The sequence below is a fragment of the Emys orbicularis genome, chromosome 9 (genome assembly GCF_028017835.1).
Source record: "Emys orbicularis isolate rEmyOrb1 chromosome 9, rEmyOrb1.hap1, whole genome shotgun sequence".
In the NCBI taxonomy this organism is placed as follows: domain Eukaryota; kingdom Metazoa; phylum Chordata; order Testudines; family Emydidae; genus Emys; species Emys orbicularis.
In genome coordinates this window covers 5,066,394-5,138,482 of record NC_088691.1, presented here as the reverse complement: position 1 = coordinate 5,138,482, position 72,089 = coordinate 5,066,394, and the positions used below count along the sequence as shown (strand labels likewise).

The following is a 72,089-nucleotide window of genomic DNA, read 5'->3' as shown; positions in this document are numbered from 1 at the left end:
CCCACGGGCTCTGGAGGGAGCGTGGAGTCTGCCTCAGAACCAAGATAAAAATCTACCATGCTGTTGTACTCACCTCACTCCTCTAGGGCTGCAAGACATGGACGTTCTATCAATGCCACATCGAACAGCTGGAGAGCTTCCACTTTCACTGCCTAAGATCCATCTGCAACGTCAAGTGGCAGGACAGGATGCCCAACACGGAAGCTCTTGAGAAGTATCAAGTCCCTGGCATCGAGAATATGCTCATCAGGGCTCAGCTTTGCTGGGTCGGACATGCAGTCTGCACGGAGGTTTTCCATATATCGAAAGTGGTGTTCTAAAGCCAACTGAGCATGGGAACCTGCTCTGAAGGTTAACCCATCCTCAGGTACAAACACACCTTGAAGGCCAACCTCAAAGCATGCAAGATAGACATTAAAACCTGGGAACTCATTGCACTTGACAGACCCAGATGGTGAGGTCTGTGCCATGCAGCCATGTCCACTTTTAAGGAGTGGTGTGTGAGGTCTTTGCAGGAGAAGAGAGCACATCATAAGGCCAACGCCTCAAACCCTCCCCTCAATAACAATTACACTTGCAAGACATGCAGCCGCATTTGCAAATACAGGATTGGACTTGCTTCCTATGTGAGAAGCCATAAAAACAAATAAACCTAGAACTAAAGTCAATACTAGCTAAACACTCATCTGTCAAAGCAACAGACTTTATAAGTTCTTACTGCAACCATGTAAGCAAGATGCCTGGCTGCAAAGCATGTGATTGGTTATGTCTGATGGTGAGTTAATTGTTTCGGATAGAATGATCAATTTATTGTGCACACAAAAAGGTAGGTACTGGAATACTTTTAGCATCTGCATTATCTTTATTACTTTTATAGAAAGCTTTACGGACTGCACACAGTACTCACAAATACTTCCCACAGGCAAACTACTCATGGGTGCAGTATTTTGTACATGTTAAATGTTGATAATTGTATAATAATAATTGCAATTGGTTATTGTTTAGGGCTTTGTTTAAAAAAATAAATGTCACTGACAAATTCCCTTGTTTATAAATGAACTATGCATCTTCTCTGTGTGGTTGAAAGCCTAGCGCAGGATTTGTGATTCTGTGCCAGCTTACAGATGTATTTGGAGAATGTGTAGTGTTAGGGAAAAACATCCCTTTGATTACAAAGGGAACTGTGTGCATGCTCCCAAGTGAATATTACATTCTGCAGCCGTTCACTACAGCAAAGAGCTGCCTGCTATTACAGTTAGAAGCTGCAGTGTATTTCCTTTAATGTTTTGACCTTGAAGACTACCCAAAATCATAGGCGTAATTTGACTTATATATTTGGGGGGAGCTCCTGTCAGGCCAACGGGGCCACGTGTGGGGCGGCAAATTCCACACCTGCCCGAGGCTTGCAGTTTGGGAGGGCAACGCTTCCCGGCCACCCCTAAACTATGCCCCATGCCCCAAATTGAAATTTAAAAAAAGATGTGAAATCAAAGGAATCATGGGACTTATGTGTTTTGGAGAGAAACAGAGTGAGATGTTTAGTAATAATCAAGAAGAAACACCTAGCCTTTCTCTTCCTACTCTGCACTATCATCATTCAAGGTTTAAAGAAAAGTGAAATCCAGGTTGATACAGTACATGTATCACATAGCGGTATGAATAGACTCACGTATAGCAAATGGTAACAATTTGGTACGGCAATCCCTGCAATGCAGTGCACAGTTAAAAGAGAAAATATCACTCTGTGATTCTGTAGCACTGAATTCTGAAAATAAGCCCAACAGGCAGGAAAATCAGCCACAGATCTACGGAAGCTTGTTTTTTTAAGGCTCTGCCACAATTTCAAGTCTAGTTGCCTATAATATCTTTAATAATTTAAGGAGCTGGTTGGATGGATAACACAGCCTTGTTCTCTTACAATACTCTTTCCTGAGCTACATAGTGTTCTGAGGATCGGCTGAAGAGCCTGAATCTGAGTTTAAGTGCATCTGTTTAAATCAGGAGTAATTCCAGTGTAAAACTGGTGCATGTCAGATCAGAATCAGGCCCTATATTTATCGTTCCTATGTGAATGTATGTGGGAGCGGGGAGCTGGAAGAAATATTTGATTGAAGTTGTAAAAGCTTTTAGATAATGCCTCTAAAGTATTTTTAAGTTTTTGAACAAATAACAATATATTGGGATTTAAATTCAGACACAAGGGATCCATTTTCCACTGAAAGAAGGATAATTGTATGGAAAAGGCTAACAAAAGGAAGCTTCTTTAAGCAAAATGAACAAACACTGGAGTCATTTATCTATTTGCCATCTTTTTATACTGGAACACAGGACCTTCACAGTATTTCAGTATAAAATACTGGAGAGGGCCCCACTTTGTCCCTGCTGAGTTCATCTGCAGGATCCCCGTCCAATCTGCCTCAGCTGCTCAGGAGTAGAGGGCCCATTTCATGCAAGGACAAGGTAGGGTCTATGGGAGAGCAGCCTGTAAAATTAGAGTTTCTCAAAACTACATAAGAAGCCAGAAGGGAATTGCCAAAGCAGTGACCTCCAAGCCAAAACAGGAAGGAGGGTTGTATGTTAAAGTAACAACTGTAATGCTGAGGCCTTTGCTCTAAATATATTTCTTACAAATAGGACCTGCTTTATTTGCCAAGGTGGTGTTTATATTGGTATGAAATGAAATCAGTCATCTGAAAAACAGTAAAAAAAACAAAAACACAAAGCAGCTAGGACATGTCCCAGTACATCCTGGCCAAGATCTATATTTCATCCCCAAACTCCATTTCTACTGAATCTGATGGGGCTGGGCCAATTGAATGGAGTAGATCAAATTCACCATGAAAGTAAGCAGATTGCAACTCCACTGAAAGTAATGGAGATGTACCCTGCTGACATTACTCATGAATTTGGCCCATTCTAAGTATAATAGATACCCATGTATGCCAGTCCCATTCATTATGTACTTGTGCAGCTATAATAGTGTTAAACTCACACGAACAACATTTTACAGTTCTGTTCAGTACTGTACATTCTAACCAGAAACATCATCACTAAACAGGCTTATCAACTGCCTCCTACAAAGAATTCATCTGCCCAGGCACCAGCCCACTCCCTCCCAAATGTTTGCAAGAAAAGGTAACCACAGTTTGCCTGGGTTGTGGCAAACCAAGAGAGGGAACAAGCTGCAAAGTTGAGGGAACATCCCCCCAAATGTCCTGATATTTATAGCAATGGGCTCGTACCTGAGCAGCTCCACTGATCGCAACTGGAGTAAGACAGCATGGAGAGATGGTTGCTCAGGTAGGCAACTCCCAAAACATTTAGGAGAGTTGAAACAGGAATTAAAATAACTCCTGCCTTTGCAGAAATCGTTAGTATTCTTGTGAACAAGTTATGATGATGCTCATTGAAAAGAGAAATGCCTTTCTCTTTGGCTGGAGTCCACCTTCCTTTTGGCATGGGAATTCCCAGGCGCAAGGCTTCACACTGAATGCATTGAAACTGCACACAGAGAATGAAGATAATGCAACAAGGTTATTAAACGCAGCCCTGCCAAGAAGTCTGGGGAGAGCCAGGGGAAGCAGGTGGCTGTGTGAGGCAAAGAGCTTGCATGGATCTTGGCAATTAGGAGTTGTTCCTGACAAGTCCATTTTTGGAGTCTCTGTCAGAGGTTTCCAAGCCACAACAAACTCAGGAGGACACAGGTACCAGCCACAGCTTCATTCCCTGAACAAGGGCTCAAACTCTGTGCCTTCCCCAGGCCCACCTACATCTGGCCATTAAGGTCTGTCTTTTTGCCAGTTTTCTAACAGTAACAACAAGGCAGAGTTACTGGGAAATCTCCTTAACTGCACCCATGAGATTTGTAGATTCAAAAGCATGCATTTGTGCATGCAAACAGGTACTGATTTGCACAATTACCTGTTCTTGTTCAACTTAGGAGGCCCCTTTGGAACATGGCCCTTAAAATGAAGCCATATTTGAGTTATTCACAGGAGGAAAAAAGTCTGAACAATCTTTGATAGAAGAAACATTATTTTCATGCTCAGGTAACCAAAAAATTACTTTGCATTATTAAAATTCCCATAAAGTACTCGCTTCTGGGCTGAGAACAAGCATTTTCAACCCATTAGGCAGATCTGAGAAAACTTACAAGCTAATGAAAATTGAGTCTTCAAATGAAAATGCCCTCTCAATCCGAGCCATAGCATTGCTAGCGTAACCCTATAACTCTGCATAATGGTATTATCTCATCGTACCAGATGAAGTAGTATAACATGAACAAAATACCACTGCTGGAATATATTATCTCATCAGAACATGATGATGACATTAAAATGTCTGGAGTTAAGGTTGATAAGATTACCATATCACAGTTTACATTATCAAACTCTTATCACTCGATGCACTGACACGCTATCACATAGAAATTATGGATAATTTAGCAGTGATAAAAAAATAGTAAAACTGCATTGCAGAGCAAACAGAAATGCCAGAATGAGTTTGACGATGGAAAACAGGCATTCAAATGTAGTATTTGCAGAGTCATTCAGGCAGGGCCGGCTCTAGGATTTTTGCCGCCCAAGGCAAAAACAATTTTGGCCGCCCCCCCCCCCCCCGTTTTTTAATTACCCCCACCCCCGGCCCCGCCTCAACTCCGCCCCTTCCCCAAATCCCCAGCTCTGCCTCCTCCCCCCAGGCTCTCAAGCGGCGCGCGAAACAGCCGCTCGGGATCTCCCCATCCCTCCCAGGTTTGAGAGCCTGGGAGGGAGGGGGAGATCCCGAGCGGCCGCGGCGCGCGAAACGGCTGTTTCGCGCGCCGCTGCTCCCCCTCCCTCCCAGACTTGAGAGCCTGGGAGGGAGGGGGAGAAGCAGCGCCCGCGCCGCGGCCACTCGGAGTCTCCCCCTCCCTCCCAGGCTCTCAAACCTGGGAGGGAGGGGGAGATCCCGAGCGGCTGTTTCGCGCGCCGCGGCCGCTCGGGATCTCCCCCTCCCTCCCAGGCTTGAGAGCCTGGGAGGGAGGGTGAGTAGGGGCGCGCGAGCGGCAGCGGAGGTGAGCTAGGGCGGCCGGGTCACATTTTTAGGGGCGGCATTCTGGCGCCGGCCATGCCGCCCCTAAAAATGTGCCGCCCTAAGCACCAGCTTGATAAGCTGGTGCCTAGAGCCGGCCCTGCATTCAGGGTGATGAGATTTGCACCCTCAGACAATTAAGTCTCCTCACCTTAATTATTTACTGGAGGAATGTACTGCTCCAAATCACAGCAAAAGACATGGGGAGACATTTTTCAAAACTAGCCACCTAAACTACAAATCCCCCTATGACTCATGTCTTCAACGATTACTCATTGTAAACTCTTTGGGAAAGATTTCAGAGTGGTAGCCGTGTTAGTCTGTATCAGCAAAAACAACGAGGAGTCAGAGGTCTGTGAGAGTGAGGGATCATCCTTCAGGATAGGTTGTAGATCTTTGATGATGTGCTGGAGAGGTTTTAGTTGGGCAAATACTCACAGCAACCAGGGCCGGCTCCAGGCACCAGCTTGCCAAGCAGGTGCTTGGGGCGGCCACTCTGGAGAGGGGCGGCACGTCCAGCTATTCGGCAGCAATTCGGCGGACGGTCCCTCACTCCCACTTGGAGGACCTTCCACCGAATTGCCGCCGCAGATCGGGATCGTGGCTTTTTTTTTTTTTTTTTTTGCCGCTTGGGGCGGCAAAAACCCTGGAGCCAGCCCTGCCAGCAACTACACAACTTCTTGTCAACTGTTGGGAATGAACGAAGTACACCTTAACTGCATTGGCCTCGTTAACACTACAAAGGTAATTTTCTCTCTGATATTCACCCCTTCTTGTCAACTGTTGAGAATAGGCAACTTCCACCTTAATTGAATTGGCTTCATTAGCATTGACCCCCCACTTGGTAAGGCAACTCCCATCTTTTTATGTGCTGTAAAATATATATACTGCTTACTGTATTTTTCATTCCATGCATCTGATGAAGTGGGTTTTAGCCCATGAAAGCTTATGCCCAAATAAATTTGTTAGTCTCTAAGGTGCCACAAGGACTCCTCGTTGTTTTTTCTTTGAGAAAATAACATATTTTCGTTCGGTGTATGTACAGTGCCTAGTACAAGGGATCCTGGTCCATGACTGGAATGCCTGGGCACTATGGAAATGCAAATAATAATAAATTATATTAAAAATTTGCAATCCAATATGAATAGAAATTTGCATGTGCCAAGGAGCACTTATGCATGAAATTCCCAGTTTGCATGCACAGATGCTGGCTTTACATATGAAGTTTAGGCAGCCAGTTTTTCAAATTTGGCCATGTCACCTCAACTACTGTTGTTTATTTAGCACCAACAATTTGCTTGGTGTACAAGATGCACACTCAAAAACGCAATCATTGCCTCAAATTGCTTACAGTCTAAAAGAAAGATACACAAGAAGACCGCATGCACTGGGAAAAGCACACAGGAGGATACAGACTTTTGTCCCCCGTTTTCTCCCCTTATAATTAAAATATGGACATTGTGTAAGACTTAGGCTCTGAGGAGGAATATAAGGTGATGTCCTAGTTAACTGGAATTGGGAGGGCATTCATTCCATGCATAGCAGGAAGTATGGGATAGGAGTGAAGTTGTTCGCATGTGGAAATATATCCAACACTTGCAACTGTGGGTTTTATCTGATATTTTCCCTTTTGCATAAAAACTGGATTGTGGTACCTAAAAGTAAAACCAGGCTCTCAAACTTTGCCCACAATATTTCACATCTAAGTTTTTGTGTATGCAAAAATTCAGATCTGTATGTGCAAACTGGGTTTGATGTAATTCCCCAGTTTATAGCCATACATCCAATTTGAACCTTCAAATCTGACATTTCTGTGTGCAAAAAATTAGATGTGAAAAATTGCAGGCACTATTTTAAAGGCCGGGATTAGGCCCTGGATGTGTTAAGCCTATTGAATGGAGAATAGCATAAGATGCTATCTCATATGAAAACTTTCTGTTTGCCTCTCCCATGTTCTCTAATTTGCAAGAGTTTCTTACAGCAGAATTGTTCTTCCTGGGATATTTTCCTTGAAGACAAAAATGGATATAGTGATATTTTCTCCCTTTTATTACATAATGCCTTACAAGAATTGCCATCACGTGGAGGACAGTAGCATTTGGCCTCAAGATAATACTTAGTCCTGCCATGAGTGCACAGGACTGGACTAGATAACCTCTCAAGGTCCCTTCCAGTCCTATTATTCTATGATTTCAAATGTGCAGTGAATATACATTGTGAACATTCAGTAGACATATGAAAAGCACACCCTCACAGTAGCATGCTACTCAGAGGACTTGCAAAGACATGAAGACATTTAGATTAAATCACATATAGTCCCACCATTGTAGTTCCCCATTGTGATATTATATAAAACTCTCATAGAAACATTTTGGAAATCTTCTACAATACCTATGAGGAAAGGAAAGATGGAAAAAATAGAAGAACCCCAGACAGGAAGTCAGTGTACTTGCGTTTTGTTTGTCACTATGCTGTTTTGTGGGTGACTTTGTCAAGTAGAGACTTTAATCTCTCTGTGACTTAGTTTCCTCATTTGTAGAAGATGGTGGTAATGCACTTGCAATTGTTTATCTCACAGTGGTGTTGTGAGATTTAATTCCTTAATGTTTGTAAAGCACTCTCAGATCTTCAAATTGCATGCAATCTATAAATTCAAAGTATTATTGTTACGTATTCTAAACATCAAAATATCTTTGGGAATTCAGTAATTTTCTGTTCTCTCCCACCGTTAAATTGCCCATTTTATTTAAAAGAAAACAAATACTAGATGGCATTGTATAAAATCAAGAGGAAATAAGTGAGGCAAAGCAAACAAAGAGTGTAATTTTACATGCACAGACAATAAGAGAGGGGAAAGCAACATTAACAAAGAATAACACAAAGGCAAATCTGTACGCAGAATCCTCAAGCTAAGATGCAGCCTATCTGTAAAATATTTCTAAGTGTTCTATTTGCAGTCACCTCCGAAATGCTGCATTATTTAATTACTGCTTCCTCTCCACTCCTCCCATTTATGTCCTAACCAGTAGCTCTCAGGCAGACCAGCCTCCCCCTGGCTTCAAGTTTTGCTGATTTCTGAGGCAGATTTCCTACCAGAATTCAGGGTCTACCGTTTAATGTGGGCACTGCTACAATACAATCCTTACACTCTTCCCAAGTAGTAACAATCCAGATGTAAGTTGTGCAGAAATTATGCCAGCAGAGAAATAAATATGCAAAGAGACAGCAAAACAACAAACAGGTGACAAAGAACCCTGACCTATTGTAGAATGGCAATATTATTAGGGGACTAAGCCAATTCTACTAAGCCAAGCTATTGAGGCCAGGTCTACAATACAGACCTATATCGGTATAACTACGTCACTTTGGAGTGTGAAAAACACCCCTGAGCAACATAGATATACTGACTTAACCCCCCGTGTAGACAGTTCTATGTTGACAGGAGATATAGCTACCGCCTCTCAGGGAGGTGAATTAACTACACAAATGGGAGAAGCTCTTCTGTTGGCATAGGAGCCTATTCACTTAAGTGCAATGGTGCTGATACAGCATTTTAAGTGTAGACCTGCCCTGAGTAATATTCACCAGAATGGCTCCACTTCCTCACTCATACCTTGTTCTTCATTTGAAACCGTGTACAAACAGCAATGCTAAATATATGGGACAAGACTGTACAACTCTGACTTGTGTTGGTGAGCACTTTTTCACTTGAGTAGTCTCACTGAGGTCAATGGAGCTATGGTATTAACTGTGAGAGTAAGGTGCCCACCAAAGTGAGTATGGGTTTCACAATCAAATCCATGAGCAGACAACTCTTCTACTGAGTGCAGTGTCATTTTCAGATTATGAGATCTTCTGTTTAAAAACATTTGACCAGCTTGGTAGGATAGAGTTTAGTCTTAATCCCAAAGCAATCAGTCTCTTGTGGCTTCCCTATTTTGTTGGCCCATTATTCCATGGAAATAATGCAACTCATGAGCAGACACTGGCAGCAACACCATCCACCAGACCCATCCCCTCCTGTAAAATTACCTGACTGGGCAGCAACCCATGATTCGATATTCGCTTCCAGCAGCTTTAGGCCATGTTCTTGCTTAGGGAACCCACAAGAACCATAAAGCTGTCACTAGGTAGTATGGTGGTGGTAGTATTCTATGCTGCCACAGGATCATGATTCAGTTCTCAGTACCAGGCTCTCAGTCACTGGATGGGCAGAGATCTGATGCCCAGCCTGATCTAGACTGTTCTAAAAGACAGTAAAATGTTAGGAATGAGCAGGGTCTGCCTGCCAGCATCTTTGACAGAGAAAGTGATGCTTTGCTTTTTCCACCTCATTCTGCTAGTAGGATTTATACCCTCAAGCTGGACTGACAAATTTGGAGAACTCATAGGGTATGTCTACACTACCCACTGGATCGACAGGCAGCAATCGATCCAGCGGGGGTCGATTTATCACGTCTAGTCAAGACGTGATAAATCAACCCCCGAGTGCTCTCCCGTCAACTCCTGTACTCCACCGCCGCAAGAGGCACAGGCAGAGTCGATGGGGGAGCAGCAGCAGTCAACTCACCGCAGTGAAGACACCGCGGTGAGTAGATCTAAGTACGTCGACTTCAGCTAGGTTATTCACATAGCTGAAGTTGCGTAACTTAGATCAATTTTCTCCCCCTCCCCCAACCCCCCAGTCCCCCAGTGTAGACCAGGCCATACTAACCCATCTATGACATTTGTGCTCATTTCCCACTATATATTGTAAACTACTTCTGGGTCTTTTAATGTTTCTAAATACTGAACACATCTGTGGCTGTTGATTTTTCAGTTCACAGAGTTACCTTCCAATCAGCTTACATTTCAGTAATGCAGAATGCTTGATCAAATCAGAGATACGTACATTTGAGACCACTGGTCAATCAAGTCCAGTACCCTGTTTCTGGAAGTAAGAAATACCCAGTGCTTAACTAGGCCACAGGTACCCTAAGTGCCAACAGCTACAAATTCGTACTAGCTCTTCCAGTTGGCTAAGTATTTTATAATCTTGAGCTAATTCTGCTCTTCAATATACCAGTGTAACTCCATTGAGTTTCTACAGATTTACACCTATATAAACTGAGAGTGAATTTGGCCCATTGTCTAAAAATTATCCTGTTTCATGTTTGTTTTCATTTAGTCTCATTGATGAAAAGCTAGATTTGTGGGAAACAAGTTTAGTAGATGAATTGTCCAGAATATCTGGATGTCTAGTTGTATTATTGGCTTCTAAAACTGTGTGACATATTTATTACAATTATAATTAGTATAATCCAATTGCCATACATTATCATCTTTGATATAAATGCTTAAAAGAGTGGGTCACATGCAAGGACTTCATAATTTAAATAAGCTCTTCATTAATGAAAAATTAAGTTTTAGACCTAATAGGGGTACATCTACAGGTCTTTGAATTTGTTAATGAAGCTGTTCAAAACCTTGATGCTTGTCATGTACTGATGGCTGACATAGCTAATTTGCAAAAAGCTTTTGATGTGGGTTGTATAAACCTGTGTAACATTATCAAAAGTATCATTTCTTTTTAATAGGGTTTTTATTTTTTACTGTTTACTTCTTCATTTGACGTTAATTTCCCCCCTGTATTCTTAGTGAAGCAGAAACTAACCAACATGGCTGCCTATATTTAGACTTACAGTTCACTGCTGCTATTGAATCGTTCATGAATTCTGCCAATATGGGCCCTATTACCACAAGTGGTGATTTTACTGGGATGTGGGGGCACTAAGCACCTTTCAGGATCAGGCCCATAATAACACAACTGTTTTTCCAAAGTTAATAATCTTGTTTTATTCCTTATTGTTAAAGCCAATAAATAGCTGTGTGCTATGGACCTGCTTTCTCCCCAAGGCTCACCCCACCCTCCAGTGGAGCTCAGTGCTAGTGTATATATTGCCATGTGACCTGGTGCCAGCTCTCATGATTTTATCACAAGCCTCCTGATAGCTGGTGTCTCTCCTAAAGCCCCAACTGCAGGAATCAAGAGATTGCATGGGGATCTCAGCTTTCATTAAAAAACAGAAATTTCTGGTCTTCAGAATTGCAGGGGAAAAGCTGCAGAACATGCAGCCAGGCGCAGAAAGCAGCCGGCAAATAAAAAGAACCCCACCTTTATTATTGTTAACCCATCTTGTGCCTTGGGGCCCCCAGTGTCACGGTTTTTGCAGTTACTACACGGTACGCCGGGAGAATGGCACCTACTGTCCTCGCAGCTCAGGACGTACAGCAAATCGGGGCTAGACTTGAAAGGATCCCTAAGCGCGTGGCGGGAACCGTGTCCATCCTGCAGCTGGTGGGAAGAGGTCTCCTCTGGCTTTAGAGGCGGGGGCAGGGCGGAGGGGGGATGGGAGAAACAGTGAGGGGGAGAGGGCGAGCGAAGGGGGGGTGAGGAAAGGGAGAGGAACGGGGAGGGGGCAGGATTAGGGGGCTACAGGAGTGGCAGGAAGGATGGGAGATGGGCAGGGGTGGGAGCAAAGGAAAGAGGTGGGGAGGGAGTGCGGGAGCTGAGTGGGCGGGGCTGTGGTGCGGGGCGGGAGCTGGGTGGGCGGGGGAGGGGCTGAGGGGCCCTGAGGCGGGAAGGAGGAGGGGTGGGAGCTGGGTGGGCGGGGCTGTGGGGCGGGGCGGGAGCTGGGTGGGCGGGGCTGTGGTGCGGGGCGGGAGCTGGGTGGGCGGGGGAGGGGTTTGAGGGGCTCTGAGGCGGGGAGGAGGAGGAGCGGGAGCTGGGTGGGCGGGGCTGTGGGGCGGGGCGGGAGCTGGGTGGGCAGGGGAGGGGCTGAGGGGCTCTGAGGCGGGAAGGAGGAGGGGTGGGAGCTGGGTGGGCGGGGCTGTGGGGCGGGGCGGGAGCTGGGTGGGCGGGGGAGGGGCTGAGGGGCTCTGAGGCGGGGAGGAGGAGGGGCGGGAGCTGGGTGGGCGGGGCTGTGGTGCGGGGCGGGAGCTGGGTGGGCGGGGGAGGGGCTGAGGGGCTCTGAGGCGGGGAGGAGGAGGGGCGGGAGCTGGGTGGGCGGGGCTGTGGTGCGGGGCGGAAGCTGGGTGGGCGGGGGAGGGGCTGAGGGGCTCTGAGGCGGGGAGGAGGAGGGGCGGGAGCTGGGTGGGCGGGGCTGTGGTGCTGGGCAGGAGCTGAGTGAGCAGGGGAGGGGCTGAGGGGTTCTGGGGAGGAGGAGGGGCGGGAGCTGGGTGAACGGGGCTGTGGTGCGGGGCGGGTGCTGGGTGTGCGGGGGAGGGGCTGAGGGGCTCTGAGGCGGGGAGGAGGAGGGGCGGGAGCTGGGTGGGCGGGGCCGTGGCGGGAGCTCGGGGGGCGGGGCGGAGAGGCGCTGCGGCTGGAGAGGGCGGGGCGCTGAGGGGCGGAGCGGAGGAGCCGGCTCCGGGCGCTATTCCCCCCCTCGCGGCGGCGCTGCCGGGCGCGGGCCGGTCGGAGCCTGCGCACTGCGCCTCCCGCTCTTCTGCGGCTCTGCCGGCAGCGGTTCCTTCACTCGGCTGAAGATGGCGGAGGGTGGCGGCTCGTCGCTGAAGGGGCTGCGGGAGCAGATGGGTGAGAGCTGGCAGGGCACCTCGCGGCCCGGGGCTCTGGCTGTAGCCGGGGAAGGGTGAGAGGGGAGCGGGGCCCCCGGCTGGAGAGGCAGTCCCCTCTGATGCTGTGGGGCCGGCCTGAGAGCAGGCCAGGGACGCGGCCCTTAGGCGGGCTCCTCTCGGCCCAGCCCCCCGGGAGCAGAGAGCCGGGGCCGCGATCCCAGCCCCCCGCTGGGGCCTGGGGTGAATGGGGGGCAATGGGCCTCGGGGAGATCGTATCTGCCCCCCCTTCCGCTCATTGGCCTGAGCCCCACACCCTGCGCCCTGTCCCAGCCTAACTCCCCTTCTCCCACCCCGCACACCATGACCCTCTTGTGGGTTCCCCACTCCCCCCTATTTGTCTGTGCTGCCCCCCACCCTGCCTCTGATCTCCCCCTGCCCACCTCCTTTCTCTGTGCTGCTTGTCTGGCTCTCTTCCGCAGGGCTGGCTTTGCAATGGGAAAGGGATTCTGGAAAAGAAATCTGGGGCTTCTGCTGAGTCTCTCACAACTTTAAATGCCCAGGCCTTCCTACGTCTGGGTTTTAACTTCAAAATCTTTCTTGAGTGGAATATGAAACACAAATCTCTTCCCCTCCTCTCCTCCCTCCAATGCATAGATGTTGCATTAATATGCAGGGTCTGACTTACATTAAAAAAAAACCTTACTCTGCCTTACACTCACCCTGATTTGCCTATAAAACTGCAGCACGTAATTTTCCTACAAGACTTTAGCTGCTGATTTGAGATGTCTGCAATACATAGACAGGAATGAGTGCCACTTGAGGACTTCATCTTAAAATGAATTGTCTGCCTTTTGTGATCCTTTGAAAGTCCAAACCGTTATGTTTCTTTAATGAGTCTTGTCTCAATTTTCTAGATTTTTTGCAGACAGCTCCTCACGGCTGTCATGCCCAGTGTTTGCTGCAATATCTTGCAAAGGATGACGTGACAGTCTGAATTCTGAAATGTTGCTTCCTAATCAAACTCTTAATAATGCTTTAACACTTTTTTGGAATTAAGATACCAGAAAAGGCTAAAAATATTTAAATTTAGTTTGTTAAAAACTGCTTTGGTTTGTTCTTTCCTGTTTGAGACTTGGATTAACAAGGACCTCAATATACATAACCATTTTGTGTTCTGTGTAGAGTGAGTGTTATGCTTGTCAAGGTGCATATGTGCACACAATAGATTTGTGGGTGAGTCAGTACAAATGAAAGCAACAAAGAGTCCTGTGGCACCTTATAGACTAACAGATGTATTGGAGCATAAGCTTTCGTGGGTGAATACCCACTTCGTCAGACGAGTGGTATTCACCCACGAAAGCTTATGCTCCAATACATCTGTTAGTCTATAAGGTGCCACAGGACTCTTAGTCTGGATCTGTAAAAAGCAACAAACACGGCTACCCCTCTGATACAGTACAGATGAAAACATTTTGATTATTCCAGACTAAGCATAACGAAGAGACTAAAGGAAAGAAAGAGTTATGATCTCTGGTTTGATGTAAAAATTAACTAACCTAGACTGTGTGCAAACTGACCGGTACTTTGTCAGTGTTTAAAGTTATCAGTCTGTTTCTGTGACTATGATCTCTTCATGTACCAGTGCAATTACTGATGTAAGAGTTCTGGTGACTCTTACAAATGGTCTTAAGGTCTTGAGTCTTCAGCTCAGATCTGGAAGTCTTTCTTCCTCCTTTGATGCAGAAGTCAGATATGGTGTGTGTGTGTGTGTGTGTGTGTTGATTCCCCTTTCCAGTTTTTTAAGATGAATTAAGTGCTCGTGAAAGATAATTATTTGATAGAAGACATCAGACTCAAGACCTATCCACAGACTAGAGAGAGCACAGATAATAGCAACACAGCTTCACCAGCATAACTCAGTCCTGACCTGAAGGGACCTTAACTAAGAGTGAAAGGGTCACTTATTTTATAAGCCCACTTTGTTTTTGTTCTGTCTGCTGAAATTACTAATTTTTTATGGCGCTTTGTGAGATGGACACTCATCTGATGGAAACTAGACTGGAGACCATCAAATCCTTCCGGAGACCACCAAGCAGATGGCATCCACTCTTGTTAACAGCTGTCTTGGACTAGATGCAGGTAACCAGAAGGGAAGGGCCATCCAGCCCCATCTCCCTTTCTAAAGTGAAGATCTTCTTTAAAAAAACAAAATAAAAAGTGACACTAAAAATGACAGGGCTTGAAAAATCCTCTTCCTTACTTTCCCAATAGGAGGTGAAAATTGATGGAGCAGAATCTGAATTTTAACTAAAACATATTTTAGTACTTTGGCTACAAAGATAACTAACATGAATTAATATAGTGCTGTGTTTTTTGAGTCTGCAAACAGACAATTCCAATATGGCTTTTTCCAAGTGACCAGAGAGTGATATTGCGGAGGGTCAGTTCCAGAGCCTATATCCAGGACCCTGTGGGAAGCAGTGAAATTGACAAGAATCATAGCACTTTATTTCTGCTGTTTGGCAAAGTTGTGAGCTGCAACCAAGTCAGACAAAGAAGCTATTTGCAGATGAGGACTGAAAAAAAGGAGGCTAGGAGGCTGTAGGAGCAATAGAGTAATGAAGACCCATTCCAGCATTTGTACAACAACAAAAAGGACCTCAAGAGGCTCGTTGATTGTGTGTGTGTGGGAGTGCAGGAATGTAACTTTCTGCCTTCCAACAGACAGCGGGTTGAGGGAAGCTACAGATTTATCAAATACCTGGTAGCCAGATACTAATATGCAGTATGGACAGCATCCTGCCAAGAAACCAAAGAGCCTCCTCTTTCCTAGTTGCTGAGATGGAGTCTAGGTTTCTTTGCAGAACATTTACTCTGGACCTTACTGGCTTCCTCTTCCATGCCTCCAGTCTTTCATAGCAACCTCTGGATGTAGGTTTAGTCTTCTGGCTGGTAGAAGTCTGGTCACTGTTTCAAGCTCTGAAAATTGGCATCGTAGGGTTCTGCTCTTCTTATTTCTCAATAGCTTCCTTATCACATTTGCTAAGTTTAAAGTAAAGAGATGGGTTTTCTCATTCTCAACCATGCCTACTCAATCTGAGGGGAAGTGTGCTTTTTCTTCATGCATCGCCTGTAATAAAGAGGTCATGCAGGCCAAATCATGCCCTCAATGACAGGTCTGCAATTCCATTGTGTTCAGGTTCTTTCATCTGTCCAGCCTATTGCCTTCAGCCAGACAGCATAAGAGCAGAATTTTGTCCTGCAAATAGAATTTGGTTAACGCTTCTGTGAATGATGCCTGCCCAGGAAATGTATTAAACCTAGATCTAAAATATGATTTTATACTCATAAACAACTACATATAAATGGCACCACCTAACTCCATTGATCTGATCTCTGGATATTTTCAAAGTTATAGCCTCTTATTATGGGGACAAAAGGGTTTTACTGATATTTTAATTCTGTAAACACTATTGAGCACACACAGATTTGAGAGAGGGCCGTTAGTCTGTTAGAAGGCATTTACTTCTTGAGTAATATGGTAATCAGATTAATATTTGAAATTATTTTAAGTTATAATAGGCTGCTTTTACTTTTTTAGTCTATTAGAGTCATGAAATGCTTTATCTTGACTGTTGTAATCTTGTTAGCAACTAGCTGTTACATTGCAAGAACTTGGCGCCATTCACTTCTGCTTCATTGGGAGATGTCCCTCCGTGATGTATATGGATCATTGTGTGCATGGGTATTAAATTGGTTTTGTGTTTTTTTTTTTTTTTAAGTGCCAAATCCTACTTTTTTCAGAGATCTGTATGCTCAAGTGGGAAATCTTTGCAAATTTGAGTTAGGCCAGCAGCATGGTGCCTTCTTCCTGTGAATACATTTTGACAGATCTGCTGTGGGCATAGTTTCCATCTCTTGGCTAGTCAAGACCTATATGGTCAGAGCTTATATCCACTAAAAAAATTAGTAAATTCATTCAATATCTAACCCATAAATTTGCTCCATGTGGATCTCTAATAAAATGTGAGGCTCTAATCAGAAAAGTGACTGAATAAAAATAGCATATTATTTAAAATATGCTTCATTTGTGTATCGTTATCTCTTTGTTAGTGACACAAAAATAAAGTTTATTCCCCCCCCTCCAATTACCACTGCAGAATCAGCACAGTTGGAGAATGAACTGGCTTCTGTTGCTTCTCACCTATCAACAGAATTGCTAACCAGGGTCCTGATCCTGCAGGTTGTTCTATGTCAGGGATCGGCAACCTTTGGCACACAGCTCACCAGGGTAAGCTGACTGAGGGATGTGCTGGCCACCGCTTCCTGCCGCCCCCGTTGGCCTGGGAAGGCGAACTGCAGCCAGTGGGAGCCGCGATCGGCCAAACCTGCGGATGCGGCAGGTAAACAAACCGGCCCGGCCCGCCAGGGTGCTTACCCTGGAGAGCCGCGTGCCAGAGGTTGCTGACCCGTTATACGTGAATGGATCCTCCATAGAAGTCAGTGGAATTCTATGTGGGCGCAGGAAGGGATACACCAGCATGGAACAATTTACAGACTTGGGGCTGTGTTCAAATTGCAAGGTCAAATTATCTGTCCAGCCCCACTGAAGGAAATTAGTTATACCTTTGCAGCTCCACTTAACCAGCACATTTTTGGTACTATTGTAGGAGTGTGAGAAAGAAAGACACCCTATCTTAACTTTGATCTTAGGTTTAGTTTGCAGTGTGGCTAGTTTAAAAAAAATGCTTTGAACAAATTTCCTCAGGAATCACTGACAAATATTTAACTTCACAATATCACTTTTACATAATCACTTTTAATAGTAGAACTGTACTTCAGAAGCACAGAATAATGGTTTTGTTGTGTCTACCATGTGCCTGGTTTTGTCTGTCTACCTCAGAACAAACTTTCTAGTAACTTTTTCAGTAGTTATAGTGCAGATAATTGTCTGAAGGATGTATAACTAGTCTTAAAACCGCAGTGCTCAGATAGCCTTGTGTGTTCTGGACTACCTATCAAATTCACTGTTTGACCCCAATTCTCATATCTTACTTATGATTTCCAGTTGGGTTTAAAAAATTTACTGCCGTGGAAACAAGTCAGAGGTATATACAAAAGAGAAAGAGGTACTGGTGAATTCCAAGGGCAGTGCTCTGGTGAGCTGTCCAAGTACTGCAACTGAAAAATGGAAGGATGATGGGATTTGTACCTGGGTTCTGTCTTAGGCTCTGGGCTCTATTTTACAGATCAATCCCTGGCTATTTGGCGTTTGATAAATTAATCTCCACACAATCTGCTGCTGCTTGAAGAGGGAAGGAGCTATTTCTGTTTTGTATTGTCCAGAGCCTGCTGGTTTCTGCAGAGCAGTGAGGAGCAGTCTCCAAAACTTTCTCTGTGCTCCTCTCCCAGATCTAGCACACCCCTCTGCCAGCCTCCTGCTGGTGATATTCAAGCCTCCAATTTTTTTTGGGGGGGGGGGGAGGGCCTTCCTCTGACTAACTTCAGTGCCTGTCTCTTCATCTTGTCCTCTCAAAGTTACATAAAATGGAAAGTATGGGATTGAGATTTGATCCATCTCCTATTTAAAAAGGTAACATCAATAGACCACTGTGTTAGATTTATATACCGCTAGTCTTGCATGTCATGTGGTGAAAGCACAGCACAGCACTGGAAATTACTACCCGTGTGTCCTATTCTTACTTCTCCTACTCTGGGAATGTGACTTGAGGTAGGTCACTTATCCTCTTCCTTAGCAAACCCATTTTTGAAACACAAATTGTAATACCTACAACTGAGTGTTTGAGAGCAAATGTCCATGAATGAGATCTGAGAACTTGGATGATAAGTTCTAGGAGATATATTGTATATGTACAGTAATATCCCTTTGCAGTCAATATTACAGTGATATCCCTGAGTACTTAATTTTTTAAATGTGCATTTGATTCATCAGAAAGGCATTTAAAACACACGTGACACAATTCCTGTTGGGTAAAATACTGAGAATGCCGTTCAAATACAGATTGTTCCATCTAAGGTCAAAATTTATGAAGTATGCCCTCAGAATTGGGTCCCAAACACTTGGAAAACTTTGAGTAAATTTACTCAATTTCAGGTTTTTCTATAATTTAGCACATCTGTCACCATAGTATCTACTGTTGGTCAGCTTCTTCCATTGATTTCAGTAGGAGCTGCACACAGAATTAACCTGTCTAGCTAAATCTGCACCTTGCAGGCCATACTCCACCTGCTTTTGTAAGAGTATTAGTAGATTGCAGATTTGGAGATCTGTACTTCTGGGAGGTAGGGAAAACACCAACAGCTTGCAAACTGTGCACAGATTGCTTTAAGCCCATCAATTGCTTAATTGAGTACATGTTTCAGAAATGCACAGGGTAGAATTTAGCAATGTCTACCCAGAGGTTAGATCACTTAACTATCTTTTAAATAGGACTTATTTAATTAGCAAATAGAAAGTTTTTCCCTCAATTGCTCCAAATTATGAAAGGCTATTTATTTTGCCTGACCGAAAAATAGTTTCAAAGTGACAGAATTCATAACATTCCACCACAGCTGAGTATAAATAAAAATAAAGGCTTAAAATAGCTCTTCAGTGACAAGTGAAAATATTAACAATGTTTAAATCTTAATTTTGTTTTTCTTTAACTGATCTTCTCAAAACCACTCTGCCTTCACATTAAGGCTTCATCTATACTAGAATTTTCAGATCCATAATTTCCAGTGGGTCTCTTGATGTTAGTAATTGATGAAGCAGTAGTGTAGACGAGACTCTGGTCTCATCTTGTCTAAACTATACATTCTGCTGGTGCTGTCATTGGTGGATCTCTGCCTCTGTTGGTATTGGGAATTGTGGATCCAAAATAGCCTAGAATAAATAAGACGTAAATCAGTTGTGTGTTCCAGTGTTTCCATCTGCTTCTCATGCCTATCATTTACCATCTAAAAACCTCACAACATTTGGGAGGTATTTTATCCTCCCAACTTATTACATTTCTGTTTGAGGATTTAAAAGCTGTTGCAATTGTGAGGAAAAATACCATAGAAAGCTGTGCTGGATACCATTTAAAAATATATCTGGTTTTATTCCAATTTGCAAATCTGTTGGGGTGCTACCTTTTACTAAACAAAATCATGGAATTTAACTGCCTAGCTAAGTCTAATTTAAAGTTCAGAGGGAAGTGGCAGTGAAGTACTGTTCAAGTAGTCTTTTGAGTCAATAGTTTTACGCACTTCAAAACCTCATGTAAAGGTTAGTTGCCAGGTTGTTCTCAGTATGTCCTGGACTCTGATATGTTCACATCATTAATGTTTTTATTGTAAAAATTTACTTAGAACTTTATACTTTCTATAACCAATTATTGGTGATGTTTACATAATAGTCAGAAGATGCCATAGTTATCACACAGCTATTGTTTTTTTAACCTGTTTACCTGTAGCATCAATATTTATGCAGTAGCTAATGATACCCATGTAAGTAAATTAGTTGTTTGTATTGTACATTGCCAGGGGTTTGGGCTTGTGAAGTGCAATAGTGAGATCTTGTTTTCCTGAAGTCATTACCTAAAATGAGTAAATACTAATACTTGTCAGACTCTCAGAAACCATAGGTTAAATTGTAAAAAAAAAAAAAAAAAGTCCCTGTTATGTTTTCATAGTACAGTTGAACACCTGTCAGTCTAAAATGCGAAGTATGAAAAAAAAATGTTTTTATAGTATGATGGCACGTTTCATTTGGTTTTTTTTTACTACATTCATCAAGAAGTCTAAACATTTAAGGTTCGGTAATACTTCAAACCGGATACGAAAGATAATTTCTTAGTTCGTGGTTAGCTTTTGGTGGGTGTACACATGACCATCCAATAACAGACCTTTGTAGTAATATCTGGTCTGTAAGTGAGAGCGGTAGTGTTGAGTCTGAGCACAGGCAGCCAATTATATATAAAGAAAAGGGAAATCATAGTTATCACTTGGTGTATTTTTATTTGAAAGTTGTAATAATTTAGTTGGCATTGGAAATACCTGTAATAATGCCCTCGTTATCCATGATAAATGTCAGTGTGGTATATATGTGTGTAACTTATTATATACATACATTTGTTTTCTGTTTAAAGCAAGTTAGCCTTCTATTTGCATGGCATCTGTTTTCTGTTGAATTTTATTTTTCAAATATTCTTTGAGCTGTTAGTATCCAAGAGAGGGATCCACAGAGAGAGTTATCTTTGCAATTAGTTTACCAATAGTAGTTATTCCTAGAAGATGCCCCATCTCCAATTTTCAGTTCTTCCATCTTTTTTCCTTCAGAGTTTGGAGAGAACTTTGAAAATATTTTTCTCCTAGTACTTTTTACTGGGCTTTAATTTGAGCGTACCACCTTTTGCTATTGAAATGAGCTGCCCTAGGAATTCAGGGGGATGCATAGGTATTGCAGTAGCCATAGAACTACATTCTCTGGCTAAGGTGCCTCAGAGGCTCTGCAATTTAAAACAGTGTGAACCCCTGACTTATTTTGCACTGGAATCAGACCCAAGAGTTGGAATCTACAGAGATGTATATCTGTAGATACCAGGAATTAAACAGATTTCCTGTTATAGTTAAAAGTTTTCAGCTTTCACTTAGCTTTCTCAAGTTTGTTTGAAAGAAATGTAATGCTGTGACTTAAATTACAGATTATTGATCCGTATTACATTCTAGATATGATGGGCCTTGATCATCAATCCCCTGACCAAACTGGCGAACATCACCTTATTCTCCTTCATTTTCCTCCCTAAGACTCATCTCTTCCATTTGACAATGGCTAGGCAAGGTGAACTGAGACTTTGATTTATTATGCAAAACATACTCTTTTTAAGTGTTACCTTGTCCTCTTCTCCTGCCTTTATTCTGCTTGTTAGTTTTCATTTTCCTGTCGTCTTTTCACACATCCAGATTATAAATTCTCTGGGGTGGAGACCATCTCTTTATTACATGTTTGGGGTCTGTAAGTGTAACTGTATTAGAAATAAGATGTGTCTGCAACCTAAACTGTACCTTAACAAAGATTTTAGGGTGCAGTGATTTTCAGTTTTAATAAATGGAGTTTAATTCTTTAAATTTCATACCATTCTCTTCTGCAGAAGGCAATGAAAAGCAAATGTTTTATTCTGGTGTTGCAAAAGGACAATCTAAACTATAAAAAGGTAACAGGTCAGCACGGAGGATGTACTGATGCATGACTGGGTTTGAGCCCATGGGTCCTGCATGCATGGAGAAGAGTGTTGGGATCTGGCCTCTTCTTGTACATCTTGGATGCACTGCTTGTGTAGCACCCTCGTGCTCACTTGCTGAGAAGGAGAAATAACGTTAACAAGTAGTGTAGTCACCCGAAGAAGGGATAAAGGTTAAAAATGCACTAGCAGTAGTTTTCGCTTATATCACATAATGGAGCCATTGTTTTCTCTTTAAAGATAGTTCAGAGTTGGGCTTTCACAGAATTTGACTTGAATCACTTGTGATTTGCAGTGCTAGGCTCTGTTGTACAGAGTTCTGCTTGTTTGAGTTCTGAGGTATTAAACAATAGCTAGCATGTGTGACGTGCAGTCTATATGGTTTTATAAAAACATAAGTGAATATAATGTAACTGGGATATGCTTCGTGCAAAAGGTCTCTTGTATCATTACAAAGCTCATAATCTACTGAGTGTGATCATCCTATTTGTAGAAATGTACTACTCTTGTATCTAAAACTAGAAATATAAAACATAACTCTGAGGGCCTATTGTAATTATGTAAAGTGTGGGCCATTAATGACGGTTTGGAATCTTGATGACTCCCATTAACAAGGACCATTATCCGCAGATGGCTGTGTTTACCTGTGAGTCTTCCTGTATATGTGTGTGCTGGCAAGTGGGCAATGAAGTGTTGCAGTGACAGGTGATCATGACACCTGAACTGGAATCCATCTTTAACCTGGTGCTTTTCCAGTGAGGGGGGGTGGAAACCCAGAGAGACAAAGGGTTCCCGCCTTATGCAAAAGATATATAAAGGGGTGGAACAGAACAAAGGGGGGGGAGGAGCCATCATGAAGAATCCCCTAGCTATCACCTGAGCTGGAACAAGAACTGTACCAGGGGAAAGAATTGTGCCCAGGCCTGGAAGGTGTCCAGTCTGAGAAAAACTTACTGAAGCATCTCTGAGGGTGAGATTATCTGTATTTAGTTTGATTAGACATAGATTTGTGCATTTTATTTTATTTTGCTTGGTGACTTACTTTGTTCTGCCTGTTACCACTTGGAACCACTTAAATCCTATTTTCTGTATTTAATAAAATCACTTTTTATTTAGTAATTTACTCAGAGTATGTATTAATACCTGGGGGAGCAAACAACTGTGCATATCTCTCTATCGGTGTTATAGAGGGCGAACAATTTATGAGTTTACTCTGTATAAGCTTTATACAGGGTAAAATGGATTTATTTGGGTTTAGACCCCATTGGGAGTTGAGCATCTGAGTGCTAGAGACAAGCACACTTCTGTGAGCTGTTTTCAGGTAAACGTGCAGCTTTGGGGCAAGTGATTCAGATCCTGGGTCTGTGTTGGAGCAGACGGGAGTGTCTGGCTCAGCAAGACAGGGTGCTGGAGTCCTGAGCTGGCAGGGAAAACAGAAACGGGGTAGTCTTTGCACATTGGGTGGCAGCTCCCAAGGGGGTTTCTGTGATCCAACCCGTCACAGCATGCAAACAAGCACAAACAACATTTAGAAGGGGATGATCAGAACAAGAGAGGAGAAACTAGACCAGGGGTTCTCAAACTGGGGGTCGGGACCCCTCGGGGTCATGAGGTTATTATATGGGGGGGTCGTGAGCTGTCAGCTTCCACCCCAAACCCCGCTTTGCCTCCAGCATTTATAATGGTGTTAAATATATAAAAAAAAGTGTTTTTTAATTTATTAGGGGGGTCGCATTCAGAGGCTTGCTATGTGAAAGGGGTCACCAGTACAAAAGTTTGAGAACCACTGAACTAGACAGATGATGGAAAGGGAGAAGGTGGGAAGCGAGGAAGCTAGCCCATTTCCCTGTGCTGAAGATAATGCTATGGGGAAGAAAAATGTAAATGTATGTTACAAAGGAAAAGTAGATATGAAAGGGAGGGCAGAAGGTTATCATGGGGCTTGTCTTCACTGCACTGTTAGCTCGGGGTATAACTTGAGTGTTTCCCCAGTCTGACTTGCAGCTGTATGTAAATCTCATGCTTGAGTTAAGTGGTGCTTTAAACTGGAGCTAGCTGACTTTTTTTGGTGTGTGTGTTGAGTGCTGCTGACACTTGAGCTAGTAATGCAGTTGGGATTCAGGCTACTCTTTGCTGCTAATCCAGTCATTCTGTGTGGCTCAGGTGTTGTTTTGCATTGTGACTGCTCTCACTTGGCCTAACTCAAGTTAATTTGAGTGTAAATAACTTGAGCTCATGCTGGGCTGAAGACAGGCTCATACTGTGAGAAATATGCAAAAGAAATATTGTTGAAAAGAGAATAGAATTAGGAGCCTGAAACATCTATAAGTGTTGGTAATAAGTGAATCTGAGTGCATACACAACCCCCAAAAATATTAAAAATAATTCCACACTCAGAGTTGAGGTTTAAACCTCTGCAGTCTAACTTTCTGCTCCTCCTTGCACTTGTTAAGTTGGTGTCCTACCGTGTCAAAGTATGGAGGGGTCTGATCCACTTCTGTGGGTATATTGCCCTTAAAGTTATTGTACTATAGGGTGTAACTTTTCATCTTTTATTTTTAAAGCAATTTGAAATGATGTAATAATATGTGTGGTTTTAGTGTATAAACTGTTTTCACACTAATTAATGAACTAGGGCATTTTAGAGTTTGCCTGTTTTTGTATGTAAATGACATAAATAGTTGTAATGAAGATGTATCCCAACTAAATTGAACTTTGTTGTGCAAGGATAGTAATGTTGGAATCTGGTATCTTGTTTTAAAAAGACATGTTTAAAAGTATGTAAGGTGACTATTTGGTTTGTTAACTTTAGGGGGAAGTGAAAGTGGCTTTTGATGGGGGCTTTCTAGCTAACAAGAGGCTTCTGTGGTTTTTGGCCCATGGAAACTGTGTGGGACAGCATCCTCTTTGGATCAAATGTTTTATCTTTGTTAATATTGGTATGCTCTAGTGAAGAATCTCATGTAGAGTACAAATATTTCTTGATGAATCACTCTTTCACAAAGAAGCACAATGAACAATGTCAACCTGTCCAATTCTCCCTGCTTCCCTGTAACATCGTCTAATTCACACCATGCTTTTAGACAAAGAAGAAACATTATATAGTGCATGGCCATTTGCTGTTGACGCTGTTGGGATTGTAGGCTGAGTATTCTTTTGTGGGCAACTTCAATTATAGCAGAAGGTTGGTGCATAGATAAATATGTTTGTAAACAGAATGCAATAAACAACTTAATAAAAAAATTGCCAAAGTGAGAGGGGAAATTAATGACTTATTTTACATATTCCCCAATCCTTTAGAAGATTTGTGTGTGGATTTGGAGAGGAAGACGTTGCCCTCTTAAAATGCTTTGTTATATATTTTATTTATTATATGCATTATCATATCAAAATACCTTAGAAAAAGCTGGTGCTTTCTAAATCAAATCTGATTAAGACACTTGGTCTAATGTCAGAATATAGAAAAACTGTGGAGCACGTTCCAAATGCAGTATTGGAGGCAACCTCAGTGTTAAATTTGGGAAAGGCGTTAGGGTGGATGTGGCAGCAGTAGAGAGACTGGATGGGCTGAAGCAGAGCCAAGAAGGAAATTGGGAACAACTGGAAGAGTGTCTGCTGCAGTTCTACTTCATGCACATGGTTGCAACAATTTGCCTGAGAACCATAGTTAGTGTAGACAGGGTGCCCTTCAGTGGCTTCATACTCATATTTTGGAGAGTTTCCCCAAATATAGCTTGGTCAATTACCCTTCTGTGCTGAAAACTCTCTTGCTGGGTTCTAGCTTGTCACCTCATTGTTCAGTGTTTATATGGGACTCCTACGTGGATTAGTAAAGCAGCATGGAATTCTGGTAATTGCAGCAGATTTGGTAGCACCTACCTCTCTCTCTGTCTTGGCCCAGCCAGTGCTGGAAAATGATTTACTTGTTGTTTGGTAGAGAGGGAAGCACGCATGAGGGCTAGCTGATGCGTAATCTGAGTAAGAACGAAATTGTGCAGCTAGGATGGAGGAGGGAATTGGAAGACGGCGCAATAATTATATATGCTCCTTTAATTGAGAATGTTTCCCCACCATTTGTAACTAATTTCTAACCTGAAAGTGATGTTGAATCCACAGCTTCTGTTAGACCAGTGGTTCTCAAACTTTTCACAAAGCAAGCCTCTGAATCCAACCCCCCCCCCATAAATTAAAAACACATTTTTTTTATATTTAACACTATTATAAATGCTGGAGGTGAAGCAAGGTTTGGGGGTGGAGGCTGACAGCTTGCAGCCCCCCCCGTAATAACCTCACAACCCCCTAAGGAGTCACAACTCCCAGTTTGAGAACCCCTGTGTTAGACAATCATAGCAGCATTCACCGGGATGATGTTTTTGCCACTGTTTTGTTCAGATGCAAACCTTGATACTCCGATCTTTGCTTTTATAATCTCGGATAGTTTAGATTATTGCACACTTCCCAATGGGAAAAGTGGCTCTTTTGCACAGAGACTCACCTACCACTCCACTGATAGTAAATGGCAACGTGGTTGACAACTTTGCTGAGATGGTTCGAAGCTGAATGGGTATGAAGTGGTGGCTCCAGATCATAATTGGGAGACACTTGGTGGGGCAGTGTAAGGAAATTTGTGTGGAATAGAGGGCTTTAGTCCCCAGGTACCTTCACCAGCACTAAATTAAACTACACATTTCTAAAAACAAGTGACTTAAGTTGAAATTTTAGAAATACTTTGGGAGTGTTGATAGAGTTTTGGAGCCACTTGTTTATTTAGCACTAAGGAAAACTTGTCAAGACTGTTCTTAAGAGGAATTTGTACTTGTGAGAAAGCAGAATTGTCTCTAGTTCCTTCATTATTAGGGAGTATTGTCCTGAAATGCCTTTCATACTGGGGAAAAAAGAGGATAATCTTGGGTAGTAGTTTGCCATGGCTAAAATATGCTTAGAATACTGGTGATAGGTGCCCTGGAAAAATACTAGGATAATTATTGTAAAAATTAAACAATTAAGTGTTTATTTAAAAATAACCATTTAGGGAATACATTTAATTGGATTTTTATATAAGACTAAAAGTGCTTATCCTGTGTTCTGTATGCCCTAGTCAAACCTTTAGAAATACATGCCAAGCTGTCTCCCAAATGTAGCAGCCTGGCTCCGGCCATTTAACCAGTGTTAACTAACCAGAAGAAATTAATCTAAAAGAAAATGCACAAGGATACCAGTGATCAATAACCACGTTTCCTCACATTCCCCCCCAAAAGCTCATGCAAATAAATTGATGAAGTGGATAGGCTCTTAAATGTGCACATTGGAAACTTACAAATGTGGCATTACTGTAGCTAGGCCCCAAATATTCCTCTTTAAAAGTTAAAACAGCACTTCTTGTGTCTCATGTGGAGAGAGACAAAAATACCGCTCAAGAGATTTTTGACACAATTCACTTGCAAAGATGCAAATACAAAGATGTTGGAGAAGGTAGAACTAATGACTTTGTGATACTTATGAGAAAAGCTGGTAAAAATAGGACTACATATGTTAATTTCAGCTTCATAAAAGTTAAATTGAGTGATATGAATAGATTTTATGGAAAATACTTAACATTAAAACATTTAAGATGTATATTTAATGAGGTTTTGAAACCAAAGGCAACAGTTAATTTCATTTGCATAGTAAATCAACAAGTCATGACTTTAAGTACTAAAAGTACTGCAGTATTTGCATATAGTTAATTCCATCCTCAAAATTTTATTCCAGTTTATATTACTGCTTGCATCACGCAAGAAGCATTCTGTTACAAAACACAGCAGAATGATTGTTTAAAATATATTTTGGAGTCTTGAGGTAAAAATGTCAGTCTTGGTGTACGTAATCTGGCGTGATTGAAGTCATAGGATGTTTAACCTTTTGTGCCAGGGTTGAATTTGGTCTGGAGTGTTCATTTCCCACCTGTACTAATTTTGAATTCTCTTGATCTACCTCTTACAAATCGTCATACCCCCTCACCTTTGTCTCTGTGAGAGATGAGGATACGTAGCTTGGTATCATTATCAAAAGGCTTTTCAATTTTATTCTTCAATTGTGTTGTAAGATTGGTCATATTCTAGCCTTCTATTCATTGAAGGCTTTTTTGTTCATTTTCACTGGTGCAGTAAGTGCTGCATCTGTGCCTGTACTCAGATATGCCTGCTATACCCTATTTTGTGTTATGCCTCTTTCTCATGTTAGCCCTTGTGTGGTTGGAAAAATTGTGTTCTCTGTTCACTGCTTTGAGTTGGATTAATATTGTCTGCATGACAAATGCCACAATGTACAAAATTAGCTTTTTGATTTTTAAATCTTTAGTGTACTTAGTAAAATTGCAACGTACCCATTTTTATACTTTGCCAACTGACCAGAATATCATATTGCAATATGTGATATCGTTTATTTATATTAAAAGACCCTCAAAGATGTAATAGAGTACATAGGTAGGATTGAAGAAGGCTGTTTGGTGCTGCAGTGAGGTATTCAAGCCATGGCAACAGCTGTGGGTGACAATTTAGAGTTGCTTAATAAGTATTGTAATCAGCATTTATCATTCATATCACATGGGATTACACACTTTGAGGTGAATGTTCCTGGGCACAGCCTTAGGAAGGATTATTACCATGACAGAACTAGTTGTCATGGAGAAGAGAAATGTTCTTCCTTCCTTCCTTTGCATTTTGTACTACCCAATTAAAGGAAAGCCATAGACCATTGACAATGCTGTTTCTTTCAGGAAAAATACCAAATTTAATAATCATCCATCCTTAACTATAAACTTTAAATCATTTGACTAGGATAACTTTTGCTACAAATGGGTCTAGATTTTTTTTTTAAAAACATTTTAGTACATATAAAGTCTTATATGTTTGTGTTTGGTTTCTTGGTGGTGGTTCTTGAGATTGGGTTCTTTTAGGAACCAAAGATGACAAACTGTCTTCTAGCTCTATGTTCATTACTTTGGCTGTAGGGGTTTACATGGAGGGAAGATTGGGAGTATTGTACAGATCACTCATGAAAGAGGTCTCTCCCTCTTAATTGTGTGCGGAGATATGGAGATAGGTTGTTTGTCCTTAACCTTGAATATTTCTCCCCTTGCATTTACTTTCCCATTCACAATTGCTTCACTCTAGCGGGAAGAAGAGGGTGACTAGCTTAAATGTAAAATGACACCACAGTGAACAGGATATCCATGCAAAATGATGGGGGAGAAAAACCTGACCAGAGATTTCAGGAATAAAATAAATGAGCCCTGTTGATGACAATCTTATTGGTAGTAATTGTCTCTTTAAACTATTTTTTGTTTTTGTTTTGTTTTTTGTTTTTACAGTTGCTGCAGCCCAAGCAATAGCAGAAGAAAGAAGAAACCAAAGTGGTATTAGCCCTGTTCCAGTCCAAACTGCAATAAACCTACAGACTGCAACTAAACCAGGTGTAATCTCTGACTACTGTTGATCTTAAAAGTTTCGTTGAGTTGACAGGGTTGGATAGGACTGTTCTGAAGCGCCTTTGCTTTCTCCCTTTAGAGAACTCAGTCACTTTTGGACATCACTCAGGCTTCCACTCTTGCTCTTCCCAGGATTCAGTTAGTGCAGCTTGCCCACTCTGAGTAGGGCAGAACAGTGAAGACAAATTAATTTTTGTGCTCTGTACTCTGCTCTTGTTGCCAGTTCACTTCCAGGTGCAATTAAGGGTTTTGGTACTGTCTACAAAAGACCCAAATGGTCTGGGCTCCACTCAACTGAAAGACCATTCTCCCCTTGGCTCTTCACAACATGTGGTTTTTATAACCGTAGCACTTCAGCTAATTGTATTCATGGTAACCTTTGTGGGAGCCAGAGACAGGTCATTCTTGGTCACAGCCTCTCACCTCTGGAATTTACACCTGCCAGAAATATGGGCTGTGGTTAGAGCATAATGCAGGGCCCACCTCTTTGTTTAGGCTTTCTATTAATTTTATGGTTTGGGACATTTAATCTTATGTCTGGTATTTGCTGGTCCTCTTAAGATTGTTGGATTGGTTATGGGGTGGGGGGGGGGGGGGAGGAGTTCCAGAGTACATGCTTCCTGTACCGGAGGAAAAGCTTGTTAGTACTCTTCTAACCTGCATAAAGTACATTATACTGTGGTGAATGGGTGCCTTTCTCAGAATGAGTTCAATAATCATTTCAATAATCTATATTTAAAACAGCTTGTTTCTTTTTAAAACTGTGTTCTAAATGACTAACAATTACAAACCCATTTTTTTGACAGTGATAGATGGCTCTACTCTCAGAACAGAAGAAAGACAAAGACTAGCCCGGGAGCGAAGAGAAGAGCGGGAAAAGCAAAATGGTATATTCACGTTTAATCATATGTTAAAATCATATGTATTAATGCTTGTGGTATCAGTTACATACAATGCCACACATTAGTTCTTTCCCAAAGTCTTCTTGTCTTTGTGTACACTGGCATTCTTCTTAAACTTCCACTTCCAGCCCGTGTGGGGTAGATTATAGTGGTAAAATGTTAGTGGCCAATCTTTGCAAGCACCCAGTCCCCACTAGTACAACCCACCAATGCTGTGGTATTGGTGAGTGTGAGATTTTGAGAAAAGTATCAGGGTAGACAAAAGACCCTTGACAGATTTCTGTGTTTATATTGTGTATAGAATACCATTCAGACAATATTATTGATGATCCAAAAATGTTTGGCCATCTGAACTCCTTGATTGCCTTCAACATATCTCTTTTTTAAGATTCTAGAAAGAATAAAAGGCTCCTGGATTGAGTCCTTATCAAATAAATTTATATTGCACTTCATTTTAGATAAGAATCCAGGGTCTCTTCCAGGAAAAGTTGTATAAATGTGGGCCATGCATCTACAAGTGTGGTAAAGCTCAGAGATACTGCATACTAGTACAGTGACTTATCCATTTAGTTAACATCTTCCTGCTGACCTCAGGCTTCTCTGCCATTGTGTTCAATTTTGGGCTCATTTATTTTATTGTGGGCTTGCCTTTAAACTGTACAGTAATTTCCAGAAGTGTGTTGTGGAAGATTCTGAACTTTTGAGAAAGTACATGTAGTCTGAACTCTGATGTGTTAACTGCCATGTTTTCATGTTTTCTCATTCAGTGATTTAGAATTTTTTTTTTTATTATTACATATAAATGGGTGGGAAATGTGACACAGAAGCCCATATTAAGTTTTCCTCTGATGCCCAGCTTCCTAGTGAGGCTTTAATATTAAGAACATACTGGGTCAGACCAAAGGTCCATCTAGTCCAGTATCCTGTCTTCCAATAGTGGCCAATGCCAGGTGCCCCAGAGGGGATGAACAGAACAGGTGTCGCTCATTCCCAGCTTCTGGCAAACAGAGACTAGGGACACCATCCCTGCCCATCCTGGCTAATAGCCATTGATGGACCTATCCTCCATGAATTTATCTAGTTCTTTTATAAACATCCTCTGGCAAAGAGATCCACAGGTTGATTGTGCGTTGTATGACGAAATACTTCCATTTGTTTTAAACCTGCTGCCTATTAATTTCACTTGGTGACCTCAGTTTCTGTGTTTTGAGAAGGAGTAAATAACACTTCCTTATTTACTTTCTCCACACCAGTCATGATTTTTATAGACCTCTATAATATCACTTCTTAGCCATCCCTTTTCCAATCTGAAAAGTCCCAGTCTTATTAATCTCTACTCATATGGAAGCCATTCCATACCCCAGTCATTTTTGTTGCCCTTTTCTGAACCTTTTCCCATTCCAATATATCTTTTTTTGAGATGAAGCGACAACGCAGTATTCAAGATGTGGTCGTACCATGGATTTATATAGAGGCAATATGTTATTTTCTGTCTTATTATCTACCCCTTTCTTAATGATTCACAACATTCTGTTTGCTTTTTTGACTGCTGCTGCACATTGAGTGGATGTTTTCAGAGAACTATCCACAGTGACTCCAAGATCTTTCTTGAGTGGTAACAGCTAATTTAGACCCCATCATTTTATATGTGTCGTTGGGATTGTTTTCCAATGTGCATTACTTTGAAATTCAATGTTGATAAATGCATTATGACAGCACCGCAAGTGCATGCATAGCATAAGGCATATTCTCTATGAACTTACATACAGATCATAAAGTGTAAAACTTCAGAAAAAGTTCCAGTCTGTTCTCAGAGCTGGGGACACAATGGAATAGAAGGTTAGGTCACATGCAACATTATTTGATTAAGATGTAAGATTAACTATACATCTGAATTAGATCAGCTAGAATGTTATGTTGTAGAGGTGGACTAATATGTTTTTCACATTTGTCAATTGTAGTATTTGTGAATACTTTTTAAAGTTTGATTTAAGTTTACTTATTTAAATTTTTTTAACATGAATAGCTGCCAAAGAAACACAGATATTTGAAAAGGAAAAAAAAGCAAAACTCCAGTATGAAAAACAGATGGAAGAAAAGCAGAGAAAATTGAAAGAACAGAAACAGAAAGAAGAACAGAGAAGAGCTGCAGTAGAAGAAAAAAGAAAACAAAAAATAGAGGCGGAAAAGGTACTGTTCATGGCTATTATGTAACATTGTGAAAACTGTCTAAATTATATCCTTATTATGAAATAGATTAGTTAAGGATAGTATAAAGTACATTGATCAGTTCTTTTGAAAGTTGTTGGAATTCCTACTCCAGTATTCAAAGCACACAAGTTACCTTTTTCAATGGTGATCCATTATTTAGTCTCACAGTTAATTCCAGTCAGTCCTAGCTCTCCCTGTACCAAAGGGAACATTAGCTAGTTATCTTAGTTTGTTCTTAATAATTTTTAACTTAGAGTGTGAAAATACCCTGACATTTTAACTTTCATTTTGTAGACAAGTTCTGCTGTGTTTTTAGTAAACTAACATGGTTTCCTAACTTGATGTGTTTTCCACTGGGTTCTGGCTGGTTCCCACTGTCTCAGTTCTCCTATGTTACTACTCATGGTGCCTTCTTTTGTGCTGCTGATCACAGACTACTCTTTCTGCCTTATATAGTTATCCTCTGCAACTTTGAACTATGTATTGGCCATCCTTTTATGACTGTCACTTTGTCCTCCCTCTGACCTAATATGGGCATTCTGCACTCTTAGAAGCATCATCCTACACTGGTTGCGCTTACATTTTGTGCCATTTTCAGTTACCCGATGTTCCTCTTGTGCATGTTTTGTGTGCAACTCTTTAACTTGAATGCTGTTACGCTCATGTTGTTTGAGGATAATTAAGTCCCAGGTGTTTCAATTTAGCAGCTAAAGAAATAATTTACATTGCTGAAAAACAAGCAAAAATGTTTGTCCTGTACTGTTGGTGATTCAAAATGGAATTGCAGTCTAATGGAACTACATCTCTTGGAACACAAAAGCACTGTTTTTAGCTTCAGACTTTCTCCAAAGAAAGTTTAGCCTGAAGGCAACACCAGTGGCTATTGGTGAAACCATTTATTTGATTATCAGGGAAACAATCCCTGACAAATCAGTCTCTGACTGATATTAACCTGAGCTTTACCAGATCCTCTCCTTCGAAGAGGATCAGACGCAGACATCTACACACACAGAACCTAGCACCTGGGAGAGTATCTTCTAGTTTTGCCTAATGATGAGAGTCTAACCATACAAACTGCGTTCAACCGGGAAGTGAAGGCAGGGGCTGGATAATGAGAAATATGATCAGAAAATACTTTACTTTAAAATAAACTGTTTGATATTTACCAATAAGAACATAAGAGAGGCCATACTGGGTCAGACCAAAGGTCCATCTAGCCCAGTATCCTGTTTTCCGAAAGTGGCCAATGCCAGGTCCCCCAGAGGGAATGAACAGAACAGGTAATCATCAAGTGACCCATCCCCTGTCACCCGTTCCCAGCTTCTGGCAAACAGAAGCTAGGGACACCATCCCTGCCCATCCTGGCTAATATCCTCCATGAATTTATTTAGTTCTTTTATGAACTCTGTTATAGTCTTGGCCTTCACAACATCCTCTGGCAAGGAGATCCACAGGTTGACTGTGTATTGTGTGAAGAAATACTTCCTTTTGTTTGTTTTGAAATCTGCTGCCTATTAATTTCATTTGGTGACCCCTAGTTCTTGTGTTATGAGAGAGAATAAATAACACTTCCTTATTTACTTTCTCCACACCAGTCATGATTTTATAGACCTCTATCATATCCCCCCTTAGTCGTCTCTTTTCCAAGCTGAAAAGTCCCATTTTTATTAATCTTGCCTCATATGGCAGCCGTTCCATACCCCTAATCATTTTTGTTGCCCTCTTCTGAACCTTTTCCAATGCCAATATGTCTTTTTTGAGATGGGGCGACCACATCTGCACGCAGTATTCAAGATGTGGGCGTACCACGGATTTATATAGAGGCAATATATTTTTTTGTCTTATTATCTATCCCTTTCTTAATGATTCCCAACATTGTTTGCTTTTTTGACTGCCGCTGCACATTGAGTGGATGTTTTCAGAGAACTATGCACAATGCTTCCAAGATCTTTCTTGAGTGGTAACAGCTAATTTAGACCGCATCATTTTATGTGTAGTTGGGATTATGTTTTCCAATGTGCATTACTTTGCATTTATCAACATTGAATTTCATCTGCCATTTTGTTGCTCAGTCACTCAGTTTTGAGAGATCCTTTTGTAGCTCTTCACAGTCTGCCTGGGACTCAACTATCTTGTGTAGTTTTATATCATCTGCAAATTTTGCCACCTCACTGTTTACCCCTTTTTCCAGATCGTTTGACATAAATCATTTAAGCCCTCTTCCTCCACTTCAAGATTTACCGAGCACAATGGATGGTAAAGGACATAGCAAACCATATTTTTTCATTCTTTGTTTCATGTTTCAGCCAAATCATTTCTGATTAGTCACCTCCCACAGGTAACTTAAAAAAGGAATCACCATAGTGAGAACAGATGGAAGAATTAGTTGCGACCTTCCTGAGACTAATCATGAAAGCATCATTACTAAGATTTAAAAATATTATTCTGTTTAATGACAGTAATTAAGACTCAAGTGCATTGTTACCAGCTATGCAAAATATATAGGTTGTGTGTGCAACAATACTTAGATTGTAATCTTTTTCAGATACTGTCATTATGTTGGTGCAATAGGGCCCTGATCCCCGATTGGGACCTTTAAATTCTGCTGCAATAAAAATAATTAAAAGAATCTCAGTAACAGTGTGTTCTATAGATCCTTGTCTAGATACTTTGGTCATTGATACCTTAGAGTTCTGTCCACATGGATGTGATTACAGGATAAGGGTCCTAGATTGTACCAAAAGTCAGTAAAATAAACCAGATTGGAGTTGCTGTCTTATCTTTCTTTAGACGTAGATAATCTACAGTCCAAAGAATATTTTTCTGGAAAGCTTTGCATGGCAAACAAGACCTCCTGTCTCTTCAGAGCTTGGGGCATTTTTAACCTTTCCTTCCAAGTTTTTTGTCACAGAAGAAACCTCAAAGTGCATGCAAAGACTTTTTAGTCTCTGTTGTTACGAAATTCATGTTACGGGAGAATGGAAGCCTTCTGTCCCAAGGAGAGAAAATTGTTTGGATAACTGGTCCCTTGGTATCTTGTAGCGTGTTGGTGATAAATACTGACGAAGGAGCTCTCAATCGTAGCTATTCCAGGATATGACTCTGTTGTTGATCTTCATAGCCAGGCAGTCCCATATGCTTATAAACCCTGAGGATGGTGAAGAGGTCGTCTGTTAAAAAGTGAACTGTGTAACCCTTTTTATATGATAGGACTGGAGTTCAGTGTTCTGGGTTTTGTTTTCCTTCTCCACCAATTGATACGAATACCTGAGACGGGAGAGAGCTGTACTCCAGTGCTGTTCCAGATGTTAGTCATGTCAGCAATTATTGCTGAAGTCCAGAGTTTACAAGTAAAAACAGACTTTCAGCTTGTCATAAAGTTTTCCTTTTAAGTTTTACCTTCTTTTGGGTCCATTCTTGCTTCTATTGAAGTCGATGGCAAAATTCCTTCATGTTTAGAGAGATGAGTTAATGTTTGTATAGTACTTTGAAAAGATAGTGTCCTTAATATTTGTTAATGCAGACTTCTAAACAGTTTTTTTTAAAAAAAGAATGTACTTTATTTAGATATTTCAATAAGCAACAGTATTTTCTGCAGTTGTGCTTTAAAGTTAATGAGTTCTCTTCTTACAAGAGAATTATTTTTCTAAAAAAAAAAAAAAATCTTCTAGCCAACATTCTAACTTCCAGTGGGCTGTTAATTAAAGGTCTTCTTTCACAGAGAAAGATCTCTACTAGTTTACTTCAAATATTTAAGATTGTTTAACATATGAACACTTGAAAAAAAATTAATTTATTTCAGGAGAATTCTGAAGTTTCATACCCTAATGGTTGCTTCGTTGGAAAACTAGAATTGACAGTTAAACACTTGAGATTTTATAATCCTTCCTCCCACTTTATATTTATTTATAAGTCTCTAATAATCAAGACACCTGTGGATAAGTGTTGTTGTTCTATATAATATATCTGAACTGATACATAGTCGCTACAGCAGATTCTTGATCAACTGCACTTTGAATGTGTTAACCCTAAAAGTCTAATTTCACTTCAGTGTAGCACATCTCTGTGTGAAATATTAGAGGAATATTTGTGCATTATATTAAAGTGATTAATTGGTGTCTTCAGCCTTTTTGCACATTAAATTTGTTTTAGAATTAGTTATGGTCACATGGTGCAGGTAAAACAGATGTTTTTGATAGATTTCAAGCTCTTTGGGGAAGAAAGATTGTTTTGTGTTGAACATAGTTGTGCTTAATAATGGTTTATATAGCCTTAGAGAGATATTATTTTGTAATAGGAGCGATATGAAGCAGTTGTGCATCGTACCTTGGAGCGGAGCCAACGGCTGGAAACACGACAAAAGAGATGGTCATGGGGAGGGTCTGTAACTTCAAATTCAGACAGCAAGACTGGTAAGGGTAGCTAAAATTTAGAGCATTATGTTGATTTATAGTGTTGTCGCATTTATAATTAAGATGTCTTGAAGATTAATTCAAAAGTAGTTTTTATAATTCTGTTTTAATGATTTCTATTTAATACTGTTATTGTTTAATATAATGAATATGCAGCCATGACATGTAAAATGCCTTGAAAATGCTTCCTTTAATAGACTTGCTTTGAATACTAATTGATGATACTCCATGTTTTAAATAGAGGTTAAATGGGTAAGATGGCACAGGGGTTAATGCTCAAACTTTTCAGCTCTGGAGTTAGTGTTGAATCCCACCTGAGGTTACACATTTTAAATGTACTTGGTCTCAAACAGGTCCTTATTAAACCATCATGTAATTTGATGCAATTAGCAGTTTCTGCTGATCAGAAGCCCATTAGAATAGTAGAACAGGATGACCTGCCTCCTTAATCACTTATCTATAATTTATAGGGGAAAAACTGCATGATCATGGGGGACTTGAGTTTGAATGACACATGCTGAAGGTCTCATGCTGGCAGTATTAAAACATGTTTGGAATTTCTAAACATTATAGATGAAAATTTCCTAACTCAAAAAGTGTTGTGGCCAACACAGGGGAATTCTTTTAGACCTTGTCCTAGCAGATAAAGATGAACTGATCATAGAACTAAAAATGTAATGGCAGTTTAGGTACAAGTGTTCATGACTAGATCACATTTATAATATACAAGCAAAATTAAGTCCAGACCAGTAGTATGTATACTTGGTCCCTTCTTAGGGCAAGTTTCACAAAGCTTGAAAATAATTATGAGCCAGATCAGCTGGGAGGAAGACTTTGATCTGGAAACTCTGAATGATAACGGGGAATCATTTAAGAACACAAAAAGCCACAATCCCATAATTGAGGAAGATGGCTGTGCTGGTTAACCAATCCGCTTTAGAAGGAAGTGAAGACAGCTATTAAAAAAATTAAATTAATAATATTTAACAAATGGAAGAAAGGTGAAATTGATAGTAATGCATATAAATCAGAAGTTAGGAATTGTGGAAAATTTATAAGGGAAGCGGAAGGACACAGAGGGCTTGTCTACACTGCAACATTGTCGACAAAACTTTTGTCTTTCACAGGTACTTAAAAAAGCCCCCCCACGAAAGACAAAAGTTTTGCCGACACAAGTGGCAGTGTGAATGCGGCTTTGTCGGCAGGAGCGCTCTCCTGACGACAAAGCTAATGCCGCTCGCGGGGCTGGAAGTATTTCATCAGCAAAAGTGCCGACAAAATACAGAGAGAGTGTTTACACACGCTGACTTTTAGCGACAAGGCTGTGTTGACTCAGCCTTGTCGCTAAAAGCTGCGTAGTGTAGACAAGCCCAGAGAAATCTATGGCCAGCAGAGTTAAGGACAATAAGGAGTTATTTAAATATATTAGGAACAAAAAGAATCCTGACAAAGGAACTGGTAAACTTATCAACAATAATGCAGAAAAGGCAGAAATGTTCAATAAATATTTCTGTTCTATACTTGGGGGAGTGATAAATAATGAAGAGGACATGTCACTGATTCAGAGGAATCTGAATTGCTTTATAAGTTGGATGTAAGCAAACAACATGTGTTTTAATATGGCTAATTGTATACATTTAGAAACAAAAAATATAGGCAATTCCTATGGGATGGGGGGCCTGGCAAGCAATGACTCTGAAAAATATATTTAGGGGTCATGGTGGATAGTCAGCTGAACAAGAGTTCCTAGTGTGATGATGTGTGCTAAAGAGCTAATGCGATCCTGGGATGCGTAAACCGGAATCTTGAGTAGGTGTAGAGAGGTTATTGTACCTCTGTATTTGGCGACTGCTGCTGGAATACTGTGTCCACTTCTGGGGTCCACAATTCAAGAAGGATATTGATAAATTAGAGAGGGACTAGAAAACCAACCTTACAGTGATAGACTCAAGGAGCTTGGTCTATTTTGCTTAATAAAGAGAGGCTAAAGATTGACTTGATTGGTCTAAGTTCTACATGGGTATCAAATATTTAATAACTGGCTCTTCAATCTAACAGAGCAAGGTGCAACACGATTCAATGGCTGGAAGTTATAAAGCTAGACAAATTCAGACTGAAAATAAGGCATACATTTTACAGTGAGGGTGGTTAACCATTGAAATAATTTACCAAGGGTTGTGATCAATTCTTCATCACTGAGTGTTTTTAATTCAGGATTGGATGTTTGTCTGAAGGAGCTGCTCGAGGAATTATTTTGGGGCAGTCCTATGGCCAGTGTTATGGAGGATGTCAGACTAAATGATCACAATGGTCCCTTCTGGTCTTGGAATCTATGACTGAAATTGAATTGAAAATAATGGGAACTGAAAGGAGGTCTTCACAATGCATGGCACTAAACATGATCAGGCCCTGACTTTCCTGAGCAATAAAAGTATTTTAAGGGAAAATCAAACTTGGTGTAGTGAGCTATTAATAATAACTTCTCAATTTCCAGTTGAAGAGAGGGAGGTTGTAAGGACAGAGATACATGCGAGTCAATGGGAATTTTAAAAGTGACTGTGCAGAAATAAAAAACATACCTGAGCTCACTTTTGTTTTCTGCGCTAGTGTTGGAATTGTTTCAAAAATACTCAAGGTGGAACTAATTGTGGTGTTGGCTGTCAGGCTGTATCTAGAGCTTAAGTCCTATAAAGTGTTTGTTGAAATAATGATTACCTTAATTATAAGTATTATTTCCACTTTCCCCGGGTCTCTGTTATATTAATTACTGTCCAGCCTTGTGATTTATCTTACAAACCTTGTTCTTCTACAGAGCCACAGACTGCAGATGAAGGTGGAGCTGGTAGTATTGATTTCCAAAATGGCCTTTTGCTATTACTTTACACTAACCACTAACCTTTTGAACTGGAATTCTCACTTTCACTGATTGGAGTTCAGGGGAGTTACTTTTATATAGCTCTATTGCTGGATCTGGGCCAGCAGGGCTCAGCGCACTGCAGAAGCAGCACACTTGGTCCTCTGTGGAGAGCATGCCCTACATATTTAACAATCCCTCCCAGCCAATTAAGGTGGGCCTTTCCATTGATGAGCTCATCAGCGAGTCTGAGACAGGGTATTGTCTGCGGTTTAGTGCCTCAAGGATGAGGATATAAAGCATGGGAAAAATTGGGAGATCTTTCTGGCTCTGGGTATATGCTGAATGTATATTAATATGGTACTCTGTAAACCAGAATTTTATAAACAATGATTTGTTACTTTGCAAACAGTTTAAACCATAGCTGGAGAAACTCTCCAGTGCACGAATTTGGTGCATTTCACAAATGGTACATTTTCATGATATAGTACAAACAAATATATAGGGGAGCCTTTTCCTTTAACTACATTTAATTTCTGTGGAAGGAGTTTGCAAAAATAATGAGTGACAGTTTATTCCAATGAGTGATAGTGATTCCAAACTTTTAAAATTCATTTTCCATTGACTTTCTAGCACCTTCCGTGGAAGAGCTTGAGACACACTCATAGACTAATTTATAAGCAATTCAAATGGTTTCTAAGGCCAGGTCTACAATTGAAGGGCTTTGGTGGTATATTATACTGGCAAAAGCACTTTCAATGTGGACACCATTTACAGCAGCCAAACTTGTTTTTGCTGGTATAGTTTATTCCAGCAAAATAATTGCCTGGTAGAACTGCATCTACAGTAGACACTCTTGCTGGCACATCTGCATCCATCAGGGATCATGCATCTTCATGCCCTGGAGCGACATAGCTATGCTGGGAAAGGTTTGGTGTAGACCTGGCCTATGTGTAATCAGGGATATTTATTGTTTGTAACTGAGGGCTAAAATGACAGCCCCCTCATCTGAGACCCAGCTAAGTCTATGAGCACTGAAAAATCTGTGCATGCTCGTAGCGATACTAATCTAGTCCAGCTGTCTCATAATGCTGACAATATGAGGCTTGAAAACTCAATGAAAGTTTAACTGAGCATGATTTAACTGCCAGAGCACATTTTTTCCCTCTTCTCCTGCTCCCCTCAGCATGGATTGGCAGTTTTCTCCAAAATTAACCAGTTTGATTGGATTGATTCACTTCTATTAAACATGTCATCCTGAGGTACATGTATTAATTCCAGTTGTTTCCCACTAGCTGAAAAATGCCTAACGTTGTGGTTGCTATAGTATTATCACATTATTGATAAACAATGTTTTAATTTCTCTAACAACATCATTATAAGAGAGTTATAGAATATTTGCAATATTCTCTTCTGACTGTCTGTTCATGTGGCATATTCAGAGATAGGTTGGTCCACTTTTAAATATGCTGGGAGACCAAAGCTATTCCAGATACTGCAGAAAAGCCTTCCGTGTTTAGTAATTCATGATCCAAGAAAATGTAGCCCAACAATCTTTCTTTCCAGGCACATTCTGTCATGATCAGAACTGGTTTCATGTGAATATAAATATTTAGAACTCTTGATCAAGCAAGGTAAATCTCTGGCTGAGATAGCAGTAGATTCACAAGTGTACTGAAAAGTAAACCATACATAATCAGACATTTCAAGAACATCCGGAAGATCAAATCCTATATACGGAAAATATTGTACATTGAGATAATGCACATGATTCAGGATTACTCCCCATTGGTGGTTAGAAATTAATTAAAAAAAACAAAAAAGAAACCCCACAATCAAGCATTTTACAGTAAAAGCTGTTTTATCCAGCATGTTCAGGGACTGGGGGGTGCCGGTAAGTGAAAAATGCTGGTTAACTAAGAGGCAGGGAGTTTGGGGGTGTGTGGGGGGGAGGGTGTGTGTGTGCTCTGGGAGGGAGTTTGGGTGCAGGAGAAATGCCAGTTTATAGAGCTTTCCACTTGGTGCAGGGTTAGATTCTGTTGTCAAGAAGCCTGGGAGAAATGGCAACATTGCATAATAAAATACATAGAGTCCTTGACAGCAAAATCCCAGCAATTGAGAAAAGTTCCCAATCACAAAACCAGATGATGAAGTGCCTGAGAGACTAAGGTGCATGCCATTAGAGAATATGATGGTCACCAGACATGACGTTTGATGCCACACTCTAGTACCCGTGTAGGCCCCGTGTGCACATTGAAAAAATACCCTGGCATTATGTTGCACTCTTGTCTCAATTCTTGCAATTTTTCATATATAAATGATTTATAACTTTCTTTTTCCAAAGAAAATCCTACAAACAGAACGAAGTCATACCAATAATTAAGAAACCATTGATTTGATACAATGAAATTTTTCTCAGATAATTCCCTAGGACCTCAGAAGCAATTCTTCATGCTAATGGCCAGACTAAATAATTGAAGCCATCTTATCAAGTCATTAAAATTGTGTCGGCCAGACAGGTTAAGTAGGGTTCGTTAGAATCCTAAACGGTGGGTGTAACTTAAAGCTTTCTTGCAAATGGAAATGCAAATACCATGTACATATCTCTTGTTCCTAATAAGGTTTTACAATGTTCTATATCACTCATACTTAGAGTCAGTTGACTTTTTGATAACAAGTTCATGTGAATAGTCAGGCTATTGCTATGTGTTTTTGAAAATCCCACCTGTAGCACATATCCTATATTTAAAAAAAATAATAATAATAAGGAAAGGGAATTAGCAAGGAAGTGATAGAAAATAACTATTAGTGGATGTAATTTCCCTTAGAAAATTCCTGAAGTTCATCTAAAAACTCCAAAAGCTGTTGCAGCTATCCCAGTTCTCTGTCATCTTCCATTATAAAATAACCTTTGTGTCTGCCTTAGAAAAAGTATCCCAAACTTAAATCTTTATTTCTGGCATTTATTATTCAGGTGCTATGCAGTAGATATTTCAAATCATGCTGTGGGAGTGGAATGTCCTAAAAAAGGAAACTTCTCTTCTTTCTCAATCTGCTCTTACTTTGCTGTCCTTTCACACCTCCTTAAAACAATTTCTTGGTGTATCAGAGAGGGTAGCAATGTAGCAATTCTGGGGTTTGTACACTCACTCACATACATACATACATGCAGGCCAATCCAGTCAAATTCTCATATATTGGCTGATTTTAGAGGAAACAGCCATAGCATGTTGGGGAGCCTTTTGAAAAGGGAAAAGAAGCTCCTTCCAAGGTTAGTAACCCTATTTTCCCTTTAGTATGGCTTTATTTGCTAATAAGTTAACCAGCTTTGCCATTAACATTTGATATGCATGCAACATAATGTGCAGAATTTTAGGGTTTTACCATGCTGGTTTGTGCTACGTTTAGCATGCACTACCAGGAAATACTTACCTACCTCAAAGGGATTTGTGATTTATGAATTGTTTTGTAACGTGCTTTGAGATCCTTGAGTGGGAAGTACTGTGTAAAAGAATCGGAGCAGAATTGGAAATGGCTTTTGGGAAGTAATACTTACACTTCCAAATTTATCCCCAGAGAAATATGTTAAAGGACACTTTTTCTGACTGAAGATAAATGCTAAAATAAACGTTTCTTTCTGCAGCCAGCAAACGTTCCACATCCACAGCAAACCTCAAACAAACAGAAGCTGTCATTAACAAACGTTTGTCATCTTCTACAGCACTTCTAAACTCTCCTGATCGGAGTAAGTGTTTTGGGGTTTTTGGCGGGGGGGTTCTTGGGGGTAGATAATGTGTACTGTTTCTCCGACCTATTTGTTAATTCATTGCTCATATGATCTCAAATGCATTTTACCCAATTTGTTAATCCAGCAAACTGTGCAGGTTTTTGACCCAATCCTTGGTTGTGATCTTTGTGTTACAGCAGGAGAGTAATGGTAAAGATCACTTTTCATATTTCTAGGATTCAGTTTTATTAAAGCCAAATCTTGGTGAACGATTTATGAATTAACCATTTCACACCAACTCTAAGGGTTTGCATGCCTTAAATCACAGACTTAATTTTAGATAATACTAAACATAGTAATTGGGTTTTTTTAAAAATTGCACAGAAGACAACTACCGTATATACTCGTTCATAAGCTGAATTTTTTTTAGTAAAAAAGGGAAGCACCAGAGACGGGGGTCGGCTTATGAACGAGTATAGAGAGGGAGAGGTGGGACACAGCCCCTCCCCCCAACAGAGGGAGCAAGGAGAGGCAGCACAGCCAGCAGAGAGAGAAGGGAAGAGGCGGGGCCAGAGTCTCTCCACTTCTGGCCACGCTGCTCTCCCCCCAGCCTCCAAAGCAGCTGCAGCTCCGGCCGTGCTGCTCGGCCCCGCCCCCCAGAGCAGGCTGTGGCCACCCGGCCCAGCCCACCGGAACACGCTGCGGCCGTGCTGCCCAGCCTGCTGGAGCAGCTCCAGCCAGGTCAGAGACATCCTCCCCTGGCCCTCCCCAGATAAGGTGAGAAGGGATGGGATGGGGAGAGTGTGAGGGTCCTGGGCTGGGGTGGGGTCATGTGGGGGGTGGTCACAGGGGTTACTCCCCTGACTCCCAGCTTCTCCCCCCCAGTTGCTTTCCCGGCCCGTCAGGGTAAGCAGCTGGCGCGCCGGGACACTTTGTTTACTTAGGTTTACCTCCTCGAGCATCTGCAGGCACGGTAAACAAGCCATCTTGGCCCCCCAACGGCTTATCCTGATGGCCCGGGAGCAAAAGTTTGCTGACCCCTGAATTATAGGGTCAGCTTATGAACGGGTTATAAAAAAATTTCCATTTTTACTTATCCATCTTGCGGGGAGGGGGTCAGCTTATAAACGAACCGGCTTATGATCGAGTATATACGGTATTTTCCTGAGTGAAATAGATTCAAATCTTTGGTTGCATATTCACAACAACAAAAAATTTGCATCTTGGCATTAAAATCTGTAGCATGGCCCTGAACTCATGCTCTACATATTGTAGAGCCCTGATACCTTGTAAGATGTAGAATTGTATTGTAAAACGGGCAAAAAAAGTGTGAAAATTCTGCTGTTCCCTTTTTCACGTTGACACTTGGGCATTGCGGTTTCATGGGACGTATCTTCATACTAGCCATGCAGAATCCCTATACCATTAGTTCCAATGTATTAAACCAGTGGTTTTCAACCTTTTTTTCATTTGCAGACCCCTACAAATTTTTGAATGAAGGTGTGGACCCCTCTGGAAATCTTAGACATAGTCTGTGAAACCCCAGGGGTCTGTGGACCACAGGTTGAAAACCACTGTATTAAACTGTTGCACCTTACAAACTCTATAATGATGTACATACATTTTTTTTTTCCAGAATGGAGCATTGCTTGTTTTCTTGATGTTTATCTTTGTTCTCTCCAAAACCCTGGGGTAAACACTGCTGAGCCTACTACTGCTGAGGGACGTAATCAACCTGAAATCCAGTCAGTTCTTAAAAATTAGTTCCTGATATAACACTTGTTCCAGTGTCCCCCTGCAAATTTTTGTGGATTTACAGTCCTATTTTATATTTTTAAAAGGTTTCTCCAGTTGCTGTGTAAAATCATACCAATAGGGGAAATACTATCAAATGCATAAAGTAAACAAACTGGAAAAATGGCATTATTTTTTCTCCTTTTTTCGTTATAGGGAACATAAGTGTTACGTGTAGCATTAAGTACGTTTTCAGACAGAAGCGATTTATTTAAAAAAACAAACAACAAAAAAACTAAACAAGCACCAGAAAATATTACCAATAATGCTATAGTTCTGTGTCTGACTGCAATCCTCTTATGAAGTACGTGTCATAATGCCTTTTCCAGACCGAAAAGCTGATAGTAACACTAGGAAGGTCGCTAATCTGCTTTTAGAGGAGAAAATTAAAAATTAATTCCACCACCACAAATAACGTCTTTTTTCTTTTATGTTCTCAAGGCTAAGAGAGATCTCTCTGAACCCTCTGCAATGCTATGCTAACACGTTTAGAGGGCAGTCGTGGTGGACTGCTTCCCTCCTTCCAGAAATTACTATCCCTTATTGTTACAAAAATCATGCATAAATTGAGGAGAAAGGATAACATTTTTTTCTGAAGCCTAACATGAAGACAGATTAAGGGCTCAATCCTGCAAACCGATATACATGTGGGTAACTTTACACGTGTGATTATCCCAGTTCAAGTCTGGGACTACTCGTAATTAGAATTATTTATATATATCTGTGTTTGCAGGATTAGGCTCTAGGTATGAACCAGAAGCAAAGAGGTTTATAAAATTCTGGTTTATATGCACTCTAACACAGAAAGGAAAACACATTTAATAAATTATCAGCCAAAAGGGTTTGCTACTAAACCTACTGCCGTTCTGTAACAGAAACTCTGACAGAGCAACTTTCTCCAGTATTTTTGGGAAACCCTATTATATTAAGTGGCTTAAGAGAAATCCGAGAAATCATATAATCCTACAAATGGGCTGGAAGTCATCAATTCCAGCCCTGTGCTCTGTGGCAGGACCAAGTAAACCTAGACCAACTCTGACAGGTGTTTGTCTAACTGTTCTTAAAAGCCTCCAATGATGGAGACTCCACAGCCTTCCTTGGAGGCCTATTCCAGAGCTTAACTACCATTCTAGTTGGAAAGTTCTTCCTAGTATCTAACCTAAATCACCCTTGCTGCAGATGAAGCCCATTACTTCTTGTCCTACCTACAGTGGACATGGAGAACAATTGATCACCATCCTCTTGATCACCACCCTTAACATATTGGAAGACTTTTATAAGGTCGCCCTTTGGTCTTCTTTTCCCAAGACTAAACATGCCCAGTTTTTTCAATCTCTCCTTAAAGGTCAGGTTTTCTAAACCTTTCATCATTTTTGTTGCTGTCCTCTGAATTCTTTCCCATTTGTCCACATCTTTCCTAAACTGTGGTGCCCAGAATTGGACACAGTACTCCAGCTGGGGCCTCACCAGTGCCGAGTAGAGTGGGACAATTACCTCCTGTGTCTTACATACAACACTCCTGTTAATACACCCCAGAATCATATTTGCCTTTTTTTGCAGCTGTATCACATTAATGACTCATATTCAGTTTGTAGACCACTATAACCCCCAGATACTTTGAAGCAGTACTACCATCTAGACAGTTATTCCCTATTTTGTAGTTGTGCATTTGATTTTTTCCTTCCCAAATGAAGTACCACAGCTGTTTCAGAAAATGAAAACAGTAGGGGCTAATTATTGCAAATCACTCAGGTTATAACACTTCCAGAGAGATATCATGTCCTATGGAGGCTTGCATAGTCTGGTTCAGACTGGATTCTCCAGATATCACCAGACAAAGATAGGACTTTTAGATAAATAGCCAGTGCTTAAACTGATTCGGGGCCTTCTTTCTGGTTCTGGAGCTAAGATGGATGAACTTGTAACCACAGGGAAAACCCAGTTGTGGGTTTTGAAGGACTAAAACCTACCAAAGCCTTAGGTTGCAGTTGGAGTTGGGGGTGACCTGTGGTAAGCTTTTTTACATGCATGAAGGTTCTTTTGTTGTTTTAATGTTTTCTCTGTAATGCTTTTACCTTAAGAATAAATATGAATGCCTAGAAGGAGCAGTGTAGTATCTTGTAATTGCGGGCAATACATTGGTAATAGCCATCTGAGAGAAAAGGAAAGCACAGATGCTGGCCTTTTAGGGAGTCTGGCTTGCTGGGGATATCACAATGTAAGGCAGGGAGCTGTATAGCCTCAAAATCTCTGGTTACAAGGGAGTGAGATGCGGGTCTCTGCCCAAGAGAGGTGATGGCTGAGAGCCGGAAATCTTAAGTGGGTGCCCTTGGTGGACCACAGAGTAGGAATACCGGTTCAATTGCCTTGAAACGGTGTGAATATTCAGACTCTTTGGGGGAAATGTCCAGTGCTCACCTTTATTTTCTCTAACAACGAAGAGAGATTTAGATCAAGACTCCAAGATTCTGCTCATACCAACTGAACAGGTCAGAGCAATTGTACACTCTTGATCTGGCTTCCAGAGAACAGCTAGTCTTTGCGTGAATGATGCATGGAATGTGCACAGCTCTTCAGGTTCTGCTGCAGCTCTTCTGTGTCCCACCACAGCTTCAGAGAGGTGCCCACCTAGGATGGTTGTAACTTGTGTGCTGGGTCCAGTCTGACGCATTGTCATCTGAGATGCTGTTTTTAAAAAAAAAAAAAAAAAAAAAAAAGTTTAATCTGATTTAATTTTTTTTCTTTATTAGCTGCCTTAACTGTACTTGCATAGGGAAAATATGAGATTTCAAGTTCCTCCCACCACTAGAACCTATCTGTCAAAATATAACAACCATTTTGCACACTGAGATGTGCTTTCAAAGCGGTTTTGTTCTATGTAATAGTATAATTTAGATTAACCTTGTTTTATGCCTTTAAGACCTATATGTATTTATGTAGAACTTCTGTTTTAAGCACTCTTTATATTCCTGATAATACTGGCCAGATAGATATTTTTATACTCTTAAATTGAACTGATTTAAAAACAAGTTAATCAAACACATTTTTCTTCAGTTCATCTAGAGCCTTATCATATACTTCTTTATTGAATCTTTATTGATTCATGTCTGTCTGTCTCTTTATTTCTTGTTAACAGAAATTTGGTATATAGATTAGAAATTTAAGGATTCAGAATGATTATTTGTGCGCTCCAATTATTTGAGGGTGCACTTTTTATTTCTTGCCACAAGGTGGTTCTGTATGGTTCATAAATCAATAAGATTTGATTACGCTGCTATGACTTATACTGTATATAGAAAAAAGGGGTAGGTGGTTAAAGGAACACTTTAGGATTCTATATCAAATGTAATCACGTAATTTGCACTTTCACTTACAGGTACCACAAAGAGAAGTGCTTCATTAAACAGACTGAGTAACAAAGTTTCTCTGCAGTCTGAGCAGCCACCACCAAAAGGTTCACAGGTGGAACAGAAAGGTGCAGGAAACATTTTTTGAATAGGGGATAGCAAATTGAATATTTCTTAAATTTAAATTGTGTTTAAACTGAAATTTCTAAACTTTGTTTAGAAATACTTTCACTCTGAACAGTGTAGACTATTGTGCATATAATATGACCATTTGGACTTGGGTATCATTACGCACATACTAGCTATATCAAACATTGTATCCAGAATTCTGCTGTTTCTATATGCAAGTGTGTTTTCTCTGAAGCTGTACTTGGGGTGGGTGAGAAGTAAACCAATACATACAACTTGTGTAGCCGAAGTATTGCATAATGATTAACAATTCTGGTTTATAGTTATTTTTGGCAAAATATAATTTTTTAAAGAAAGGAAGTGGGCAATTCAGAAAATCAACTATGCAAATCTCTTGTTAAAAATAATATTCCTTTGCACTTGGTCTCTAGGAGGAACAGAAAAGAAGAGGAGCACGTCTTTGAATAGAATAAGTAGTAAACCCCATTCTTCTACTGAACTAGAGAAAGTGAAAAAGGAAGAAAGACCAGGTGGTTAGCTATTTATAAAACTAAATCCTAATCTTGCTATTTAAAAGCAATGCACAGTGAAATTGGATAGGATTACGTTACTTGAGTAGTTTCTTCTGGTTCCTCTACATCTGGAAACTTAGTGAGAATTCTAGTTATTTAGTAGTAAAGATTAAGCTCTTTAAATTTCTTATCTCTGACAAAAAATCCTTTCGGGTTTTTGTGAATTACACTTAATCATGCTAGAAGTAGGTGAGCAAAACCATTACATATACAAGTCAAAGAGTTAAAGCTTGGAAAGATAATCTTGATAAATTTAAGATAAAGAAATCATTTCACTTTAAACGTTAATATTTTTTCCTGTATCTTATTCTGTTTGGCTTTAAAAGCTCTTAGTTTTTCAGTTTACAAGCAACTTCTCTGTTCTTGCTGCTGGACTGAGTTTAGTGCCTCCAATTTAGGGGGGAAATCTGTTCTCATTTGTGTCTCTGCTTTTCTTTTTACATCCATCCTTAAAGTACAAGACACTTCTTTATTAAAAACTTCTTTCTAATAACTATTTTCTACTTGAAGCTAATGGATGCCAGCTTCTTTAACAAACATCTCCCTTTCAATTAACACATTTGAAATTTTCCTTCTTAACAGCTCTTGCCCTGATAAGAAACTAGAGTAGAATGCTTGGAATCCTTTTTCATATTGAGTTGACAATGATTACTATATATGTGAGCTTGTGTGTGCAAATAAGACTTAACAATAGCTAACAACTGTTGGCAATAATCTGCAAGGTTTTTCTCTGGTTTGTGCCACCAGTCTGTTGTAATATCCTCTGTTGCATCCTGACTTCCAATGAATATAACCTCTGCAAAGCTGAATCCAAAGCTTTCCATGTTTTGACTTATTTCAGCACTCCATCTGTGTTTTATGTTTGTTTGCATATCATTCTCTGCACATAACAATTAGTAATAAGTCACGGACAACAAATGCAATCATATCTGATTGCAATGTTTAATCCTGCTATACTATTACTATGTATTTCCCTCTTCATTACTTTAATATTTTCTTCTGAAAATGTTATGATTTGCAACAATACTCCCAAAGCTCCTTTTCTCTTTGATGCTTACTTTCTTCATTATATGACTTCATGTTGAATCCTTTTTGGTTTGTTCCCATCATTCAGCTCGTCGCTCTCAGATCAGTCCTCTGGAGAGTAATGTAATCAGTCGCCTCCTCGCCCCCACACAGGCCTCCTTAGCTAGGAGTAAAAGTGCTGCTACATTATCGGCTGATGGACAAGATCCCTCAGGTAACAGGAGTGCAGTAAAAGCCTGAAAGTGATAGTAGTTGCTTTCAAAGCAAGAGTTGATATGACAGTTGCTAACTATGTTACCTTTCAGCACAATTCAGACATTTAGATAACCCATCACTATGTATAATACTTCACTAACATTTACTTTAGTAAAATTAATGCAATACATATTTTATGTTGCATGTTTATTTTGCGATTTCATAGAATAGTATTGGCTTTTAAACTACAATACCAGTTCATTCATTCTGCAGAGAATTGTATACTGGTATTTATTTTTGCACTGAGCTGTCTCTGAGATCTGCATTTGAATTTAAGTGACGGCTTAGGAGGAAGAACTGGAAAACTAGTAACATTTCAAAGGAGGCCTAAGAGACTAATAAGCATGGGGCACAAATTGACTTATCTGAGGGAGAGCAAATTTTTCAGCTAAAAAGTTGGTGGAACAAGATGACTAGGTTACCTGTGACGTTTATTGAATCTAAGAAAGTTCCAGTGAAAGTACTATGTTCAATGTAAAGTCAATGTAATGCGCACCTAGCTGGAGTCCATTCCCCCTGTTCTTTTTTTAATCTTTCAACTCGCAATCAACATATTTTTTTTTTTTTTGCCTTTTATCCTTTCAAATGCATTCCTCCATCTTTATTTTTTTAGTATAACTTAAGCTAATTAACTGACCTCACTAATCGTGACGAAACTTCGACACTGCTGACCTGACTCTAATCAATCCTCGCCTTTGCTGATTCAAAATTCATGTTCATGTGTTTGCACAGCTATTTGTGTGCATTTTATTTTTCCACAAAATGTTTTACTTCACTTCATGTGAGGGAAATCTCTTGTTTTGTACTGATAGCCAGGATGTGGCTCTGACTCCGTGGTATTCAAACAAGGGTTCAGGACTTTTGCTTTAACTATCAGCAAGCTTAGCGTATTTTCAATAGCATTAACACTTAATTTCAGTAATAATCTCCTTGCTCTATTCTAGTTCAAATTATTGGTCATAAGAGTGCAGTTCTCTCTACAAGAATGCCGTAGATATTAAAATAAAATGTTCTATCCATAAGAGTACAGTGACTAAGAGCTAGCATCTGTCATTAGATGTTTGTATCCCTAGATATTTTAAAATCTTAGATATGCTAGTTTTAATCTATTTGTAAATATCTCCATTTACATTACTATATACACTTCATAGATGAGTTGTATATTATATATGCACTACTTTGTTTAGTGAAGGATCCATACAGTGATCATATTTTCTCATCACATCTTAATATATGTGAAGAGGCTGACAGTTTTGGAGATGGTTAAGTAATTATAATTCTCTATTAACCCTTTACACTTCTAGTTTCTTCACATACTTTAATCTTGTTTTGTTAATGTGGATAAAGTATGTGGTTTGGGGGGAAAAGTAAAAATAAGCAATACTGTTATATGGCAGCTGATATAAAAAGGAAGTGCATAAAACAAGGTTAAAATACTTGATATAGTAACTGCAGTTTGTCACACAATGTTTTATGAAAAATCATTCCATGTGGGTTGGACGAAACAAAACATTTTATAACTAGCGCGGCATTATCTACGCATTGTGAAGCGTTTGTGAGATATGCTTCTTCGCCCTGTGCAAGGGTTTGGCCATCAGAGTTCTGTTAGTCTAGAAATAATCATGACAAGATACAGTTTAACTAAATTGGAAACTACATTTAGGTATTGAAAGTTTTTAATGTAGACATTGTTTGGAAAAGCACTTTATTTTTTTTTAATCTACACTTGACTGCTGCTTTCGGAATGGTTTCATTCTTGGTGCTGTGGCTTCTGAACTCCTAATCTGGTGGTGATGGTGTCTGGTGTCCATGACCTGTTGCAATGTGCACTTCCAGTGGTGTTTTCTCTGTATGCGTTCTAACACACACAATCTCTCTCTCTCTCTCTGTCTCTCTGTCCTTTTTTTCCTGTTCTGATGCTGTGCACTTGGTTCTCTGTTTTTGTCTTGTCAAATTCCTAACTTTATAGAATCTCACCTCTGTCCTCGTTCAGCTTCAGCCAGTTCCATCAGTTCTCCAATCCAAACTCCTAAAGTGCCTGTGCGCAGCCGTAGCATCGACAGATTGAAGACCACTGTATCTTCATCTGACACCAGCTCTCCAGAATCCACACAGGTCTGTTGAAAAGTTCCTTTTACAAAAGGCTTGTTTTTTCTTTTTTTGGACAGGTCAGGTTAGGGGCATGTTATAACCGTTTGCAATCCTAGTCAGCTGCACTATTTATTGCACCAGAGCACCTAAATGTTAGTTAAATATCTTTATTTTGCATTGTAGATAAACACTGTTGGATAATGTCACAAAATACTATTGTAATGATAAGAACAAGTTGACGTTTCTTTTTAAAGTTTTAATAATCTTTGGTTACTAATTATGCAAGTTAGTAAAAATAATTCCAAATGGAAGAATAGGTATACTAAAGAGTCACTTTTTTTCTTAAAAAAGAGAGCTTTATTTTAGGGTGTCTCCAAACCAAAATTTCAAACACCCCAGAATTTCAGGGTGTTTAAAGCCAAACCTAAGTGTGCATTTATCTTTATATTCTACTTATCAATATCCCCAGGTTCAAACATCCTGAGACTTTGGGATGTTTGAAATCTGGATATGAATTTTGTGGAATGAGCTCCTCTGTATTTTCAGGGCATGCTGTTGATTATAAATCCTAAAGCCTCATTAATATAACATTACTAGAGCCATGTTCAGGAAGATAAAGGAAAATTCAAGGGTATCTTAATGTGACAAGTGAATATTGTGATGATAGCACTTCTACATTTCTCTCGTGTCTTCAACATATTTTAGAAGGTGTACATTACCGCTGTTTGTGTATCTGATCAGAAATCGGCGACAGAAAAGCAGTACCCAAGTCCTGCTGGGAGGCGCCCTCCGTCGCCATCTGCGTCAGCTCGTAGAAGATCTCCGTCCCCTGCTAACTTGGCAAAACGTCCTTCATCTCCCTCTACAGCTAGGTATGTTTAAATCTGTGTTCATCCTAAACCACGTTCAGAACAAAATGAGCACTACTTCCTGTGCCACAGGTTTGGTGTCCTGATACTGTCCAGTATGAATGCAGAAGGTGCATATTGTTGCTATGTATATAAAATCAGTTAATACTTCAGGCTTTCAGTGAAGCCTTAATAAGTGTTCCTTTCTCTGCAGACAAAATCAAAAGGCCCGTCCACCTTCACCTAGTGTATTGAAACAAAGGCCATCATCCCCCACTACAGTCTCCAAACCAGCACCTATTCAACGCCTGCCTCTCACACCAAGTGTTGTGAATATTACCAAAAAGAAACCTGAAATGGAGTGCAAACCAAAGGACAAGTGCGAAGAAGGAGCAGGACAAGAGCATGGCACTTCTCCAACCTCTGAGAGGGAAACTGTCGCAATTGCTGCAAAGACCAAAGAAGGTAGGAGCCTTTAAGTGATCCACTTGTCTGTTCCATTTATCTTGATGGTGGTCCACTACAGTTTGAAGTTTAATTATGGTAATTACCTATAAATAGCGTTAGAGAGATCTTTGGAAGTATGCAAAAAAAAATTTAAGCAATCTAGAAGAAACTTAAATCTTTTGGAATGGACGCAAATTATGTTCCTGACTGCTTGTAGACACTAAAGATGACTTGGCAATTCCCGAAAAAGTCCTAGCCAAGTTCCATCTCCTTCCTAAATTTCCCCTGCATCTCTGGTTTCTTACCCCTCTTCCTCACTTTGAAGAATACTGTATCTCTATGGTTGAATAAGAGCACTTGGAGTCAGGGTATCTGGTTCTATTTCTGATCTTTCCATCAAATTCTTGTGTGATCTTGCTTTATGCCTTTCTATCTGGAACGTCTCTGTGCCTTGACTTTTACATGTGTAAAATGGAGATTTATGAGTATTTGTAAAATATTTAGAACTTCTTGGAGGGAAGGCACTATAGAAGTGAAAAGTATTAATATTCAGTTCCTGTAGTTTCACTGAATACAACTGAATAGTGGTTATTCTACCCAAGAATTGACAGCATTTCAGGGATGAGTGAAACAATCCCTTTATACTGTAGTTTGTAGGGGATTTTGGGATGCTTAAGGTTAAAAGATGTTATTTGCAAATTGTTAATTATACAGTAGCTTTATAAATTGCTGGGTTATACCATAAATAGTAGTCAGTTCGTTTGACCAGAGAGCTAAAGGTATTGACTTTTAATCTTGTTTACAGTGCAACTTCTAAACTAAATCCTGTTCCGCTTTGTACATTAGAAATACTGGATTAGATTCTCAAATCCAAGACACACATGCAAAGTGATTTCAAATAGCAGGAAATGCATACAAATTAAAGCACACACTTTGAAACCTTGTTCTGTAAACCAGATACCTGTGAAATTGAGCCAGCTATCACTTTAAAAATTGCATGCATATGCCTTAGCCTGGAGGAAAAATCAACCGCTCATTCATCGTAGCATACATGAGACCTAGCTTCCAAATGGTTAGAGACCTGCCTAAATTTTTATTCCAATGTATGTGCAATCGCCACAGCATCAGGAGACAATGGGCAACACTGCCACACAGAGGAGAATGAAGCAGACATACTTCTCCCAGGTTGGAAATAAATCTCCTGACCCCATTCATTGTGCCAAATGAGCACATCCTCTACCCCTCCAACCAGGAAGAACACCCTCTACAATCTCCAGAAAAGAATCTGGGAAAGACTTCTGATGAGGTATCACATGCACTTCTCTGTGGAGAAGGTCATAGGGGAAACTTAACAGAAAAAGGAGTTTGAACAGGCAGCTGGTGGCGATACTGAGGGTGAAAATCCTTCAAATACCTTGGGTAAGTGGGATCATATGCCTGATGCATGTCACTGCATGTAAAGATTCTTATGTGTGTTCCTGAATGTGTGTAAGTTTGAGGGAATGTCTGAAAATTTCCCTGTGTTAACACTTTAAACTGGGTGTGAATTATGGCAAGAAATTCTTTGGGATCCCATATGTTGTACTGTGCTTTGCACACACACATTCTTGTGGAAAGATAGCTAGATGTCGAAGTCTAATTGTCAATGTCGTATGGAGTTGTACATCAATCTTAAAACAGTGTCCCTTGCTCCTGATTATAATAAATGTGTATCTTAGACCTGTCTAAAGCATGAGAAATAGATCAGTAATCCACATCACTGATATTTGATCCTTGCTGTCTGTCCTATTCACAGGTATCTACCAGTTACTCTTTGGCTTTAGTCATCATGTTTTCCTTTACAGAATCATCCTTGTTCTTCACAAACCCACCTGCTACATCCTCATCTACCTCTGGGCCTCTCATCTTCTGAAGCTTTACCTTCTCATTGCCAGGACTTTGACCTGCCTTCTCTGCTGCCTCTTCTAAACTGCGTTTGGAACTCAACCCTGTATCTCATGTTGCCACTTCTGCTCATTACTTGGGTGCCTCTTCTCTCTCTTCCCATGCTAACTTCTAGAACTGTATTTACCCAGCTCATCTCCTTCCATCTTGCTCTGCTGCTAACCAGATTATCGCTTTCTTAGCAGTCATTGACAGTAGGAGGCTGGGAGTAGTTCTCTACCTAACTCTTTGTGGAGTTTATAAGGCAGGGAGATAGTATGGAAGTTGATCAACACAGAGGTGTTGGTTTCTCTCTTCCTTGTGAGTATGGGGTGTCCACTCCTGGCCAGATAATCCCCTTACATGCCCTACCTGTGAACATAGAGGCAGATCCCTCTGTTCTGGAAAAGTTGCTTCACATTTTCGAAATCATCTGCTGTGGAGTTGAAATCAGAGGGCAAGAACTGAGGGCAGTGAGTGGCCATCTAGCCAGGCTAACTCACTGCGTTGGCACAATAACATACCCCAACCAGCTCCTGAGGCTTCCACCCAAAGACGCTGGCTTTCACCACTGAGTCATTCTATGGCACCTGAGTTTCTATCAAGTCCTGGGCTCAACCTTAATTTCAAGGTAGCTTTAAGTGTACTTGGTGTCATGGTGTCTGTACTAGCTGCACCATTGTCCCTTCTTGGGGTTCTCACTGAGTGCACCTCTCACAGATGTCAGACCTCAAGCCTTTATCTCTGCTGGGTAGAGTTCACCCACTTTTAGACTAGGACCTGGGTTAAAGCCCCCTAGTTACCAATTGTGACTACTTCAGCAGGTCCAACTGAGGTTTAGATCCTGGTATTGACTTCTCTCCAGCAGCTGTGACGCCGTTACACAGGGACCGCACAAGCTTCTCAAACAGTATTGTTTAACATAACTGTGCAACAGAGAATTCAGAGACATGCAATAAAAATAACAGAAAAGGAGACCTCACCAAATGGACCATATCTAGCCTTTTAGCTGCTCCTGGCTCAGATGCTTAGGCCCTGCTTAAGGTGAGACTGCCTACCCCGCAGCTCCTATCTCTCTCCCAGTCTGTGTCAGCCCTGTGGCCTGCTGATCAATTTCTTTTTCCCTTTCTGCCAGTGGAGCCTTTTTAAACTTTCGATCTTTATGATCGCCTTGGCAAAACAAGTCCTGTTAACTTTGCTGGCATCTGGAAGTGGCATCTCCCAGTAAAAGCCCCCATTGAACACTTAACTTGGCCTGAAAGTGTGTACCTACGGGGCTGTCTTAGTTCTTAGTCCTTGTTTTGTTTCCTGCCTCAGCCAACCCCCAGTTCCAGTTGGATTTAAGCTTTGGAGTTAAAGAAGACAGCCATCCAAAACTGAACAGGGAAACACATAATAGTCATAACAATAATGCAGGTATCTCCCAGTTCGTCACACTTGGATCTTCATGTCACTTTTCCCCCTATGGTGGATTTGATTGCCTGTCCAACACGCCTTGTCTTGTTTGTTTCCTTTTGTGTCTACATTGGTAAGTAGTTAAAATATGCTATTATGCAGTAAAACACATCTTATTTTTCAGTGACTTGGAGCAGTCTTACACAGCTTCTCCTCTTCATGAGTTAAAAGGCTTGTTTCAACTTAAAAACATAAGAAATGCTCATTCATGAGAGTTGTCACCTTGTGTGCTATGATGGGTAATAAACTGGAATGTAATAATTATATGTCTGGGTTGTTGAGGAGTCGGAGGGCATAAGGATAAAACAAATAGCCCACATTGAGGTATGGGTGATGACCTTCTGTCTAATGCAGGGGTAGGCAACCTATGGCATGCATGCCGAAGACGGCACGTGAGCTGATTTTCAGTGGCACTCACACTGCCCGGGTCCTGGCCACCGGTCCGGGGGGCTCTGCATTTTAATTTAATTTTAAATGAAGCTTCTTAAACATTTTAAAAACTTTATTTACTTCACATACAACAATAGTTTAGTTATATATTATAGACTTATAGAAAGACCTTCTAAAAAGGTTAAAATGTATGACTGGCACGCGAAACCTTTAAATTAGAGTGAAGAAATGAAGACTCGGCACACCACTTCCGAAAGGTTGCCAACCGCTGGTCTAATGCCACACATCACACTGTTTCAACACCGGTACACATTATCTTAGTGGCTAGGTAAAAAACCACATTCCAGTGAGGCGATGGCAGGCTCCTCCTTAGATAGCTGTAATGTGGAACATTCTTCAATCCATCATACAGGAAACTGTAGCTTCACTAGACCTAGGGAGGAGGGTAAACCACCACCAACTCTTCACAAGACAACAGTTCCACGGGCCTACTTAACACACTCCTTCCACCCCTTAACCCACACAGGTCAAGTAGTGCTGACAGTGAATCCTCAGAGAAGGAGTTGATTGAAGAAATCCTACACACAAAATGGGGCTAGAAGTGTCACAATTTCTGCTTCCTTTCAAGGAGTGCTTCTTATAATCCACAAGCTGACAGCGAGTGACACCAAACACCAACAACTGAACAGCAGTCCTGTTGGGTTAATTTTAAATCATGAGCAGCTTGTTTTAAAAAGTACAGCAAAGGAATGAGACGATCCTGAGAAATGAAAGATCGTCAGGAATATCACTGTAGGAAAACTGAACAGCACACAAAGCTACAATGGGAGAACATTGCTAATGCATGTGTTCATGTTGGGAGGCCCATTCTCTAACGACTAAATCTGTCTGAAATTCTGGCTCTGAGTAGATGGAATATGTGACATAGGAACATAAAAAGTGCATCATCTTCCATCCCCACTGATACAAAGACAGAGGAGGATTATACAGGCCCTCTAAAGAAGCACTTTTCTGAGTTGGAAGATGACCTCTTTTGCTCTACAGACGCAAGAAACTCCAAGTAGCACAGAGGGAGGAATTGAGCAAGACAAAGATCATGAAAGACTTAAATTTGTGCCCCAAAACTGACCACATACAATTCAGGTACCCACGTGTCTGCATACTTTACTTGTGCAGCAAATGATGTTGGTACATGCATATCTGAGACTTTGGGTATTCCAAAGTTTGTACACTCACTACTTGCATGCCCTGAAATTTGTGCTCGTAATCTTGAGTGCACAGAGTTAGTCTGTGCTGAAATCCTTATGGAAAACTATGATCCACCTTCAAGAGAGAAAATATACATCTTTCACAAATTGCCTCTTCCACCCTGCAGGCTTCCCATCTTCTTCCTCTTTCCTTCCCCATCCTGATCTATCCCAATAATCTGCTATTCCAAACATTACTGTGACTGGTTTCCTTTATCTTTTTTTATATTGCGTACTCAGACAGCATTTTATGTGGTGACGTGTAGCTAAAATGGTATTGCCTCAAGTAGAGATTATACACTGAGGGCCTGCATTCTTCATGGGAATATATAGTCCGGCTCAGTTTTGTGATAAGTTTGCCCAAGTTTAATGATTGATTATTGATGGCATCATTGTTTTATTGACTTGGCTTTGTGTATAAACAGAGCAGATGTAAGAATCCTGTTGGCTTAGCAGCAGCTGCTGCTATTGTTTATATTATAGTAGTGCCTAGATCAGGGCCCGTTGTGCTAGGTGCTGTACAGACTTGTAGTAAGAGACAGTACCTTCCCCAGACAGCTTATGATTTCTACAGATGAGGCAGACCAAGGGTGGCAGGGGAACAGGCACAGAGTTGAAATGACTTGCCTGATGTCAGACAGCATGCTAGTGATAGAGCTGCAATTAACACCCAGGTGTCTTGACTCCCAGTCCAGTGTCCTATACATTAGCCCACAGCAGTAGCCAGACTTCATGACCAGAAGTGAACAACCCCCTACCTCTGTAGGTTTGCCTCCCCAGGTCCATTTCAAAAATGTCAATGCCTGATGCAAGCAATAGCTTCTCTGTGAGGTTTAGAAAGCTAACTCTTTGCACATACATGCTGTGCTCTGTGTATTATCAATTTAAGTTTTGTCTTTCCCAATTTTTCATACAACAAATAGCTTAAGAATGTTTGAAGGAAAAGACTTTCCCTTAGTATTGTTTTTAATTGAGTCAATCTTTCTGCTATGCACACAAAGCTTTTATTTGAGGAGGTAGATGATTGGTACCAGAACCAGTCTTTGCACCTGTCCTGACTGCCCTCCTGTGCAATTTGGGAGGTAGGTATGTGCAGAGGGATGGTCTGTGTGGTTTGGTGTTGCTTGGGGAGGTTGGGTATTTTGATATTCCTTGGACTGGCTTGTTTCTAGGTTTGGCGATGATACAGTTTTATTCTTGCTTGTATGGTATGATTGCATTTCTTAAATCAAAGGTGGTAAAAGCCCTGGAGAGGCCCTGGAGATTGTATAAATCTTAAATACATAGAAAAAAACTCCAGCAATGCCAGCTAGGAAATTGGAATCCTGTGTACACACTTGCACCCCCTCTGTTTTGCAAGCACAGTTTGTGTGCACAAACTTTGTCTTGACTCTACAGCTGTATAAGTGCTGTTGATGCTTTCACTCTACAGTTTGTGGACAATGACTTCACATTCACAGTCCATACCCAACGCTTGGAAAATCTTTCCCACTGTACTGTCTTAAACTTCTAAATAGTGTCTGAATTTCACAGAAATTGGCACATTATATTGAAGTAATGTGTTTTTTCAGGCTAGAAGAGAAATACTTTTGTCAGTACATTGATTTTGCTGCTCATTGAAATAAGTATTTTTTGTTACATTTGAAGCCTTTTCCAAATATTAATCATTTGGACTTGAAGGATTTATCAGTGTTACACCTGCAGTTATCTGCCCATCTGTAAGGATGTTAAAATAAATTAAGGGAAGAATCTCAGCTAGTATTAATAGGCATATTGCCTTCAGCGGAAATATGCTGATTTACAGCAACTGAAAATCAGGTCCTGAATGTTCTAAAGATCAGACATCAGTTACATTAAAACCAGTTAAACTTCAAGAAGATGGGGATTCTTCCTAAAAACATGGGGATACTTCCTAAAAACAAGAGGGTTGTTAACAGTATAAATTAGTCAAGTGGCTTTTCAGAATATTTTTATGAACATGTTTCTTGTACTCAGACACCAGGGCAATGGGTGTGGGTTGTGTGTGTGTATATATAAAAGAGAGTTTGGCTGTGCCCTTAGGCCTTGTAATATATTATATCTTGGGATATTATATAAAAAAGGGCGGTAAGAGATGTTTTGATCTCCATGTAAAATGAGAATGTAGCAATGGAGTGTGTGGTGCTCTAGTTGAATTTTACTGATAAAACAAAGGCATGGTTGTAATATTCTAAAAATATTGCTAATTTTGGAAAATGGATTTTAAAAATCGATACTTCCTCTTTTGGTCCAGAATATGTTTGTCCTGTTTATTATAAGGAAGACTAACAAGCTTATTGCTCATACAATAATATTTCTCCAGATTTTTTAAAAAGCGCTAATAGAATAGTCTTTGAAGGTTACGCAATTATTTTAGCTTTTGGAAATATTCTTTTAATCGTTATGATTATTACAGCATTATTTGTAGCAGAGATGCATGTAGTATTTGGGAATGGTTGCTTATGAGGTGTGGTTCCTTTAAGAAACCAGGAAGTGGAACCAGGAGGAGGAAGAGAAGACACCGGAGTGGGGGTCATGAGGAAGAGAAACCTAGAGGGGATGCCAGTCAGACCCCTGGAATAAAGTTTGTTCTTGTTTGCATTTAAACTGAGTGGTCTTCAAATTATTGGAATATCACAATGTATTTTCAGTAGTTACATTATCTGAAAACAGCCAAAGGTGTCTTGTTGGAATGAGTTAGTGTAGTATGTCTGCAGTGTAAATAAGGTACTGGGCTCCTATTGTTGCTTTCTTTCAACTGTTTAGGATTTTCTTCCAGTCTCTCTATGTGTTGAATACAGAGTGCTTTGAATGACTGGTTGAATACTCATGTTAGCGATGGTAGGGCAGTTGGACAAAAGCAGTGTTACTCGCCTCTCATATCACAGTGGTGAAGGCATGTTTTGAAGTGGATGGTTCTATATAACAGCACCTTCTTTCAAATTACAGAATCCAGTAGCAAAAATATTCCGGGAACCACAACAGCCGAAGAAGCCGCTAAAATCTTAGCAGAGAAACGACGTCTTGCCCGGGAGCAAAGAGAGCGTGAAGACCAGGAAAGAATTCAGAGAGAAGAGAAGGAAAGGTAACTTGTAAATACCAGAAAACAATATTTTCTGTGATGCAAATCTGATTGGCATGTAAACCTGGCTGGCATATATTTTAGCTACACATGCGAGAATCTGCAGAGAGGCAGGTACACATGGCAGAGTTTGCTGGAAATAAATATCCTTGTGAATGTCAGAAGTCTGTGTGAAATGGGATGTCACTTTCTAGGCAGACTGCTTCTCTTCCTTTCAAGTCTCCAGTGATTCTACTACTAAAAATATAAGATATGCTTCTTACTCCAGTTACATTTAATTTTCTTTATAGGATATTAAAATCCTCTTCAAACTACAGTAGAACCTCCATTATGAACACCTCGGGAATGGAGGTTGTTCATAACTCTGAACAAAACGTTATGGTGGTTCTTTCAAAAGTTTACAGCTGAACGATGACTTAATACAGCTTTGAAACTTGACTATGCAGAAGAAAAATGCTGCTTTTAACAATCTTATTTTAAATGAAACAAGCACACAAACGGTTTCCCTAACTTGTCAAATCTTTTTTAAACTTCCCTTTATTTTTTTGAAGTTTACCTTTAACACAGTACTGTGCTGTACAGTATTTGCCTTTTTTTGGTCTCTGCTACTTGATTGTGTTCTTCCAGTTCCAAATGAGGTGTGTGGTTGACCGGTCAGTTCGTAACTCTTAGGTTCTACTGTATTCCTCTTAAACTCTTCTTTGGCAAACTTGGGAGACATGTTGCCTTCTAGGTTCCCAGTTTATATTCGTCCCGGGTTGATGATGACTGAGATGCCACATGATAGTTGGCAGCCTACATGCAATGCATTTCTCTTATTAGTCTAGTTCTCCGTGGACAAGTGTCCATATCACCAGAACAACTGGCACCCTTCTTGACAGTATCCTAGAAATGTAGGACTGGAAGGGACCTCAATAGGTCATGTGGTCCAGCTCTCTGTACTGAGGCAGGACTATTATCTGTTATCGGTAGTGTCCAAAGAATTAACTGTCCAGGAAGGATGAATTACCTTTCTGTACACGGATCCTTTCTGTTCCTCCAGCTCACAGTTGAAAGAGACACTGGTGGGATGGCGCTATTTGTAAACTTTTACTGTTTGCTGCTTTATGTTTTATCTCTTCTATGGCTAGACACAGTGGATGCCGCTTAATAACAACCCTGATATTAACAACTTCTGCTTAATAGCAACATTTTGCTGGGAACCAATCCTGTCCTGTTGACTTTTAATGTTAATGAGATTCAGATATTGGCAACAGCATGCCACTTATTGAAAACTTTTTTGGAAGAAAGGCCCTGGCTGCCAGCAAGGAAGCACTGGGACATGCCTTCCCTGCCTGCAGCCCTGAAAACCTGCCTGCAGCTGGACCTCAGCCCATCCCAGCACTTCCTTCCTGGGCTACAGCCCCACAAACCTATGTGCAACCCTGGACCACACAGAAGATAAGAGGCAGGGGCCTCTGCATCTCCACCCAACAGGGTAACCTCTGCTGGAGTCCCAGTTCTGTTTGCTGGGAGGGGGGCTGTGGCAGGGCAATGGGGGTGGCTGCAGCCTGGATGCCAGGGCTTTCCATGGGGAGCAGGAGTGCTGGGGGGTCTATGGAGCTGCATGTACCTCTTCCTGCTGCTGCCCTGCCCACAGCTTCCCCTCCCCAAGTAAAGTCCTGGCTTTTGGGCTGCAACCCCGTCCTGGCTGCTGCTCTGCTCACAACCAGGTTGGCAAGACACGCCCCAGTATTTCCTTCCCTAGCTGCAGCGCCACAAACCTGCCTTCAACTTATTGGTAACTGCCAATTAATGGCAACTTTTTTGCTGGTAACAAGTGGAATCTACTATAGCTGACTGTGAGTTTGGGTATGTGTACACTGCAGCTGGGAGCGTGCCTCCCAACCCAGGTAGACAGACCTGCTCTAGCTCCACTCAAAGTAGTGTGCTAAAAATAGCAGTGTGGATGTTGTGGCTCTGCTAGCTGCCCAAGAGCAAGCCCGCCTGATCCCCTGGGTCCAAGCTCGTGTTACTAGCCCTGTGGCAACGTCCACGCTGCTATGTACAGCATGCTCCCAGCTGCAGTGTAGACCTACCCTTTGGCATCTTTCACAAGCTTTAAACTCTCACACTTTAAATAAATAATATCCAGTCTGTAATCCATTTCTTGGAAATACTAGGAGCAGAGAAGAAGAAATGGTAAAGAAAATGATTGAAGATAAAGCACAAAGAGAGGAGGAGCTCCAAAGACTGGAGGAAGAAAAAAGACTTGATGATGAAGAACAGCAAAGACAAGCTGAAGAGAGAGTTCTCAAAGAACAGGAGGAGCAGGAAAAACTAGTAGGTTTAACAGGTTTACTTGCTAGATGTAGAACATGACTCTGTTCCTTGAAAAAGCTGTTAAGTAATTCTTTTTAGATCCTGAATCAGTTCATGTTGGAAAATGCCCAGTCATAAAGGGACATAGGATACCATAGATAAAACTATTGAAATCTTCCTAAATTGTGTGGCGCTTGGGTCTGGGAAAGAAGCAAATATTTCATAACCATTTTAGTCATGTTCAGTACACTGGTGGCTGAAAGCTGCTTGGTAGGTAAGATGCAAGGAACTCTGTAAAAGCCAAAGTATAATAGAGCTTCTTCATAATCTTATTGGGGCCACTTACAGAGCTTCCTGTTTGAAAAGATCAGAGAGGAGTCTGGGGCACCTTGTGCGATCTAACTTCTCTATAAAAGGTAATGTTACTAGCTAAGAAACTGATACAGCAGATTTTAAAATACACGGCTACCCCAATATAACACGAATTCGGATATAACGCGGTGAAGCAGTGCTCCGGGGGGACGGGGCTGCGCGCTCTGGCGGATCAAAACAAGTTCGATATAACGCGGTTTCACCTATAACGCGGTAAGATTTTTTGGCTCCCGAGGACAGCGTTCTATCGAGGTAGAGGGGTACTTCTTAGCGTATGTGCAACGTGCCTCAGGTGGCACGTGACCAGGATTCATCACCGAATTTGGTCCACTGGTTGGATCATTAGCTTGCCCGGGCCAGGTGCTAGCGCGCAGTGTGACATGAATGCTCCTCCATGGCCCCCAAATACTACGAATGAAAATACTACTAACCCCTAAATATAGCCTTTCATGGATAATGAATGTCTATATAACCTGGAAAAGGTATCCTTCCTAATGAATGAAAGAAATTACATTTTTCAGGCTATATGGACCTTGTTCAATGTATGATGAATTTCTAACAGCCATTTGTATCTATGGTATATATTTTCATTCTCAGGCTCTATCATACTTTACTGTTCTGAACAATTGTTATAAAAATAAGCTAGTGTTAAGAATCCTCTTATCTCCCCATCAAGGCTTGCAATCATAGTGAAAAACAGATTCCGTTATAATAGGAGCACTAAGATATTCAGTGACAACTATCTTAAATACAAATATCTGACTGCAAAGGTTTTTAATTAATTTTGCTATATTTGCAATTTAACTGCTTTCTTCATGGTTTCTAAAGTATCTTCCTTAAATGGACCTTCATTCTGAAGTACAGGTTAAACTAACTATTCAAATAGCTCTGGGGCCATCTAAAGAACTTGGATAATCATTTAACTAAATATTTTTTCTGTGAATTTCAGAATCAGGTGGCAAATCTGTAATTCAGATTTTCAGGATTAGGATAGTATGTATTTACATGTACTGCACACCAGATGCTTAAGTGGTGGTATGAATCATTTCATCTACAAAATAACTAATGATAAAATAGCTCTCTTGACACCTTACAATTGATTTATGTATTGGATCCCATATTCTCTGCCTTAATTTTAGAGAGAGGAAGCTGAAGCAAAAGCCCAAGAAGAAGCTGAAAGACAACGGCAGGAGCGAGAGAGGATTATGCAGCAAAATATGCAGGAGAGACTTGAAAGGAAAAAGGTGCATAGTTCTTGCTTTCAAGCCTTTAAGCGAGCCTTAAGTGTGTTGAGACTCTAATGTTAAAGCAATCTGGTGAATAAAGTTAAACAAACGATCTGAACTGGGAACAGTCACATGTATTTGAATAAATCAAATTGTGTTTTTAAATGTATATTTTGGTTTCTATTCTAAAAAATGACAATTTAAAATGGTAATTAGAGTAAGGAAATTTTTAAATCCTTTAAATACAAAAGTTAATAAAAGAAGCCAAATGATCAAAGTTCAGCCTTTTCCATGTTGTGACAAATTCACTTTTTTTTTGCTTTAACAGAGAATTGAAGAAATAATGAAAAGAACTCGGAAGTCAGAACAGAATGAAGCCAAGGTACTTGTTTATATGTGACATTATATAGATTCAAGGAGTTGTCATGTTTCACTTTCAGAACCTTTCCATTAAATGCTTCACTTTCAGAAGAATAACATACATCTTTATGTTCTGTTCAACTGAAATGAAATGGCTTCCAGTCATAGGACAAGGATCCTGTGCAATGACAGATAGTAACTCTCAGTATACTCATGGCAATTCTTAGATACTCCTGAGGGTCTCTACAGCATGTAAGCTGGATGTACATCTTTTAAAATGTATTGAATCATGGCCTGTGTGATATGTGGGCAGTTCACGATAAATATTGTGTGGTGGTGGTGGTGTTACTTACAACAGTTTAAGTTAGCAGTAATACAGGTTTCTGTTACAGAATGAAGAGAAGTCTGCTAATGAGGCTGACGAGGAAGAGGATGCTGAAGAGGAGGAAGAGTTGGGCCTTGAAAAAACATATCAACCAGGTAAACAATGTTTGGTAAATGAGGTCCAAAATGGTTAAAATCGCTTATACTCTAAAGCGGGGTAGTCATTGTCTCAATGGGATCTGAACTCCCTAATAAACGAAGGATTTTGTTTCTTCACTCATCCTCTGAAAGGCCCTACTCCATTTTCAGCAGTTGGCAATATTTACTGTAAGTTAATTTTCATGCTGATGTATGATGATTTGAGTACACCACTTCCACAATTGCCATGGAAGCGGTGTGCATAAAAATGAGAATAGATTATTTATTCCATTGTGTGGAAGACAGGCAAAATTGTTAACTAAAAATGTATGATTTGAGAATGACTATACAATAAAAATGTTTCAGATTTGTTTTGGCACTTTAAAAATACATGTATTATTCTATATCATTATAGCCAATTTCCCATTAGAGATGTTCATTTTATGAGATTGTATGTTCAGAACATTCCAGCTAGGAGAGAGACCAGTTAGGCATTTATTTGTGTGTTGTTAATTTGGAATAGCAACTCTAATATATTGCAGCTCTCTTTCTTTCAGAAAAGATAAATGGTGTTGATCTGTCTCAAGAAATCAAGGTGCAGACACAATATAGTTCTGAGTTTGCATGTGGTTTGACTTCTATAGAATCTTCAATGCAAGATATGTCAAAAATGGAGGCGGATGAAGTACTTATGAATGGAGATGAGCAAGACATTTATCAGAAGAAGAAGAATGAGGGGTCTTTGCATGTTATGCAGCTAAAGGATTACAGGTGAGCCTGTGTGATGGTGTCCTAATGCATAAATTACAATCAGATGCAACCTTTACAATAAATCCTTAAATACACTTCATATAGTTTGTGTTTAGTACTGATCATAGGTTGCCAAAAATTTAATTTGAGGCTGTCCAGTTTTGTTGAAGTTTTGCCTAGAGTAAATCAGGTGTTTCCTGACAACTACAAGTTAGTATTTAAAAAATGATATATGCCACTTTAAATATATAAAACAATGTAACATTAAATTATAAAATAAAACATAAATTATTCCTTCTTGTATAATTATACATTTGTTGTATTTTGGAGCTGATTGTGATTCTTCTCAATCTAACGTGAGTCTGGAGTAACACTAATGAAGTCAGTGGAGATATACTCAGTGTAAATCTGGTGTGAAATTGAACAGGCCCACAGCCGATCAATTAATTTAATGTACAGAAACTAAATCCAGAGATTTTGTTAGTTTGCTTCAGAACTTATCTTGATAAAGAAAAATATCAGTTTAAAACTTTCCATTATGAAGCAGTGCCCACTGCCTCAAGTGCATTACATGATCAAACTGTCAGTTTGCTCTTTAATGCATAAGCTCTTGGTTTTGATAGTGCCATGTCAATAACAGTGGTGGTGGTAAGTGGGCTGAGATGTTGCCAAACAAACAGAAACATACCGAACTTACTGGTAAACAAAGGCAACAATCTAAACGGTTTTCCCTGAGGTTGGATGACAGTTTGATACTAAATCCCCAAACAAGAGAATAGAGAGAAGAGAGAGTATCTACAGGATTCTCTAAGGGCTTGTCTTCACTACCCGCCCGGATCGGCGGGTAGAAATCGATCTCTCGGGGATCGATTTATCGTGTCTCGTCGGGCCGCGATAATCGATCCCCGAATCGACGCGCATACTCCACCAGCCCAGGTAGGAGTAAGCGCCGTCGATGGGGAAGCCGCAGCAGTCGATTTGCCGCAGTCCTCACAGCGGGGTAAGTCGGATCGGATACGTCGAATTCAGCTACGCTATTCCCGTAGCTGAATTTGCATATCTGAAATTGATCCCTCTCATAGTGTAGACGTAGCCTAAGACACCTTCAATTCAGCTAAAACAATATTAAAAACTAATACTAAAATTCCCACCAAGTGAGGTTTTTAACAATACATTTCTCATTTTCATCTTTTTTTTTTTTAGAGAGAGAATTTCCATCCAGTCCTAGGAAAAATCTCTAGATTCATGGGCAATTCTGTTTGCTTGTCCAAATCCTAATGATGCTTTAGAATTTGCACTGTGAAAATTCTTTGATATTTTAAATTAAGTTTCTGTTCTTGCCACATGTGTCTAGTGACTGAATATGAAGTGTTAATGTTTCATGACTTCTTCAAAAATGAATTGAAACTGATGGTTTGAATATAACACTTTTACAGAGTAGTCTGTGACTCAGTAAATGCATGTGTTTATCAAAAATAATCTGAAAACAAAGCAGAAACACAGACTATTAAAGCAGGGACATGGATCCTGTGACTTTTTTATACCAATTCTGTGGAGTTGTGCTCTTATCTGATGGTTATTGGTGCAGATGTGACTGAATGGATGTTGATGCAGTTGTTCCTTCTGATCTGACTTCTATAACAACCGCATGGCAGGTAGGGCAGCTTATCCCCAAAAATATTCGTTGGGGAGAATATGGGGATTTCTAGTTGGCTGACGACCTTTTCTATTGGTAAATAAGGGTCAGGTGTCCAGCACTCTTAACAAATGTGTTTGTTCTTTCTCCAGTCCTTCAGCAAAAGAAATGGTTATCCAGAATTCAGAAATATTGCACGTTAATGAAGCTGATTGTACGATTGGACTTATACAGAATCTCAATGGAAAATCTAATGCATGGACTTTTGAAGAAATTATTGATCTTGGAGTACATTCCAAGTCAACCAAACTGAGTTCAGACAGCATCACTGCTGATAACTGTAATGAAAACTTGAATGATGCTGCTACCCTTCCCTCTAGTCCAAAATTGGCATTTGAGGACGATGGCACGGTGAATTCCTTGACCAAACCTATCGAGACTGCATCAGGTAATGTATGCTGATTTCCCTTCTACCTCCTGCTCCCACTAAATTAAGGTAGCTTTGTTAAATATTTACTGTATATTTGTGCCTTTTTTTTTTTTTTTTTTTTTTTGAGAATCTCTCATATTCTCTAAACTAGCAACAGGCTCTTACTGTTGTGCTTGTTGTTTTCCTTTTGTCAGAGGAGTAACTAGTCGATGACTTTTGAAGGGACTTAACTACTACAGCTAGTTAACACACCCGCTGAGTGCTCTTCCAAAAGTACAGCTCAATCACTATGAAGCCTCTGTACCTCTCCCTAGGACTAAAACTTTTCTATTTTTTTGTTTTTGTTTTTTGTTTTTGTTCTTAAATCTCTTAAATGGTTACTGTGGGTTTTTAAAAAAAAAAAAAAAAAGATAATTTTTGAAATGTTGCTGGTTACTATTAAAACCCTTCATGAGCTAGACCTCTCTGACTTAAGTCCTTCCACTTAAGTATATTCTTGCACTTTGCTGGGGCTGAGCTGTTCTGAGTCTTAAAATTACCTCTTCTAAGTCTGTAGGGCTTTTAGGTACTCGGCACTTGTGGCAGAACAATCTTCCACTTGACACCTGTTTTTTACTGTAAAATAATAATATTAATTCTTCATGTTCTGTGAGAACATAAGAATGACCATATTGGATCAGTCCAAAGGTCCATCTAGCCCAGTATCCTGTCTACCAAGAGTGGCCAATGCCAGGTGCCCCAGAGGGAGTGAATCTAACAGGTAATGATCAAGTGATCTCTCTCCTGCCATCCATCTCCACCCTCTGACAAACAGAGGCTAGGGACACCATTCCTTACCCATCCTGGCTAATAGCCATTAACGGACTTAACCTCCATGAATTTATCTAGTTCTCTTTTAAACGCTGTTATAGTCCTAGCCTTCACAACCTCCTTAGGCAAGGAGTTCCACAAGTTGACTGAGCTTGAAGCTGTGTGAGCTTGACTAGACATGACAATAGGCATACTGTTGGTACTAGTGCTGAATGAAAGATGTTCCATTAATATGGGGATAAAATGAATAACATGTTTGCTTCTAGAGCAAATGATTATTTAATTAATATTGTGCACTTGATGCATTTCATTTAAGAATAGCCTCGTACACCTGTGAGGTAGACGTTGTACTGATTTTACAGATGAGTGGACAGAAGTTGAGTTGCCTGTGGTCACACTGTGAATTAGTGACAGAGGTGGGAAAAGAACCCAAGAGTCCTGACTCCCAGTCCTCCCCTCTAAACACTAGACAATAAGCAGTAGGGAGGACGTGTTAACTGTATTGTGCTTTGCTGGAAAGGAACTGTGATTTCTTCCTGGTAAACTCAGTACAGAATGCATTAATTTTTAAAAGCTGTTGGTTAGAGATCTGTAATGCAGAGAACAGTATATCAAAACCAGTGTTTCATCCCGAGCAAAACTTCTGAGGTTATTGAAACAAAATCTTAATTGCACAAGCAGGTTTACAAAAACCAAACAAGAGTCTAAAGACCTCAAGCTGACAGGCCTGAGTGTGAAGTGTGAGGGAGAGAAGAATTACCAGTCTAATAGTGGGAATCCTCCAAAAGTTGTTCTCATCACAAATCATTTGTAGTTATCCATGTCCGTGACTGATCATTAGGGTGGTGGGTCAGAGACTTGAGTGAAACTAGCTGGTATAGGACTGAACTTTTTTTTTTTTTTTTTTTTACATTGGAAGTTAGGATCTCCAACACACCAGTTCAAAAACGTGCTCCTAACCAGAGATCTCCACCCACATGACAAGGACTCATGTGGACAGGTGTTCTATCTAAATGGAGAAGCTGTGTAGTGGAAATGGGATGGTTACACTACCCGAGTCATCTCTTCAGACATGACATAATTTAGAGCATTTAACGTTTCCAAACTCCTGACAGCTGCCTGCTCTGTCCAGTTCCCAGAGGATAGATGTCCGTGTTTGTGTGTGTGTGTTTCATGTACTTGTCCCATATATGCCGTTGCAGTGTGCACCCTTGTTACCACTTAGGTGAAAGGCCAAAGACTGTGACTGGGCCATGGAAATGGAGCGAAGGGCTTGCTCCTGCTATGGTCCTTCCAGATTGGAGTTCAGATACAGTAGCTAGGTACACCGTGGCAGTGCTATATTGCTTCTGTGGGTAATAGGAGGACTTCAGGCTTGGGTGCTTTCACACCTCCTTCCATAGACACCAGTGAGGGTTGAAATGTTCACCCCAGATTCTTACTGCATTTTGAAAGTTAGTCTAAATAGAATGACCGTATTTTGAGCCTGTTAATAACAAACGCAGTTAAACAGAAGAAGAGTATATTTAATTAGAGAAACCATAGTCTCTGGGCTGGGCTTTGGGCCTTGTTCAGCTACATATGTTTTGAGGTAGTGTGATGTAGCAGGTATGTACATAATTTTACAAACTAATATATTTACATACTTAGATGTACTTGGCGTCTTGTATGCAGTACATATTGCACAGCATGAGAA

At 40.5% G+C, this 72,089-nt stretch overlaps 1 protein-coding gene across 1 annotated transcript; it reads left to right on the top strand.

Annotated features, from left to right (window-relative positions):
- The first annotated feature begins 12,574 nt into the window (after positions 1-12,574).
- MAP7D3 (MAP7 domain containing 3) lies at positions 12,575-71,374 on the top strand. Its single transcript, XM_065410848.1, has 22 exons — positions 12,575-12,643; positions 29,200-29,301; positions 30,123-30,203; positions 32,245-32,408; positions 36,727-36,841; positions 39,654-39,683; positions 43,339-43,440; positions 48,593-48,691; positions 49,124-49,222; positions 50,379-50,504; positions 52,539-52,660; positions 53,378-53,508; positions 53,699-53,949; positions 61,914-62,049; positions 64,209-64,368; positions 65,859-65,963; positions 66,274-66,327; positions 66,698-66,785; positions 67,325-67,538; positions 69,306-69,601; positions 70,250-70,343; positions 71,317-71,374. The coding sequence occupies exons 1-22, from the start codon at positions 12,595-12,597 to the stop codon at positions 71,372-71,374; spliced, it is 2,676 nt and encodes an 891-aa protein (XP_065266920.1). The 5' UTR covers positions 12,575-12,594.
- Positions 71,375-72,089: the final 715 nt, after the last annotated feature.

Excerpts from the sequence above, each read along its gene's own strand:
- MAP7D3 (XM_065410848.1), top strand. The coding sequence starts at position 12,595 with ATGGCGGAGGGTGGCGGCTCGTCGCTGAAGGGGCTGCGGGAGCAGATG. Across the intron at positions 52,661-53,377 it reads GCTCTCCAGAATCCACACAG|AAATCGGCGACAGAAAAGCA; the intron begins GTCTGTTGAAAA and ends GTATCTGATCAG. Across the intron at positions 62,050-64,208 it reads CAGAGAGAAGAGAAGGAAAG|GAGCAGAGAAGAAGAAATGG; the intron begins GTAACTTGTAAA and ends TGGAAATACTAG.